Source organism: Rana temporaria, chromosome 4, assembly GCF_905171775.1.
Source record: "Rana temporaria chromosome 4, aRanTem1.1, whole genome shotgun sequence".
In the NCBI taxonomy this organism is placed as follows: domain Eukaryota; kingdom Metazoa; phylum Chordata; class Amphibia; order Anura; family Ranidae; genus Rana; species Rana temporaria.
The window spans coordinates 10,032,605-10,104,693 of NC_053492.1; the positions used below are offsets into that span (position 1 = coordinate 10,032,605).

The window sequence follows — 72,089 nt, forward strand, 5'->3', positions numbered from 1 at the left end:
ACGACGAGTCCTGACCCTTCTTTTACTGGTATTTTCTTCTCCTGCAAAACGACCGACACCCGCCACTGCCACGACATAGGCAACGTCATAATCTAGATAGATAAGGAAACAAAAAAGGGGAAAAAACCAACACAACTCCCAGTCCCGTAATTCTTGGGGAAGGGTGGGCGGGAAATTTCGTTAGGGGAAGTGTTACAGGAGTGGGAGGGACCTTCCATTTTATACTGTCTCCCTCCCCCTCCCCTCTCTTCTTGCCAACCCACTTCCCTCTCTTCATACATTCCCAGATTAACCCCGTCATGCCAGCCCTCCGCCTATGGCATTCTTTTATTTTGCTCCGGGCTTTTCTTGACTGTTGTATAATCTATGTCATTACCTCTAAAACACTACTTAACATACTATACCTTCTAAAGTAATTTAGACCAAACCGAGGGTGTGGAGTAAACATGGCCGTAGCAGCCTCCTTTATTTAAAAATATAAAAATATAAACTTTAACATAACTCAAAACCAAAAACTCGTTCAAACCCAAGGTGTGATCAATTTTGCAGGCAACCTTTATTAAACCTTTTTAACCACTTCTTGCACTGCGGCCTTCTTCATCCGATACTAGGCCTCAAGCCGCCTTCCTGGCTAAAAGACAGATCCTGACCGCAGTGCCCCATTTTCCGTACTTCAAACTAAGCCTCCGCTTGCTGAAAATCCAAACTATCAGGAACCCATACCAACGACGAGTCCTGACCCTTCTTTTACTGGTATTTTCTTCTCCTGCAAAACGACCGACACCCACCACAGCGCACCACTGTAAAAGCCTTTACAGTTGGGCGACCCTCCACACCCTAAGGGCCCTCTGTATCCCGTCTTGCAGACCTAGCACCCACATGTCGATCCCGACATCTGATAAGTGCACCCCATCCCTGCGCAAGTACCTCCACGTCTCCTCCTCAAGCTCCATGTGCCGAATGACCAACCCTCCGTTCCTCACCATGAAACGCCCAACGTCCCTGTTGACCTTTCTCCTGGCCCTATTAATCCCCCCCCATGATCTGGCGAGGCGCCACGACGTACGCGACACCATGTCAGACCACACTACCACCATGTCTGGGAAAGCCATGCGCAGCCTGAGGACATCAAACTTTATGTCCTTGATCAGGTCCAACATAGACTGAAGGCCGAGATCATTACCACCCACGTGCAAAATGAGGACGTCGGGCGGTCGGTCCAGCCGCGCATATTTATGCACTTCGGGCACAAGCCTGCTCCACAGCATCCCTCTCACCCCTATCCAATGAATCCTAGCCTCCTCCCTGGGAAAACCCAACTGTCTACCACCCGGTCTAGCCTCTGCCCTCTTGGCCCCCCAATACACATACGAATGGCCCATGATCCATACCAGGGCCGGCACCGAACCTGTAAGACAAAAGAAATAGCTCCAGCGTAACCCAGCTGCCCTACCAATAAGATACATAACACCAACATTTTTTACCTTACCCGTTCATAACACGACTCTGTCCCCCCTCACATGTGTTTTTTTTTTTTTTTTATAACTGAACCAACAAATGGGGGCGCACATAAATGCGAAACCTATTGGACTCCCATCTCCCAATTTTCTTAACTGATTCCTCGTCTAACCCACACCTGGCTGCCTCGGTAGCTGCCCCAATCCTAAAAGAATGCGATGAAAATTCCTTTTCGGCCAGACCCAGGGACCTCAGACAGGAGCGAAACACCGCAGTGAATTGAAACCTGGACAATGATGACCCATCTGCATGTATCAAAAGGGGCTTCCCTTCCCCCGGGCATACCTCCAAAAATTTTTGAACAGCCACCACCGGGCATAGCGGTGACCCCGGCACTGCAAAAATCAAGACCCTTTTTCCCTTGCCCCTTTGATCTGTCTTGGATTTCCTCAACCAAAGCAACACCCTATCTTTCTCGCAACTCACCTCATTCCTCCAGATCCCCCCTTGCACTTTTTTGGAAGGGCTAACCAATTCCCCTATTCTGAATGCTCCAAAAAAGGCCAACGCGAAAGCCACGCGAAATAGCGTTACCTCATAAGCCGAGGCGCAGACCTCCGGCAAACTGTCGAACAGACCCTGCAGCACTCCAAACGACACTGGCCGTCTGGCATCCTTGCTAGGCGTCGCCTTTCTGTACCCTTTTAGAGCCTGTTTTACCCAAAAATCTTTGGTAAGATCCGGTAGGCCCTGCCATTTAAATAAAAATGCCAAAGCTGCAACCTTCTTATTTATGCCTGACACTGATGCATTGCCCTGGAAACAAAGTACAACACCAGCAAACGTGCTTCCGCACCCCTGGTATCGACCCCTGTTTCACGGCCCACCTCCGCCCATTCATCCCAAACCTTGCTGTAAGAGGCCCACGTCGTCTCACTCACCGACCTGCGAATCCACCTATGCGCTACTCCAACGCAATTTTCCACAGCCAGTCGGGACAAGGGAGCCCACGTTGATCCGCCTCTGGTGCCAACTCCCGAAACCTGGCCCACTGAAAACGAGATAACGCGTCAGCGATAACGTTCTCAATACCCGGGATGTGTACAGCATAAACAAAAATATTAAGCTGCATACAATGCAAAATCAGCCTCTGCAACATCCTAACCACCGGTGGGGAAGAAGCAGACGACTTGTTAAGTACCTGAACGACTCCCATGTTGTCCACGTGAAAACGGACTTTCCGGTCCCGGAAAGACTCCCCCCACAGTTCCACTGCCAGCACCACCGGGAACAGCTCCAGAAGCACCAGGTTTTTTGTAAAACCCGCCTTAACCCAACTCAGTGGCCAGGAGCCTGCACACCATTTTCCTTGGAAAAAGGCTCCAAAGCCCGAGGAGCCGGCTGCATCGGTAAACAACTCAATGTCGAAGTTGCTAACCGGCCCCGACATCCACACTGCCCTCCCGTTAAAGGACTCCAGGAATGTGTGCCAAACCCGCAAATCCTGCCTGTGCCCCTTCAACAGCCGGATAAAGTGGTGCGGTGAACGCACCCCCGCCGTGCTGGCCGACAGCCGTCGGCAAAAGGCCCTTCCCATGGGTATAATGCGGCAGGCAAAATTGAGTTTGCCCAGCAATGATTGGAGATCTCGCAGCGTCACTTTCCGTGAAGACAACATACCTCCTATTTCCTCCCTCAGCGCGTCCACTTTGCCCTCCGGCAACCTGCATTCCATGGCGACCGAGTCTATTGTGATCCCCAAGAAGGTAATCACCGTCCTTGGACCCTCCGTCTTGTCCGGGGCCAATGGAACCCCAAAGCGATCCGCGACGTGTTCCAATGTTCCCAACAGTACCGCGCACGTCCTGGAGTCCGCCGGTCCCACGCACAGGAAGTCGTCCAGATAGTGGATGATGGAACTGACACCCGACACATCCCTGACCACCCATTCCAGGAAAGAACTAAAGTGCTCAAACAGCGAGCACGACACCGAACAGCCCATGGGCAAACATTTATCTACAAAGAATTCACCCCCCCAGGTGCAGCCCAACAGGCGAAAGCTGTCCGGGTGCACGGGCAGCAACCGAAAGGCCGCCTCAACATCGGCCTTGGCTAACAATGCCCCCTGACCGTAATGCCTCACCCAAGCCACTGCCGCGTCAAATGACGTGTAGCTAACTGTGCAAGTGTCCGGGTCTATGGCGTCGTTCACCGAACCCCCTTTCGGAAAGGAGAGATGGTGGATAAGCCGAAACTTGTTTGGCTCCTTCTTTGGAACAACCCCCAAAGGAGAAACTACCAAGTCGGGCAAGGGGGGGTCCGTGAAAGGGCCGGCCATGCGCCCCAAACCCACCTCCTTCAGCAGTTTTTCGGAAACCACCTCCGGATGTCGGAAGGCCGAACGTAAATTTTTTGGAATCGGCGGTATCTCCTGTAGCGAGCACGGAATCCTGAACCCCACCTCAAAACCCTCTTCCAATAAGCGGGCAGCCTGCCTGTCCGGGTACCTATTTAGGAACGGACGCATCCTTCCCACCATCACCGGAGTCCTCCCTCTTGTTGCCAAACTCACCTGTTCGCCCTTTTCCATGCTTGAAACACCTCGCCTGGGTGTGAGATCCCCCGCAGCCAGCGCATTCGTGCTTGAATCTGCATGAGGACCCGAACTTACAATTTCCGGCGTTGTATTGCCAACAAACCCCTTTTGTTTTTGAGGCCGACTGTCCAGAGGAGGACGACCCGCCGGCCCCGTCTCGAAAAAACTGGTTGGGTGCCCTAGCGGACGTCATGAGGCGGACCCACAAGTTGATGTCCTTGTGGTCCCACCTCAGATCCGGCCGCATGGCCATCCGCTGCCTAAACTGCTCGTCATAGCGCAACCAGGCAGTGCCACCGTAAACCCTATAGGCCTCCCCTATGGAGTCCTGGTACCCAAAAAGCGCTGCACCGCACTCCGGCTTCTTAGTGCTAATCACACTAGCTAGAATGCCGAAGGCTTGCAGCCAATTTGAAAAGGTGCGCGGAATGAGACGATACCTACGCTTCTCCTCGTCGTCTTTTTTATAGTCGTCCGGCTTCACCCTGTCCAGGTTGAACTTTTCCAGCGGCAGCAATGAAAAAATCTCCACATACTCACCCTTGCCTATTTTTTCCCGCACCTCCGACTTCAAGTGCGTGCCCAACGGCCCTTCGAAACATATATATACTTCGCACTTGGCTGCGTCCGCCAGCCTGACCACGTCCTGCCTCTCCCCCGAGGACTTGCTAACCTCCTCCCCCTTCTTTTGTGCGCCCTCGCCCGCAGCCGAGGGGGGAGCCGTGGGGGTCACTGTTGGGTTCGGGGGCTGCCCCCCCCCTGTCTCAACCACACTCGCACCAACTGCCGCTGTAACACTACTCTGTGGGGACCCCCATGCCCCTGCAGGGTTAACTTCACCCCCCTTTTCGAAACGTGACACCAATTCCTTAATCCCGGCTAAAAACCCCTTGAAACCAGCCTCCTCCCCCCCGGGGACCTCATCCCTAACCCTCTCCTGACTACCACTGACCGCCCCTTGACCAGCAGCATTCAAAGCAATAACAGTGCGAGAATTATTAGAAGACTTACCGGGTAGCCTGGGGAGTGAAGCCCCAGCCGACCGTCCCGAATCCACCGCTGCAGTCCTCACCGCGCTGACCCCCTCCTCCTCAGATCCGGAAATCTCGCCTTCCGACCTGTCCACCGCCTGCTCGACCTCATCTGATGAAAACCCCCCAGGGGAAGGATCCCTGGAAGGCGAAGGTCCTGCCGCCTCCTGGCTCCGCCCCCTCGCGGCGGACCCGCCGACCGATTTCCGCGACGCTTTCCCCGGGCGGGGGGGGCTCTCTCCAGCCCTGCAGGGTTCACTCCTTTCTGCCGCTCTGTGCCCATCCACCTCCATCCGGCTCCGAGACCCGGCCGCGGAGGTAGTAGGCCCGTGGTCCGCCGCCCTGGTATCAGTCTGCCGAGGCCCTCCCACGTGACTCTCCGCATGGTGGGAGGGGCCCGCGCGCTCCGGTTCCCGCCGTCGGACGGGTGCATCGGCCGCAACGGAGCTACCGGAGCGGCCGCCCGTCGAGCTGAGATGCTGCTGGGGATTCCGTCCGGCGTCCCCCGCGGCGGTAGCATTGCGGCGCTTGGCGGGTGGACCCGACGGGGCCCGCGGAGCGGGATTCCCTGGTCGCGTGGCTCGGGGGGAGAGGTCAGGGGAGAAGCGCTCAGGCGGCTTGGACCGCCTAGCTCGTTCTGACGCTCTCCCTCTTGTCTGCGGACCCACTGCTGGAGGGTCCATGATAGGCCCCAGGTTCTCCTGAACCCAGTCTGCACCCCTGGCTGAGGCTTCGGCCCTGAGCTCCGCAAGTAGCTCCTGAATCCTAGACATTCCACAAATTTTGTTAGGGGAAGTGTTACAGGAGTGGGAGGGACCTTCCATTTTATACTGTCTCCCTCCCCCTCCCCTCTCTTCTTGCCAACCCACTTCCCTCTCTTCATACATTCCCAGATTAACCCCGTCATGCCAGCCCTCCGCCTATGGCATTCTTTTATTTTGCTCCGGGCTTTTCTATACATACACACACAGCACAAGGCTGTGTTCACACTGCAGTTCCTCTAAAATCCACAAGGTGGTGATCTAATGTCTACGCAGAAAGGCAGAAAGGCTCTATGGAAGAAAGGAAATTGTGTCAGGTCCAGACAGGAAGTGATGTCAGGTACAGACAGGAATCCCGAGTGAGAGGTGAATCGGGAAGAAGTAGAGAGAAGACATTGCTGGAAGAGGCAGCAGAGGAGGTAATAAGATCTTATATTCTATTTACACCCAGTAACCCCGTCATGTCCGTCCTCTTCCTCCATAGTCACTGTGATGTCTTTTATCTCCAGCAGATGATGATACACACATATATAGTGTGGAAACTAGGGGTGTCAAATTGAATCGGTGCATCGCGATTCGGGTGTCCCCGATGCATGCGACCGTGATAACCGATGCCTAGCCCCGCCCCTCCCGGGAGAGCGCTCCGTTCTATGGTACCTTTTTTTTACAGCGCCATGTAACTGCCCGGCCCGCCTCTCTCCTATGCAGGGCCGATCCGCCCTATACACGGTCTACGAAAGCTGTGTAGGGCCCCCTGCGTTTTTTTATTATAGCCCAAACAATGGCCACCGGAGCCACCGCTGGCCGGGTGTCCGCCCACTGAATCACGACTCGCTACTGTCAGTCAGGTGACGCGACAACGTGTGAGTCAGTGATGGCCACTGGCGCGGTTGTTTATGGGAGTTGTAGTCTGCGGTGATTCAACTGTACTGTTTTTATACAATTTTAGATTGATCAAAACTATGTAATTATGAGGGCCTATGTAAACGAACCAATCAATCTGTATCCAATCAAACATGCCCTATATAAATCTATATGATGGTTAGAAGGTCCAAAGTTTATTGTGCTCAGATTATAATTTGTGTAGTTGTTCTGGTCCTAGGGTACTGTTTTTTTTTTTGTTTTTTTTTTAATAACCTTTGGCAGGTCCTTTACCTTCTGCATGTCCCAGGAGGTACTATTTTTTTTTTTTTTTTACCTTCCACCTTTTTTTTTTAACCTTCTACCGGTCTTGGGACATTGTGTTTTATTACCTTCCATAAGTTCTGGGGTACGTGACGTGGCTGGCCTGGGCGCACCGCTGCCAGGAGGACCCACATGCCATGGTCAGCTCCCAGCAGGACCCATAGGCTATTGTCCGCTCCCAGCAGGACCCACAGGTCAGTGGCCAGCAGGACCCACAGGTTCACAGCCAGCTGCCAGAAGGACCCACAGGTCAGTGACTAGCAGGACCCACAGGTCAGTGGCCAGAAGGACCCACCATCTAATGTAGCATGTCTGCAGTCCCTGACCATCTCCTGTAGTAGTTCTGCAGTCTCTCACCATCTCCTGTAGCATGTCTGCAGTCCTCGACCATCTCCTGTAGCTTGTCTGCAGTCTCTTAAATCTCCTGTAGTAGTTCTGCAGTCTCTTACCATCTCCTGTAGCATGTCTGCAGTCTCTGACCATCTCCTGTAGTAGTTCTGCAGTCTCTGACCATCTCCTGTAGTAGTTCTGCCGTCTCTGACCATCTCCTGTAGCTTGTCTGCAATCTCTTACCATCTCCTGTAGTAGTTCAGCAGTCTCTGACCATCTCCTGTAGCATGTCTGCAGTCCCTGACCATCTCCTGTAGCATGTCTGCAGTCCCTGACCATCTCCTGTAGCATGTCTGCAGTCCCTGACCATCTCCTGTAGCATGTCTGCAGTCCCTGACCATCTCCTGTAGCATGTCTGCAGTCTCTGACCATCTCCTGTAGCATGTCTGCAGTCTCTGACCATCTCCTGTAGCACGTCTGTATGTTTAGACTTTGCTACATGCAGGAAGTTTTATTGTGTGTTGTTTTGGAGTACTTTTTGATCAAAGCCATGCGCACTTGTGCTGCAATCGTGATGCATCGCAGAATCGAATCGAATAGTGGCCTTGATAATCGCAATCGCATCGAATCGTGAGACCGGTGAAGATGCGCAGCCCTAGTGGAAACCTAGATTAACCTTTTCAGGGTCAGAACATTTCCCCACTTACAGGGGCGGAACATTTTCCTCATTGTGGAGATAAATTCTAGTAAAATGTTCCTCTAAACAAACAGCACTGATGTAGCAAGGTCTCCGGCCTTCTTCAGTCTAATGAGAACCTCCATGGCCAGAGATAGCTGACATCCTTCTGTATGTGTTGGGTTGTGAGGCAGGTGCAAGATAGATAAAGTCATTGGGCGACAGACATTTCTTGGATGCAAAAGAGATATTTATTTCTCTTATAATCTTTTATGGGGGAAAGAGGGTTAGGGCAAAGACACCCTTAAGTAGTTGCAAGTTCAAAAAGCAGACTCCGAGACTTCAATGGGAGGAAAGCCATGCAGGGAAAGGCCTCCAGCAAGAAGCCACATCTGCATGTGTAGGTATGCTGTCTCCTATGGCAACAGTCTTTAACAGTTCCAAACACAAAGCGTAACAGTTCCTTTTACTTTCACTACAATCTCTCCTTGAAGTTCTTCAGCCCACTGAGCTCCCGGTCTCTCACTAGACTATATGATTCACTGCCACTAAATCCCTTGAGCTCCTCCAATCTCCACGGTGGTATCTTCCTCAATCGTCACCCCCGCTTCTCTGCTGGGTCCCTAGCTTGGCACTCAAGATACCTCTCAAGCTTCACCCCACTGGCCTGCTTGGTCCCTTGCTTGACACACAAGGCTGCTCTGCAAGCCTCACCTCTGCTGGCTGGATCCCTGGCTTGATACCCACTGAAGTTTCCAGATTCTCCACCGTGACCATTCGACGAGAATACAGTGCCTGCCGCCGAGAATGTGTTTTTAGCATGACAGCATCGCGCTGATTCTCGGCGACAGGGTGCCGACATCTCGCTGGAATAGTAAAAGCACATTCCAGCGAGCGCGTCATAGAAGCGACGGGGATCCGACTTGTATTCCCGCCAATTCTACACGTGTGCGGCGTTTGTTATGAATCCTGAGGAGGAACTCCCCGCCGGATTTTAAATAAAAATCCGGCATGGGTTCCCCCCTCAGGAGCATACCAGGCCCTTAGGTCTGGTATGGGATGTAAGGAGACCCCCCTACGCCGAAAAAACGGCGTAGGGGTCCACCTACAATCCATACCAGACCCGTATCCAAAGCACGCTACCCGGCCGGCCAGGAAAGGAGTGGGGACGAGCGAGCGCCCCCCCCTCCTGAGCCGTACCAGGCTGCATGCCCTCAACATGGGGGGGTTGGGTGCTCTGGGGCAGGGGGGCGCACTGCGGGGCCCCCCCACCCCAGAGCACCCTGTCCCCATGTTGATAAGGACAGGGCCTCTTCCCGACAACCCTGGCCGTTGGTTGTCGGGGTCTGCGGGCGGGGGGCTTATCGGAATCTGGGAGCCCCCTCAAATAAGGGGGCCCCCAGATAACGGCCCCCCACCCTAAGTGAATGGATATGGGGTACATCTTACCCCTACCCATTCACCTGGAGGCAAAGTGTTAAAGTTAATAAACACACGACACAAGGGTTTTTAAAATAATTTATTTGTCTGCTCCGGAGGCACCCCCTGTCTTCTTTAGCTCTTTTAGCAGGGGGGGCTTCTTCTTCCGCTATCCGGGGGTCTTCTCCGCTATCCGGGGGGGGCTTCTCCACTCTCCGGGTCTTCTCCGCTTTCCGGGGGTCTTCTCCGCTATCCGGGGGGGCTTCTCCACTCTCCGGGTCTTCTCCGCTTTCCGGGGGTCTTCTTCTATGTTCGCCGCTCTCCGCTGTTGACTCGGCGCACCCCGGTTCTTCCTCCCGCTGTCCGGTGCCTTCTCCTTCAGGGCTGGCCGCCGCTATACTAGCGGTGGCCAGTCCGCTCTTCTGTGACGTCATCTTCTTCACTTCTCTTCTTCTGCCTTCTCCCGATGTTGACACAACGCTTCTTCTCGCTGCAATGACGGGTGCGCGGCTTGCATCCGACTTATATAGGCCTCACAGTCCCATCATGCTCTGGTACCTACCCATGTGATACCTACCCACGTGGGTAGGTACCAGAGCATGATGGGACTGTGAGGCAAGCCACGCACCCGTCATTGCAGCGAGAAGAAGCGTCGTGTCAACATCGGGAGAAGGCAGAAGAAGAGAAGTGAAGAAGATGACGTCACAGAAGAGCGGACTGGCCACCGCTAGTATAGCGGCGGCCAGCCCTGAAGGAGAAGGCACCGGACAGCGGGAGGAAGAACCGGGGTGCGCCGAGTCAACAGCAGAGAGCGGTGAACATAGAAGAAGACCCGGAGAGTAAAGAAGCCCCCCCCGGAAAGCGGAGAAGACCCGGAGAGTGGAGAAGCCCCCCCCGGATAGCGGAAGAAGAAGCCCCCCCCCCCTGCAAAAAGAGCTAAAGAAGACAGGGGGTGCCTCCGGAGCAGACAAATAAATTATTTTAAAAACCGTTGTGTCGTGTGTTTATTAACTTTAACACTTTGCCTCCAGGTGAATGGGTAGGGGTACTATACCCCATATCCATTCACTTAGGGTGGGGGTCGTTATCTGGGGGCCCCCTTATTTGAGGGGGCTCCCAGATTCCGATAAGCCCCCCGCCCGCAGACCCCGACAACTAACGGCCAGGGTTGTCGGGAAGAGGCCCTGTCCTTATCAACATGGGGACAGGGTGCTCTGGGGTGGGGGGCTCCGCAGTGCGCCCCCCTGCCCCAGAGCACCCAACCCCCCCATGTTGAGGGCATGCAGCCTGGTACGGCTCAGGAGGGGGGGGCGCTCGCTCGTCCCCACTCCTTTCCTGTCCGGCCGGGTAGCGTGCTTTGGATACGGGTTTGGTATGGATTGTAGGTGGACCCCTATGCCGTTTTTTCGGCGTAGGGGGGTCTCCTTACAACCCATACCAGACCTAAGGGCCTGGTATGCTCCTGAGGGGGGAACCCATGCCGGATTTTTATATAAAATCCGGCGGGGAGTTCCTCCTCAGGATTCATAACAAACGCCGCACACGTGTAGAATTGGCGGGAATCCAAGTCGGATCCCCGTCGCTTCTATGACGGCTTTGTCTCCATCGCAGCAAGCCAGCTCGCCGCTGGCTCCCGCGATGGGGCTCGTAGGTGGTCAATCTCGCCGAGAAAGGGAGCGAGATTGACACAATATCGCGGTCACCCACTGTACTGCTCTAGTACTTGCTTCAGTTTCTCACTGTGGTCCCTGGTAATAAGGTGGATGGTCCCTTAGTGGCGACAGCTTCCCCTCTACCACCGACCACTGACAGGTTCTCCCGCCGGCAGAACCGTCACTTCTGGTTGGACTGCAAGCCGCAATCACAACCCTGCTCTGCCCTATTGCTTCTGGATAGGCCCTCAGACAGCCTAGCACCCAGATGCCCCTGGTAGAAAGCCCAATCTCCAGCCCAGCAGCCTGGGCATTACAGAACCCGTCCGTCCAGGTGGCACAGACCATAGATCACCTGACTCGTCCCAAATATATAGGTGCTCCCAGCAGGCCATGGGATTTAAAGAAACCCTTGCCCATTGGCTGAAATACCCACATACCCATAACCTAAACCTTGCTTTGCCCTTCTCATATCTAGCACCACCAAGTACCCGGCCATCTAGTGTTAGTAGAGACAAGTGCAACCAGGCCAAACTTAGTAAGGAATCAATAGATCTCTAACAATTAACCAAAGTAAACTACAGAGTAAATTTGTGAGGAGCATCCCTGCCTAAACTCCAGGGTGCTACACTGACAATAAATAGACAAGACAATGACCATCCTGACCATACATGGCCTACAAAGGGCAATTATTGCACTACACAGGCAGCCAATGGGAAATCAATACACTATGCAGCCAATACAATGATGGAGTGCAGGGGTCAGGAGTATGGAGCATAGAGCCCCTTACATTGCTAGTCGGGAGGAAGAAAACATTCTGCAGCCTACCACAAAGAATGTGTTCCATTGTTGGTGTTAGAGGGAGGAAAATACTGAAAGACCTGAGGGAAGTAGAGGAGCCGAGGGGACTTTGTGGGGTACTGGGGTTGAAATTCTCTGGGGCTCTTGAGGGGGTAGTGGGGTTAAAGGGCTCTGAGGGGGATGAACAGTTCTAAAAAGGGAGTGTAGCTTAAGGACTTTGGTCCCTTGATAGGGTTGGCGGGCAGAAGGGCTCTGAGGGATGAGGAGGTTGTAGGGCTCAGGGGGATTCTAAGGTAGGAAGGGTGGAGGGGGTCTTGGTCTATGATGGTCCTCCCACCTGAGCTTACTGTTCAGGCATTCTTACAGCACTTCTGCTAGGAAAGAAAGGCAACCTTTACCTTCTTACCATCTCACTGGTCAAATACAATTTCTAAGATACCAAGTGGAATGAAGAGGGGCAGTCCTCAACCCTTGGTCGGCACTCGTTCTGTTTGTGCAGTATTGCTTAATAGGTGGGCAGGGATCTATACTGTGCATCTGGGGAGGCAGCCCAAAACCTTCCCATGACCCAGACTCTGGCAGTGCCCAGTGCTGTAATTTAGAACACAAGTAACCCACTGGCACTCTGTACAATGTCCTGGTTACTACAGTATACTTGCCAACCAAGAGAACAAACCTCTCCCCCTGCTGTCCTCTTATCCACCCTGGGCTGTTATTGGAAGTAAAAGAACAGATTCCTCCCTCACAGCTCCCTACTCCACCAGCACCATCCTCCTGCTATCCAATCCCTCCTCTTACTGCAGAGAGTGACAGTGACATCACTCCTGTCAGTCAGCAGGCTGCCGGAAATTGGAGCCTTGCAGCCGGAGTTCTGACAATTATCCTGATTAGCTGGCAACACCACCCAAAAGTCATCAAGTTTCCCTTCCTGGACATCATGATGATCCTATATTGACCTAAGATCACTGCCTCAGAGCAAACAAGAATACAGAAGAAGGGTTTGTTAGATTTTAAATTCATTAATATTTTTTATGTAATAAATGTATCTGAAGCATTTGGTTTAAACATGGTAGCTTTTAAGGACAAGGTCAATGTAGGACGACAGAACAGCTGTTATAGTGTAGGCCACATCTATTCTTGAAGCATACGTCAAGAAGGTGGGTGGAGATGTTGCTTAAATATACAAAAGTGAGCGTTAAAGCTCATCACAACCTTCTTTGGAAACGAGCCAATTGTGCTTAGTAAGCTGTTAAACTTGTATAAGTATACAGGTGCTGAGCATAGTAAGGTAGGATTTCCAGGGTCACCCGGCCCGACGGGAGCCTCAGGGTCATCGGACTCTGCAGGAGAGATGGGGGGAGGGGGGACCCTCTCCCAAGAAAGAAAGATCAAATCTTCTTAACATCTATTTTCTCCTTCTGTAACTCCTGAAGTATCAACCTGCATTGATGTTCTTACCAGCTGTAATCAATGTAAGCATAAACTGTCTGTTTGCTGTCATATCGTTGGAAGAATAAAACATCGTATAATGAAGTAATCCTATGTCTGAATATTTTGGAACCGAGAACACGCCTGGAGAAGGGAGAGGTTTTGACACATCGCATGACACGTGTTGGAGGCATATGTCCTCTCTGTTCTATCTCTGTCACCTTTTCTTCCCTCTGCCCCCCGGCATTTTACAGGGTCATATCTATCATTCCTTGTCCGGAGATCGAAAACTAAGCAAAACCATTTCAGAAACGAAACAGACCCAGCAGAGTAAAGGGAATTTCTGATCTGAATTTCTGTTTTCCCATGGGGGCAGTGGTTACTAAATGTACAGAAACCCTCTTATTACCCCCTCACATCCACATCCTATTATTGTGTGACCAATTCCATCTAAATAATTCTTACTTTAATTTCCCAAAGGTATCCGTCTACAAGGAGACCTGTTACTGTCTGTTTCTCCATGGAGGAGTGGGAGTATTTAGAAGGACACAAGGATCTCTACAAGGACGTCATGATGGACAATCAGCCGCCCCTCACATCACCGGGTAAGAGAAGACTTTATTGTAAAGGAGAGAGCAGTACGGAGGCTCCACCTAGATCCCCCATCATCTGATAAACACATAGAAACAATGTATTCAGTCAGTGTGTGTGTTTCCTACAGATGGATCCAGTAATGGGAACCCACCAGAGAGATGTCCCCGTCCTCTGTATTCCCGGGATTCCACACAGGAAGGTCACACCATCCCCCACCATCATCAGGTAGATGAGGAACAATCACTGATAGTATCATTAGGATCTGTACATTATCTGCATTGTTACCATTGATGTCATTTTTATTCTATATTCAGAGTGGAGACCTGAGAGATTATAAAGTTGAGGTTAAAAAAGAGATAAAAGAGGAGGATGATGAGGACGGGGTGATGGAGGAGTCAGAGTTTCTAAAAGAACACAAAGATCTGTTCCAAGACAATATGGTGGAGTCATCCAGCTACAGAAACCCACCAGAGAGATGTCCCCGTCCTCTGTATTCCCGGGATTCCACACAGGAAGGTCACACCATCCCCCACCATCATCAGGTAGATGAGTGACAATTATTGGTAGTTCTGATTTATACACAGCATGTTTGTTACAATGAATGTTTTTAATATATTTCAGAGTGTAAATCTCGGAGATTATAATATCATTGTTAAAGAAGAGTATAAAGAGGAGGATGAGGAGTATGGAGGGATGGAGGAGTTTTCAGAAGGACACAAGGATAGGATGGAGCCACCTAATACCAGGAACCCACCAGAGAGATGTCCCCGTCCTCTGTATTCCCGGGATTCCACACAGGAAGGTCACACCATCCATCATCACTACAAGGTTGGTGGGATGAAGTATCTAGAACAACGATATGCAATTAGCGGACCTCCAGATGTTGCAAAACTACAAATCCCATCATGCCTCTGCCTCTGGGTGTCATGCTCATGGCTATCAGAGCCTTGCTATGCCTCGTGGGATTTTTAGTTCTGCAACAGCTGGAGGTCCGCTAATTGCAAATCCCCGATCTAGAATATAGACTTGTGGATTGGAGAAGATGATATGTGGATTTTTTATATGTTGTCAGAATATTAAAGCTTTTTTTATTAACCACTTACCCCCCGGACCATATTGCTGCCTAAAGACCAGAGTACTTTTTGTAAATCGGGACTCTGTCGCTTTAACAAACAATTGCGCGGTCGTGCGACGTGGCTCCCAAACAAAATTGGCGTCCTTTTTTTCCCACAAATAGAGCTTTCTTTTGGTGGTATTTGATCACCTCTGCGGTTTAGTTTTTGCGCTATAAACAAAAATAGAGCGACAATTTTGAAAAAAATGAATATTTTTTACATTTTGCCATAATAAATATCCCCCAAAAATATATAAAAACACATTTTTTTTCCTCAGTTTAGGCCGATACGTTTTCTTCTACATATTTTTCGTTAAAAAAAATCGCAATAAGCGTTTATTGATTGGTTTGCGCAAAAGTTATAGTGTTTACAAAATAGGGGGTAGTTTTATGTAATTTTTATTATATTTTTTTTACTGGTAATGGCGGCGATCAGCGTTTTTTTTTTTTTTCGGTACTGCGACATTATGGCGGACACTTCGGACACTTTTGACACATTTTTGGGACCATTGGCATTTTTATAGCGATCAGTGCTATAAAAAATGCATTGGATTACTATAAAAATGCCACTGGCAGTGAAGGGGTTAACACTAGGGGGCGGGCAAGGGCCTAGTGGCCTCACTAGGGGAAACACTGATCCTCGGTTCATACATTGTATGAACCGAAGATCAGCATTTCCCCTGCTGACAGGACTGGGAGCTGTGTGTTTACACACACAGCTCCCGGTCTCCGCTCTGTACCGAGCGATCGCGTGTGCCCGGCGGCGATCGCGCCCCCGCCAGGCACACGCACGGGAGTCGGGGGCGAGCGGGGGGCGCGCGCCCCTAGTGGCGGCTGGGAGAGAGGACATCATATTACGTGCTCTCGCCCAGCAGAGCCACCTTGTGGACGTATATCGACGGTGCGCGGTCGGCAAGTGGTTAAAGTTAATATTTCTATAATTTTTCTTGATTTAGGGTGAAGATCTGATAGATATAAAAGTTGAGGTTAAATCCGAAGAAGAAGAGAGGTATGTGAGGGATGATGAGCAGTCTATGGAGGAGGATGGAATAACGGGGACATTTATAGAGGAGGACACTCCTACAGAGATCAGCACAGGTGGGTCACTACCACTAAATACATTCCTCCACCTATACTGCTCACTGATTGGTCCAGAGTAAGGCAAGGACTTGGTGATATCAGCCTGTAATCCCCTGGTCACTTTCCTGAGCTGTGTTCTCTTGGATAATCTTTCTTTTCTTTACTGCACAATTTATGGGTCTAGACTTGATTTATGGAGATTCTGGGGTTCAGCTGCCAGCAAATTTTTACCATAGGTGCTGTTCGACCTAGGTACCTGGTGCATGATGCTTGGGTCTAGTAAGATCTCTGAGAGAACAATTCTCCCAGGGTTACTTGCTCTGTTGTCTGCTGGCTGTGTCGGGTGGAGGGATATGTCTGTATAGTCTCAGACCCAAGTCACTGAGTGCAGTCTCAGGAGAGGGCAGGCAGCGGTGTGGGATCTCTGCAACTTGTCTCAAAATACATTTAAACTGATACTAGAGACTAAAAAGAAGTGTTAATTTCGGTAATCCATTCACATACATCTTGTATATCCTGCCACTGTATTTATTTTTTTCGAAATCCTCGAAGTACCTTATTCATGCAGCACTGTTGTGGTCGCTCCCTCTGGCATCTGCAGGGAAAGATCCTCGTGGGAGGGGCTTCTATTACTCTGCTGATGTATGCTCTCTACATTGTGAGTCTGTGTCTGGTCAGCCCTGGTTGGTGCTGTGCCAGTCACATGACTAAAAAAACAAACAATTTAAATTAGAATATAAATATTAAATAACTGTTTTTACAGCTCAATATAAATCTTTATTGAACATTAAATGTGCATTTTTTGAGCATTTAATATGTTGTCGGCGGAGTCAGAGATAACTGACACTAGCCTTCATTTTGTTCAGACGGAATCTGAATTCAAGGCTCTTTTTTTCACTTTACAGGAATTACCAATGACATTACATATATTTAAAACGGATTTATATAAACCTAAGCTTTTGGTGAGTTAATGAATGTAGTCAGTCAGTCTTCCATATCCCACCTGAATAGTATTTAGCAATAGGAGGATGAGTAAGTGTCTCTTACCACTGTGTATATTCCCTACATGTGTGACTCTATAGTCATACGGGCTGAAAAAAGAAGAAATTAAGGCCCAGATTCACAAAGGAGATACGACGGCATATCTCCAGATACGCCGTCGTATCTCTGAGTTGTGCCGTCGTATATATGCGCCTGATTCGTAGATTCAGTTACGCATAGATTTCTATTAGATTCGACCGGCGTAAGTCTCTTACGCCGTCTGATCGTAACTGCATATTTACGCTGGCCGCTAGGGGCGTGTACGCTGATTTACGCCTAGAAATATGTAAATCAGCTAGATACGCAAATTCACGAATGTACGCCCGGCCTACGCAGTACAGATATGCCTTTTACGTTAGGCTTAAAGTTACCCCTGCTATATGGTGGCGTACATGCGGCGTACCAATGTTAAGTATGGCCATCATTCCCGTGTCGAATTTTGAATATTTTACGTCGTTTGCGTAAGTCGTCCGTGAATGGGGCTGGACGTAATTTACGTTCACGTCAAAATCAATACGTCCTTGCGGCGTATTTGGAGCAATGCACACTGGGATATGTCCACGGACGGCGCATGCGCCGTTCGTGAAAAACGTCAATCACGTCGGGTCATGGTTATTTTACATAACACACGCCCCCCTGTTCCAAATTTGAATTAGGCTGGCTTACGCCGGACTATTCACGCTACGCCGCCGCAACTTACGGAGCAAGTGCTTTGAGAATACAGCACTTGCCCGTCTAAGTTGCGGAGGCGTAACGTAAAACGGATACGTTACGCCCGCGCAAAGATACGCGGATCTCCGAGAATCTGGCCCTGAGAGTTTAAAAGGGAAATTGGAGCATGCTCAGCAGAGGACACCAGTTGGTCTACACAATCTTAACCTGAAATGGGCACACAGAATATGGGAGGAGCATCTGAAGGCAGAATCGTCTAGATACATTTCTTTTAACACAAACCAAATTTTTTAGTGGCTTTGTTACAGTTAGTCTGGTTAAAAAAAAAAAACGCACACAAGTCCATCCAGTTTAACCAATAAAAGGGGGTGGGGGATATACACAATCCTATACTTACAGTTTATCCAGAGGAAGACAATAAACCCCAATAAAGCATGATCCAATTTGCTCCACCAGGGGAAAAAAAATCCTTCTTTTCCTTAGGAAAGAATCCAAGACTTTTAAAACAATCTACTTAAATTGAATAACTCAACACCAAGTTCACCATATGGACCACATATGTATTTATACATGGTGATCATATCCCCCCTTAATCTCCTCTTCTCAAGAGAGAATAAATTCAGTTCCTCTAATCTTTCCTCATAGCTGAGCTCCTCCATGCCTCTTATCAGTTTAGTTGCCCTTCTCTGCACTTTCTCCAGTTCCCCAATATCCTTTTTGATAACTGGTGCCCAAAACTGAGCTGCATATTCCAGATGAGGTCTTGCTAATGATTTGTACAGATGTGTCTCTCTCTCTGGAGTCCATACCTCTCTTATACAAGAAAGTACATTGCTCGCTCTCTAAACTGCAGCTTGGCATTGCATGCCATTATTAAGCCTATGATCTACCAGACCACCTAGATCCTTCTCTACCATTGATTCCCCCAATTGTTCTCCACCTAGTATGTAGGATGCATGCATATTCTTTTTTTTTTTTTTTTCAAAATCATTTATTTATTCATAACAGAAAGCGTGTCCACATTGACCACAACAGCAGTACAAACAGGATGACATCCAAAGGTACATATACATAACTAGGCAAGCATACATGTCTTTTGACTTGAACATATTGCGCAACGGATCCTCAGCTAGGCCTAAGTCGGCAAGCAATGTGGGTATCAGGTGGTCAGCACAGTATACCTGCTGCAAACCTATCTGTGACATACCCGCTCTAGTGTTGTCACCTGTCCGCTGCACACCTATAGGATGCAATGTATCATCTTGATCCCACGGACCAGCCCTCCCTTTTCCAATTTACAGAAATACTAGAGAAAGAAAAGAGAAGCAAGAATTTAAACAGCTCCCAAGAGCAGCAGGGGAGAGAGGGGAAAGGATATAGCACAGGGGAGGGGGCTCGGGGGAGGAGATGTGATGGGAAGGGGAGTATGGGGAAACGGTTCGCGAGCAGCGAGCAGGGATTACTGTATCTGTCTAATCGGTTGCCAGGTCTACCGGGTCAGCAAGTCGGGCCTATACCCTTCAGAGGGTGGATCCCAATCTGAAACTCTAAGCGGATCCCCTAAGGGCCTGTCCCTCTTCCGAGTAAGTAAAGATGTTTCAGAGTTGCCAGATCTTGGAGTACGACTCGTGTCTATCTTGATTTGTGAGAATCAGGTCTTCCATCTTGTTAATGTCATCCACCTTCCATAACCACATGGTGACGGTTAGTGGTTTTGGAGACTTCCAGTAGAGCGGGATACACGCCTTGGCTTCATCCAGAAGGTGTCGAACGACTGATTTTTTTGTAGACTCGTGTGGGGGTATCGTTGGCATGTAGTAGAAAGTACGCCGGATCGTCAGGGATCGGGCATGCCGTAAATTTTTGTGATATCCGCCTGACCTCTGACCAAAAGGTCAGCCATCGTGGGCACGACCAGAGGATATGAAGCAGCGTTCCTTTCTCCGCTTGACACCGCCAGCAAAGGTCTGACAATGTCAGGAATCATTTTCTGAGTAGGGACAGAGTCCGGTGCCATCGCGTCAGGATTTTATAGTTTGTCTCCTGGACCTTAGTGCATATGGAGGATTTGTGTACAAACGTAAGTATATGTTGCTTTTTCTTACCAGAAAACGTGAACAGGATTTGGTACCCCTCTGCCGTCGTGATCAGTATGGTATGTACAATGGACAAGGCGTGCGGCAGCACGCCCGAGTCCGAGCGCAGCTCCTCCAACATTGTAAGAGTGTGGTTTGTCGTGGCAGGGGGAGGTATGGTGTTAAGGAAATGACTGAGTTAGCTGGCTCTCATGAAGTCTAATTGATATCGCCCCCCCCCCCCCCGGGTCCATCATCTCCGCCATTGTTTTGCAACGTCCCGCCTCGCTGAAGTGGGAAGCCTTGAAAATTCCAGATTCCCTCAAGGTACGGAATTTCACGCCCCGCATACCCGGTTCGAAGTGTGGGTTACCCAGCACCGGGCGCAACAGCGAGTTCCCCGATGATAAACTAGCTGGTGTCATCAGCCTGGCACATATCTTGATTGTGTTTCCTATTAACGGATGATGCCGTGTATTCTTGTGTATTGGCATTGGGCACCCTCAAATGTGCTGCGTGGTAACACGTACCAATGTCTGGCATAGCCAGTGCGCCGTATTGTTTAGGTAGGGATAGCATAGTCATGTGTATTCTAGGGTGCTTCCCCGGCCACAGAAAGGTCTTGAATGTGGATTGGACTTGTTTAAAGTAATCTGCCAGTATGTGTATGGGAAGGGCTTGTAGAAGGTATAAAAATTTAGGTAGTATGGTCATTTTGAGTATGTTGCATCTTCCGAACCACGAGTGGAGACCAGTGGTCCAGTGTTCTAACAACTTTTGAACAGATTTAAGCAACGGCGGTAAATTAAGTTTAAAAATTTGGGAGAGGGTTGGGGGTATACGGACTTGATATTCCCACTCTCTTCGCTACTGATTTGTTCAGATTAATTTTTAAATTCCCGTAATCGATAAATTCACGCATTGAGTTAGGAAGAGACGCTATTGGGTTCGTCAGCGAGAATAGCATGTCGTCAGCATAGGCTGAAACTTTATATTGTTCGTCTCCCACTATCCCCGAGATATCCGGGTTCATCCTTTCCCGTCTCAGAAATGGTTCGAGGGAAAGTGCAAAGAGGAGGAGCGACAAAGGACAGCCCTGCCTGGTCCCGTTCGTGATCGAAAATGATTCCGACAGCACCCCGTTCACCCTAACCCTAGCTGTTGGGTTTGTGTATACTGCAGTTATCCAATCAGCATTTTGTGTCCAAGTCCTATGTGCCTCAAGGTAGCAAACATGAATTGCCAGTTGACGTGGTTGAACGCTTTTCGGCGTCCGTACCCACAAAAACGCAAGGCGTCTTTGTAGCGTTTACGGTGTGAAGCAGGTTTAAAACTTTGGCGGTGTTGTCCCTAGCTTCCCTGGTTGGGACAAAACCTACTTGGTCAAGGTGGATAAGGTTGGGTAGATGTTGTTGCATTCTAGACCCTATTATTTTGGTGAAGAGTTTGAGGTCGGTGTTCAGCAATGATATTGGGCGATAACTACCGCATTGGCCCGGGTCCTTCCCGTCCTTAGAAATGACTGCTATTTGTGCCTGCAAAGTGGATATGTGTAATTTCGCCCCCGTGCTAAGATTGTTAAACAGGGTCCCCAAGTGAGGGCCCAGGGAGGAAAGTAGTGTCTTATAGTAGTTGACGGTTAGCCCATCCGGGCCCGGGGGCCTTACCCGGTTTGGTGTTGCCAAGTGCAACTTGGAGTTCAGGCATGGTAATGGGTTCGTCCAGGAGGTCTCTAGTTTCTGAAGGCAAGGTCGGCATGTTTGAGGAGTTAAGGTACTCCGACTATAGGTCTGAGTTAGGGTCTAGTGGCGCAGGGGGTAGATTATACAGAGTGTGATAAAAGTCCCTGAATTCCCAGGAAATAAGTTGTGGGATCGACACCTTCTGTCCGCCGTACCTGATAATGTGTGGTATGTAGGACGCCTTATTATGTGTTCGAATGGCCTGGGCCAGCATTCTCCCGCATTTGTTACCCGATTCATATACCTTGTGTCTGCAGACCTGAATCGCCACCTTTGGCTTTATATTGCAGTATTGCAGTATGTCAGTGACTTGTTTGCGAGTGATGTCGAGTTCGGCCCCTAACTGTCCTGTCGGTGTCTGCTTGTGCTGCGTCTCCAGGGTCTGTAGTTTGGACAGTAAAGTTGTCAACTGCTCTGGTCTTAGTCTTTTTTGTCTAGCTCCGTGTTTGCTGAGGATGCCTCGGATGACGACCTTATGGGCCTCCCACACCACCTCTGGTTTACTGTCTTGGTTACTATTAGTGTTGAAATTAGTGTCCTATTTCCTTCACCACGTCTGTCAAGATTTCGGGGTCCTGCAGTAGGGTCTCATTCAGTCTCCAGGGGTGCCTCCGCACCGCCTGAGTCTCCGACAATGCGTAGACAAGTGTTATCGCGGCGTGGTCCGACCATGTGAACCGATCCTGGCGTCTTTGACAGCCATCAAGTGTCTGTGCGGGACCAGGAAGTAGTCGATACGTGAGTAGGACTGGTGTGGTCTGGAAAAAGTCTCTCTCTCTCTCTCTCTCTCTCTCTCTCTCTCTCTCTCTCTCTCTCTCTCTCTCTCTCTCTCTCTCTCTCTCTCTCTCTCTCTCTCATGAAGCGTCCCCTGTATACGTCCGCGCACCCCACCCAATTTCCTACAAAAGTAGCACTGGAGCTGTAGCAAAAGCACCCTTAAGGGAATTGAAGGCTTTAATAGAATCTGGGACCGATTCTGTGGGTTGCTGACTTTTCTGGTCATATGAGTCAGGGGTTTGACCAGAGATGAGAAATTTAACGTGCGTTTTGCAGACAGTTTGGGCACGACTTCAATAAATGACCTGCCTGGCCACAGTAAAGGCACAATCTCTCCCTCCTCCTAAAGGTCCTCTCTTCGGCCGAGAGAGACGTGTGAAGCCCAGCTGCATGGGCTCTATGTCAGTGGAGAACTCGGGTCCAGGAGGTGAGGGAGGCATGGGTGGGAAAGCAAAGCTCAAAGCCAAAAGTACAGGAGGCTTCCGCATGCCCTACTTAAAAGGAAGGTCTCGCTCGGAGTCAGGAGTCAATGAGAATGGCAAACAAGATCAACTCCAAGATTCCTAGGTATATCTCGAACTGCAATCTCATTGTTAATGTTATCAGAGAGGCCATGGGAAAAAAAGCCATGAGCCACAAGAGCCTCATTGTTCAAAACGACCTCTGCTGCCAGAGTACGAAATCCAATGGGGTAATCGACAGTAGTTCTTGTTCTCTGTTTAATGGACAATAAGGCTTTTGGCAGCGGAGGTGGAGTGAGCAGGAATATCAATTACTCATTTAAAGGAGGTCACAAACTCTGGGTAATTCTGGGTGGGTTTTTGTTTCCCATAGAGGGTTTGCCCCAGCCAAGGCTTTGTCAGAAATCAAAGAAAAATTAAGCCTACTTTGCTTCTTTCCGGAACACCTGGGACAGCATCTCAAAAAATATTCCAACCTTGTTGAGAAACCTGCAGTGAGCTGGATCGCCCCCAAAATGCTGGGGAAGTGGAGCAGAACCTCCTACAGTGGTAGTATTAAAGGTGGCTGCCAGAACAGAGACAAGAGCAGCAGCAAGGGATGGCTTGCAACACTGGTTGTACTGGAGCAGCCAGAGTAGGAGGATCCAGATGAGCAGTGCGAATCGGGAGCATTTGAAACGCTATGGTATACTTATCCATACGATGGTCCTGCTCGTCCAATATGGAGAAAATATTACAACTAAGTGGATTGCCTGCATCTTATGGATTCCTGGCCCTTGTGTAATGTCAGTAACCATAAACCAGGAGTCGGAAAATGCAGTTAAAATCACACCTTTAATGAAATGGCAAAAAATAACAGTTAAAGGAAGTAATCAAAAACTGAAGCCAGGGTTTGGATGCCAGAGCAGGTAATCGGACGAGCCAGGATCAGGAAGCCAGAAGTCAGCATAGTAAAGTGCAAAAACAGGAACAGGTATCGAAAGGGAGGTCAGCCAGTCCAAGTCTGATATTGTATAAGATATAAACTATATCTATATACAGGGTGGGCCATTTATATGGATACACTAAAAACAAAAGTTGGATTCAAAATGGCCGCCATGGTCACCACCCATCTTGAAAAGTTTCCCCCCTTACATATACTCACCAACCATTCCCATTTTATTAAGGTGTATCCATATAAATGGCCCACCCTGTAGTATGTTGTATACTACATAGCCCTGACTTCTGCTCTTTACCTTCTACTATATATACACATAATATGTGTTCTCTTTTGTTACACCCATGTTCTACCAGCTGGACATTTTATATCTGTTGATTTAATTGGAGCACAGACTTTTACATGTTTATAATAATGTGATAACATCCTTAATCATTTGGTACCTTAAACTGAAAGTGTTTATGAGGGAGGAGTCAATAACCCAATGATGGTGGTCTTCAGGATCAGTCCAGTCTTCATCTTGGTTGTTCTCCTCCCATCCTCACTCTCTGACCTCTGGTGGGGCTCAGGCCCGCTCTGTTCATGACTAAATCATGGACTAAATAAGGAAGTGCAGGACTTCTTGTGTTGGGAAGATTGCAATGAGTGATAGAGAGGGTGGGGACACTCGTCCTATAATCCCCTCATCACTGTCACTCCTATAAAAGACAGTTGTCGTTGTTTCCTCACTCTCTGACTAAGGTCCATGAGTAAAGAAATGAACTGGTAGGAGATCAGAGGACCCATTTACTAGTTACCTTGAGGGGGGAATTGTAAGATCCTCAGAGACAAAGCTGCCTGATGTGGGCGGAGTCCTGGTTTATGGAAACCAATCAGCTCATGTCTAGTAATAATCTTTGTATTTCTATTTTAGTAGATGGACGGGAGATGAGGAAAACCTCAGAGGATTGTCTCACTTTGTCTCCAGACTGTAAAGTAGAAGATGAGGACATCACACAGTATAGTCCAGGAGAAAACCCGACTACCTCAAATGTCCATCCGGCACCACACAGTGTAGATGGATCATCGTATTCCTCTTATCCTGAGGAACCTCAGACTGTGAGGGACGGTGCCGGACCATCGAATTCCTCTTATCCTGAGGAACCTCAGACTGTGAGGGACGGTGCCGAACCATCGTATTCCTCTTATCCTGAGGAACCTCAGACTGCGAGGGACGGTGCCGGACCATCGTATTCCTCTTATCCTGAGGAACCTCAGACTGTGAGGGACGGTGCCGTCTTTCCGAAAGTTAAGAGGTTTTCCTGTACTGAGTGCGGGAAGTGTTTTTCAAAGACTAATCATCTGTCCATTCATCAGCGATCTCACTCAGGGGAGAAGCCGTATTCCTGTCCTGTTTGCGGGAAATGTTTTGTACAAAAATCGGTACTTGACACACATCAGAGGTCTCACACAGGGGAGAAACCATATTCCTGTCCTGAGTGTGGGAAATTATTTTCACAGAAATCACATCTTTACAGACATCAGAGATCTCACACGGGGGAGAAGACACTTTCCTGTCCTGAATGCGGTAAATTTTTTGCACAGAAGTCTCATCTGTACAGACATCAGAGATCTCACACGGGGGAGAAGCCTTATTCCTGCTTTGAGTGCGGGAAATGTTTTTCACAAAAGGCACATGTTAACAGCCATCAGAGATCTCACACAGGGGAAAAGCCACATTCCTGTCCTGTCTGTGGGAAATGTTTTTCACAGAAGGCACATCTTGACAGCCACCTGAGATCTCACACGGGGGAAAAGCCGTATTCCTGTTCTGAGTGTGGGAAATGTTTTGCAAATAAATCAGATATTCTTGCACATCAGACGTCTCACACGGGGGAGAAGCCGTATTCCTGTCCTGAGTGCGGGAAATGTTTTTCAGGGATGCGCAATCTTTACAGACATCAAAGATTGCACACTGGGGTGAAACCGTATTCCTGTCCTGAGTGTGGGAAATGTTTTTCAAGGAAGTCCCATCTTTACAGACATCAGAGATCTCACACGGAGGGGAAGCCACTTCCCTGTCCTGAGTGAGGGAATTGTTCCTCACTGAAGTCCTGTCTCCCTGTACATTGGGGATCCCACACAACCCTCGAGGTGTATTAGTGCCTTGAGTGCGGGAAATGTCTTGTATATGAATGTTGCTGGACATCACAGCTCTCATGTGGGGAAGAAACACACCCTGATATACACCTCGGATATACACCATGGCTGATCTTCATCATGTAAGAAACAGTTCATAAGGAGATCAAAGATCACCAAAGACATGGATGAAGTGTTGTAACGTGATAGCAGTAGAAAAATAAAAATTGAATCATTACCTTTCATTGGCTAAGTACATTTTGTGGTGTAAGATTTCAAAAACACTTATCGTACACACGATCGAAAATTCAGACAAGAAAATTCTATTTTTTTTCTGATGGAATGTTGGCTCAAACTTGTGTTGCATACACACAGTCGCACAAAATTCCGACCACCAAGAACGCGGTAACGTACAACACGTACGACGAGCCGAGAAAAATTAAGTTCAATAGCCAGTGCAGCTCTTCTGCCTGATTCCGAGCATGCATGTTTTTTTTGTGCGTCGGAATTTCCGACAAGAACTTTTCTTGTCAGAAAAATTGAGAACCAACTCTTAAATTTTTGCTGTCGGAAATTCCGACAGAAAAAGTCAGATGGAGCCTACACACGGTCGGAATTTCTGACCAAAGGCTCACATCAAACTTTTCTAGTCGGAAAAAAATAATATAAGTTGAATGACATATGACATTTTTATCATTTTTTTTCCGCACAAATAGAGCTTTCTTTTGGTGGTATTTAATCGCCACTGGGGTTTTTATTTTTTGCTAAACAAATTTATTTTTTTTTTTTAAATAAATGTTTTTCTTAGTTTCTGTTATAAAATTATACAAACGGGTAATTTTTCTCTTTCATTGATGTGCGCTGATGAGGCTGCACTGATGGCCACTGATGAGGAGGCACTGATGTGGCTGCACTTTTAGGCCGCACTTATGGACAATGATAAGAGGCACTGAAGGGCCCTGGGTGGTGGCACTGGTAGGCCGCACTGATTAATAGCACTGGTTTACACTGATTAGCAGCTCTGGTGAGCAATGTTGGGACTGATGTCCCTGTAACAGAAGCTACTGGCTTCCTTTTCTCCTAAGGCCCCTTTCACATTGGACCTGTAGCCGCGCTGGCGGTATATCGCCGCTAAAAATAGCGGCGCTATACCGCCGGGATTGCCGCGGGAATCAGCCACTAGCGGTGCGGTATTAACCCCCGCTAGCGGCCGATAAAGGGTTAATACCGCCCGCAATGCGCCTCTATAGAGGCGCATTGCGGGCGGTATTGCCGCGGTTTCCCATTGTTTTCAATGGGAAGGAGCGGTATACATGCCGCTCCTCTCACCGCTCCAAAGATGCTGCTGACAGGAGATTTTTTTTTTTGTCTCCCGCCAGCGCATCGCCTCAGTGTGAAAGCCCTCGGGCTTTCACATCGAGTATGCAGTGCAGGAGTATTTCAGGCGGGATAACAGCGCTATTTTTAGCGCTGTACCGCCTGAAAAACTCCTCAATGTGAAAGGGGCTTAACTGTCAGCATAAGAAGGGGAAAAAAGCTGATACCCGGCTTCTGTTTACTTCTGTGATCAGCTGTCATTGGCTGATAGCTGATCACGTGGTAAAGTGCTGATGTGATTGGCTCCTTTCCCTGATCGAAGACATGAAAACAGCAAAAAAAGTCTGGCACCAGGAAACTGGGATGTATATGACAGTGGGCATAAAACTTTGCGTCCTACGTGTGCCCAATAAGCTGATAGGTGGAAGAACACACCAAGAGAGATGTGATAGAAATGTGTACAATCAGAAGCAACCATACAAAAACGCGCTATTTGGGCCAAGTCTTGTGCGAACAAAATGAACAGGCAAAAATCAATAAGCAGAACTATTTATCGATATAATGTTGCCATGGGTTAATATGTTAAACAATTCAATTCTCCTTTGCATAGATGGTCAATAATCAGCTTGCTCAGCACAATAGTGATACCTTATGCCGCGTACACATGGTCGGAAATTCCGACAAGAAAAGTCCGATGTGAGCCTTTGGTCGGAAATTCCAACCGTGTATATGCTCCATCGGACTTTTGCTGTCGAAAATTTTCACCAACAAAAGATTGAGAGCTGGTTTTCACATTTTTAGATGAAAAGATTCCAATCGTCTGTAACAATTCCGACGCGCAAAATGCCGACGCATGCTCGGAAACATTAAACGTAATTTTCTCTGCTCGTGGTAGTGTTGTACATCACCACGTTCTTGACGGTCGAAAGTTCAGAGAACTTGTGTGACTGTGTGTATGCAAGCCAAACTTGAGCAGGATTCCGTCGGAAAAAACACCCACGGTTCATGTGTAACCGGCATTATGGGGGCGGCCAATAGAATAGTTGGAAAATTTCCTGCAGTGATGGAATCCTCATGTGTCCCCTGTGAAGTCCACACGGGCGGGGAGGGGTGAGGAAAACAGCCCAAATTCTGTGTGGCTTTTTTGTATGGTTATTTCTGATTGTACTCTTTTCCCCGATCTGTGACCAGCCAAGTCCTAAGGACCCAACGATTACAGACAGCGCCGCCTGCGCTATCACGGGAGAACGTCTGTGGATGTCCTCCTGCAACTGGAAGCCATCGCTGTAGCTGTCTGTCAGCTGTAGCGTGGGTGGAAACAGTCGCCAGCTCCATCTGATGGCCATAATGGTGTTATTTCGCTATTGCTCTGATTGAGGTACAGTGGAACCATGGATTACGAAGCATAATGTGTTCCAGGAGAATGATTGTAATCCAAAGCACTCGCATATCAAAGCGACTTTCCCCATAAAAGTCAATGGAAATGAAAATAATTTGTTCCACATTGACTTCTATGGCATGCAATTCCGCAGGTGGCCAGAGGTGGGGGGCGCCGGAGAGACTTGGAAATACTTGGAGACCATTTGGTTCCATTCGGAAACCCTCGAAAAGGGATCGTAAACACACCGCAGAGGCTTGAATCCTTCTCGTTTTGCGAACCGAGCCAGAATCCCAAAGCACCTTGTCCCCATGTTGATGGGGACAAGGGCCTCATCACCACAACCCTTGCCCGGTGGTTGTGGGGGTCTGCGGGCGGGGGGCCTATTTGAATACAAGGGGGTCCCCCTTATGTGAATGGGTAGGGGTACATTGTACCCCTACCCATTCACCCAAAAAAGTAGTGAAATGTGACAAAAGACAATAGCCGTTTTTTGACAATACAGTTATTAAAAATTTCTTCTTTTCCCCCACTTCTTGCTCTGGTTTCTTCTCCCCCCCCCTTCTTCCTCTGGTCTTCTCTATCCTCCTCTGGCTTCTTCCTCTGGTCTGTCTTCTTTCTCCACCACCGCTGCTCCTGCTGCAGAGTAAAAAAAACTAACTTCCTCAGATGGGGTAGATGATGTCATTCTGAGACCCCACCCCTTTTGACTTCACCACCAAAAGCATGATAGGTTAGTGATGGCATAAGGGGGCGGGGTCTCGGCTGATGTCATCTAGTGGCCACACCCCATAGTTGTATATGAAATGTGCGCTATGGGAGCGGACAGATCGGCTGGCCGCAGCGTCGGTGTGGGGTTCCCCCTAAAGCCCATACCAGATTTGAAGGGCCTGGTATGTTTGTTTTTTCTTAAAGGAGTTGTAAAGGAAAAAACATTTTTGGCTAAAATGAATGTCTGCAAGGTAGACAGACAGAATAGTGTAATGATCCTGTTAAAAAACGAGTAAATACCTATTAAATTCCTTCATCTATATCACCTCCGGCGTTCTAGTTTCTGTTCTCTCATTCACTTCCTGGTTTGCGGCGCTCGTTCATGTAAGAACTACATTTCCCAGTATGCATTGCGGCACGCCCAGTAATTCACACCTCCATGAAGTCTCTAACACGTAGAGAGCGTCCTGTCACACTGATGTAGTTCCCAGGAGGGGGCGAGCACGTCACTGACCACCGCAGTAAAGCCTCCCTTCACGGTGGTCAGTAAAATCAGACAAGCAGGAAGTGAACAGAACAGAGAAGAAATAGAGCAACTTCTGAGCAAAAACTGACTATGGGGAAGTGAAAAGAGGAATGTCTGCAGGTAAAGGATGCTTATTATGACCCCTTACAACCCCTTTAATTTTTGAATAGCTGGATTTTTGGAATTCCACACCATAATATTATTGAATAATTACATACTATGATGGAATAAGCCAAACTGATGTGCATTCGCTAATTGTGCTTCCGAGTATAATGCACATCTTCAGGAGGTGATACCATTGGTGGGGTTCCAACCCATGACTTGACCCTTTGAAGGTAGCAGGGCATACCACTACACTACGGAGCTGAGCACAATCATACATAGAAAATACAATTACTAATTACTCGCTAATGTCACCCGCTGCCCCACCGAGAGGGTAAGTGCCAGACAGATGGCGAGAGGGGAGGGGGGTCAAAGTAGGGGCATTCAATGGCACAGTGGCAGCATTTTATGGGCACAGTGGTGGCATTTTATGGGCACAGTGGTGGCATTTTATGGGCACAGTGGTGGCATTTGATGGGCACAGTGGCTGCAATTGATATGAACAGTGGTGGCATTTGATGGGCACAGTGGCTGCCTTTGATTGCACAGTGGCTGCAATTGATGTTTTTGTGGGGTTTTTTCAGTTTGTTTGCGGCCCCCCAAAAAACTTTTGATCACCGGCTGCCACTGCAACCAAGTGACAGAAGACAGCATCGCATCCAATTTCCAAAACACAATTTTTTTTTTTACAAACCGTGAACTACTCAAGATTAGTGGAGGACAGTAACCAGTTAATGGGCATGTAAATCCTCCAAAAGCAGCTGCAGCGTCTTACAGAGATCTTTTCGGTGTGATCCGATGTCCTGATAAAATGGGCAACTTGGTAGAAAATCGAACCACGTCACTTTCTTTAAACCATCAGCAAGTGTTGATGTGGATGAATTGGGGTTTGAATATAACAATGGCTACTGAATACAGTCCAGTACAGGAAGATTTAGCTGTTTTCACAGCACAGCGGCTAACGAGGACACAGTTGTGGCTGCCTCGGAGGCGGCCATTTTCTTGGTTAGTTTCAGAGCGGAGTAACAATCTCCTCTCATAATATCATGCACCGGACTCTATTCAGTTGCCTGTGTTGTGTCCAAACAGCAATTTGCGAACATAAACAGCAATTCCTCAAAATATGCAATTCATGATGGTGACGCGAGTTGCTCTGCCGCCCCCACTCAACTTGCCGCCTGGGTCCCATGGTTAGGCCGGTGTCCTGCCGAAAATGGTCCCCTGGCAGATAATGCCCCCCGTACTGCTCAGGCCCAGCGCTTGCGCAGTATGAACCACAATGGGGCTGTTACGGAACCATGAACCAGATGTACAACAAGAGATAAGTGAAAATAAGAAGGCTTTATTGAAAATCAAGCTGTAAAGCAAAAGTCCAAACGAATGGTGAAACCGAAGCAGAGTCTTGCGAAGCCAGAGGTCAGGAACCAGAAGGGTAGTCAGACGAAGCCAGGATCAGGAACCAGCAGGGAAGTCAGACGAAGCCAGGATCAGACACCAGCAGGGAAGTCAGACGAAGCCAGGATCAGGAACCAGCAGGGAAGTCAGACGAAGCCAGGATCGGAACCAGAAGCAGCAGCAGTCTTAGAAGCATGTGAACACAGGAGGACCAAGCAAGGAACTGAAGCCACAGACCTATATACGTATATGAGCCAGGCATCCAGCTCCTCCCAGTGGGAAGGAGGAGCCGCAGGGTGGGAGGCTACAAGAGACCCAGAAACCAAGATGGCCGCCAGCACATGTCAAACGAAGGAGAGAGGTAAGACCATGACAGTACCTCCCCCTCAAGGGCCCCTCCTCCGCGGTGCAAAAAAACGGTTTCTGAGGGAAGCGTGCGTGGAAGGCTCGGAGCAAGGCAGGAGCATGGACATCTGCGGAGGGAACCCAGGAACGCTCCTCTGGACCATAACCACGCCAGTGGACGAAAAACTGCACCCGACCGCGGACCAGGCGTGAGTCCAGGATATTGCTCACCTCATACTCCTCATGATTGCCCACTTGGACCGGACGAGGCCGAGGAACCGAGGAAGTGAAGCGATTGCACACCAGTGGCTTCAACAGGGAGACATGAAACACGTTGGAGATCCGCATGCCAGGAGGAAGCGCAAGGGCATAGGCTACCGGGTTTACCCTGCAAAGCACTCGGAAGGGACCAACAAAGCGAGGAGCCAGCTTGGGAGTGGGCACTCGAAGGTTGAGGTTGCGAGCGGACAACCATACACGGTCTCCGACCTGGTAGGAAGGAGCAGGCGCTCGTCTGCGATCAGCCTGGAGTTTCTGGCGCTGCGCAGAGACCTCAAGGGACTTCTGGATCTGTACCCAAGAGGCGCGTAGGACGGAAAGGTGATCCTCCACAGCCGGAATATCCTGGGGAGAGAATGCCTCCGGTAACACGGCAGGTTGGAACCCATAATTGGCCATGAAGGGAGACGTCCCAGAGGAAGAGTTCACCGCCGTGTTCCTGGCAAACTCAACCCAATTGTCCTGGTGATCGGAGACATAGCAACGAAGGAATTGCTCCAAGGCCTGATTGGATCGTTCTGCAGCCCCATTGGACTGAGGGTGGTAGGCCGAGGAGAAGGAGAGATGAATCCCCAACTGGGAGCAAAAGGCGCGCCAGAACCTGGACACAAACTGACTCCCCCGATCCGACACTATCTCCTTGGGCAAACCGTGCAACCGGAAGACCTCCCAGGCAAAAATCGTGGCCAACTCTTGTGCAGAGGGTAACTTCTTGAGAGGAACACAGTGGCACATTTTGGAAAACCGATCCACAATCATGAGAATGACCGTATGGCCTCGGGATGCAGGGAGGTCCACAATGAAATCCATCCCCAGGTGTGACCATGGGCGCTCCCCGGTGGCTATGGGTTGCAGCAGGCCCAACGGAAGGTGCCGAGGGGACTTACTTTGGGCACAAACGGAGCATGCCGCTACATATGCGGCGATGTCGGAACGTAGGGAAGGCCACCAGAACAGACGTGAAACAGCCCAGGACAGCTGATTCTTACCAGGATGCCCCGCGGTCTTGGAGTTATGGTAGGTTCGCAACAACCTAGTGCGCAACTCCTCAGGCACAAAACATCTGCCGTTGGGTCTCCCAGAGGGAGCACCAGATTGAGCCGCCAAAATCTGTTCACCAAGGGGAGAGGTCAGGCTGGTGCGAATGGCGGCCAGGATCTGATTCGGAGGTATGACCGAAGTCGGTATAGACTCCTCCCTGGACAGCTCGGAGTACTGCCGTGATAAGGCATCCGCCCTGATGTTCTTGGAACCGGGTAGGTAGGAGACCACGTAATTAAAACGTGACAAGAACAGAGCCCACCTGGCCTGACGTGGTGTCAATCTCTTGGCCTCAGAAAGGTAGGTCAGATTCTTGTGGTCCGTCAGGATGAGAACCGGAACCACCGAGCCCTCGAGCAAGTGCCTCCACTCTTTGAGAGCCTGCACTATGGCCAATAACTCCCTGTCACCAATCTGATAGTTGCACTCTGCGGGTGACAGTTTCCGGGAGTAAAACCCACAAGGAAACAGCGGACCCTCTGGTGTTCTACGCTGAGACAGAAGGGCGCCTACTCCCGTCTCAGACGCGTCCACCTCGAGGACAAAGGGCAACCCAGGGTTGGGATGAGACAGAATCGGAGCCGACACAAAGGCGGATTTTAGGGCCTCAAAAGCCCGGATGGCCTCGAGCGGCCAGACCTGGGAATTACTGCCCTTTCTGGTCTGATCCGTGAGAGGCTTGGCCAGCATGGAGAAGTCCCTGATGAACTTCCAATAATAATTGGCGAAGCCCAAAAAGCGCTGCAAGGAACGAAGACCACTGGGCTGAGGCCACTGTAAGACAGCCGAAACCTTCTCAGGGTCCATGGAGAACCCCTCAGCGGAAATGATGTAACCTAAGAAGGTTACCTGGGATCGGTGAAATTCGCATTTCTCAAGCTTACCGAACAGCTTGTTCTCTCGTAACCGTTGCAACACTCGCTTGACATCCAGAATGTGGGCCTCCATGGATTCAGAGTATACCAAGATGTCATCCAAATAGACCACCACACACTGCTGCAACAGGTCACGGAAAACATCGTTGATGAATTCCTGAAAGACTGCGGGCGCATTGCACAACCCAAAGGGCATAACCAAGGATTCATAATGACCGGTCCTGGTGTTAAACGCGGTCTTCCACTCATCGCCCGCCTTGATCCTTACCAGGTTATATGCCGCCCTCAGGTCGAGTTTGGTAAAGACCGTGGCAACCTTAAGGCGATCGAACAGCTCGGAAATCAAGGGTATCGGGTAAGCGTTCTTGATCGTGATGCGATTAAGGCCCCTGTAATCGATGCAAGGCCTCAACTCACCGCCCTTCTTTTTCACAAAGAAAAATCCAGCCCCTGCCGGGGATGAGGATTTGCGAATGTGACCACGGGACAGCGCCTCCATCACATACTCCTCCATGGCCTCATTCTCCGCAACTGACAGTGGATAGACCCTGCCGCGAGGAGGAACGGCATCAGGTTGTAACTCTATGGCACAATCGTATGGGCGGTGCGGAGGTAGGGCAACTGCGCGCACCTTATCGAATACATCCCGGTACTCCTCGTATTCAGGAGGCAACAGAGTCCGAGGAAGTACACAGCAACTTGACAGGCCCATGGATGCAACTAGCCCCACACTGTGGTGACCATGAGAGGATCTCGGCCGATCTCCAGTCGAAAGTCGGATTATGCCTCTGGAGCCAGGGGTACCCCAAGACCACCGAGTAGTGTGGAGACGAAATAACCTGGAGGCAGACCGACTCTCTGTGAACGGCACCAATGGCTATCCCCACTGGAAGGGTCTCATGAGTCACGTGTGACGGCTGGAGGGGTCTGCCGTCTATTGCCTCTAGAGCCAGCGGGGAACCTCGAGCCTGCAGAGGAATGGAATTGGCGGCAGCGAACTCACTATCAATGAAAAAACCACCAGCACCAGAGTCCACCAACGCCTGGGTCGTCACCGAGCCCCCGACCCAGGAGAGGACAACAGTGATCAGTGGTTTATCAACATGGGAAACCGGGGACGAGGAGACTCCACCCAAGATCTGCCCCGACAGGATCTCAGGTGCGAGCGTTTCCCGGACGGTTCGGACATGCCAACCGAAAATGCCCACCGAGACCACAGTACATGCATCGGCCCTCGCGTCTCCGGAGTACCCTCTCCCCCTCGGACAGGCGAGCAAACCCCAGCTGCATGGGTTCACCCCCAGACAAGTCAACCCCAGGAGGCGTGGGAGGAGAGGGAGGCACGGGTGGGACAGCAAACGTAGGCGCCAAACTGTTAGGAGGCCTCCGCAGGCTCTCCTTAAAGGAAGGTCTCTCCCTGAGTCTGGTGTCAATCAAAATCAGGAAAGAAATAAGAGCCTCGAGCTCCACTGGTAGGTCCTTAGCTGCAACCTCATCCTTCAAGGCATCCGAGAGACCATGAGAGAAAGCAGCGACCAGAGCCTCATTATTCCAGCCCACCTCTGCTGCCAGGGTACGAAACTCAATGGCGTATTCGGCTACGGATCGTGAACCCTGTCTGACGGACATAAGGAGCTTCGCAGCAGAGGCGGTGCGAGCCGGCACATCGAATACCTTCCGAAGAGAAGCAACAAAACCGGAAAACTCGGCAACCACCGGATTGTTGTTCTCCCATAAAGGACTGGCCCAGGCCAAGGCCTTGTCCGAGAGCAGCGAGATCAAGAAGCCCACCTTTGATCTCTCAGTGGGAAAGGCATGTGGCAGCAACTCGAAATAAATGCCCACTTGGTTAAGGAAACCTCGGCACTGAGTTGGCTCTCCCCCAAATCGCTGTGGAAGGGGGGCAGAGCCGGTCATACCCCGAAACACCGCAGGCGCAACAACAGGTGTCGGGGTAGACTCTGGCCCAACAACCGGAGCGGCAGTAGGAGCGGGCCCAGGAGCGACAACCGACCCATCGGCAACGGGAGCGAAATGAGCCGTGCGTTCAAGCAGGGTTTGCAACGCCACGGCGAACTGACCCAACAGGTAATCCTGCTGATCAAGTCTGGCAACCAGCGTGGGTAGCGAGGATGGCCCTGTACCGTCAAAATTCATGGCTTGGTCCTAATGTTACGGAACCATGAACCAGACGTACAACAAGAGATAAGTGAAAATAAGAAGGCTTTATTGAAAATCAAGCTGTAAAGCAAAAGTCCAAACGAATGGTGAAACCGAAGCAGAGTCTTGCGAAGCCAGAGGTCAGGAACCAGAAGGGTAGTCAGACGAAGCCAGGATCAGGAACCAGCAGGGAAGTCAGACGAAGCCAGGATCAGACACCAGCAGGGAAGTCAGACGAAGCCAGGATCAGGAACCAGCAGGGAAGTCAGATGAAGCCAGGATCGGAACCAGAAGCAGCAGCAGTCTTAGAAGCATGTGAACACAGGAGGACCAAGCAAGGAACTGAAGCCACAGACCTATATACGTATATGAGCCAGGCATCCAGCTCCTCCCAGTGGGAAGGAGGAGCCGCAGGGTGGGAGGCTACAAGAGACCCAGAAACCAAGATGGCCGCCAGCACATGTCAAACGAAGGAGACAGGAGAGAGGTAAGACCATGACAGGGGCAGACGGAAATAGCTGAAGATAAATAGCTCAGAGTCAGCTGAACACAGCGCCTGCCCAATGACGACCAACCATATTGTGACAGACGCTGCGGCACGCTCCCCATGCTCATGCTACTCTGCAAGGGGGCGGGTGCATTACTGTTATATTGTCTAATGGGCGGATAGCTAGAAAAGAGGCAGAGTTTTCTATTGATGTGCACAGCTGATAACTTGGCCGTGGTTTTAGCAATATACTACAAATCCGCACTGATACTGTGATAAATTGATTGTGTTACTCCGTTTCGTCAAAAACTGACTACCTCTGGCGTATGAAGGTGCGGCGTGCTGACGTCACCGATGAGACAACGCTACAATCCCGGAAGGACAGGCGGATAGTGTGAGCTGGCCGGCTTAAACAATTTTATTAGTCACGCTTTTATATTACTACTAACTGTAAGTGTACATCTTTGTCTTTTTGATTAAATACTTGAAAGTACTACACTATGGCAGCTTTTCTATTTGTATGGGGAATAATTACTCAGGAGATATACTGAGGACCCCCCACGTGGAGGAGATAGGACATCTTTTGCTACTTACCATTGAAAGACCCTGGGCGGGGGTAAACAGCCACATGCTGTTGTGATCTCAATAACAAGAGATCCATTGGAGTCGGTAAGGAGATTTGATATAAGAGGTGGAGGATTCCTTTCTTTAACTTCTTGACACTTCTTCTTGGGTGTTAATCTGCTTGAAGTCACCGATAACCACTTACAGAACGGATCGTCATTTAATTAACCGCTTAACGACCGCCGCATGTACATATACGTCCACAGAATGGCACGTACAGGCAGATGGGCGTACGTGTATGTCCCTGCCTTTCCGCGGGTCGGGGGTCCGATCGGGACCCCCCGGTACATGCGGCGGTCGGTTCTTCCGTGGGAGCGATCCGGGATGAGGGGGCGGCTATTCGTTTCTAGCTGCCCCCTCGCGATTGCTCCCCGGATCTGAAGAACGGGGAGAGCCGTATGTAAACATGGCTTCCCCGTGCTTCACTGTGGCGGTGCATCGATCATATCATCCCTTTTATAGCGAGACACAATCGATGACGTCAGACCTACAGCCACACCCCCCTACAGTTGTAAACACACACTAGGTGAAACAGAACTCCTTCAGCGCCCCCTGTGGTTAACTCCCAAACTGCAACTGTCATTTTCACAATAAACAATGCAATTTAAATGCATTTTTTGCTCTGAAAATGACAATGGTCCCAAAATTGTCCGAAGAGTCCGCCATAATGTCGCAGTCACGAAAAAAATCGCTGATCGCCGCCATTAGTAGTAAAAAAAAAAAATAATTAATAAAAATACAATAAAACTATCCCCTATTTTGTAAACGCTATAATATTTGCGCAAACCAACCGATAAACGCTTATTGCAATTTTTTTTTTAACAAAAATATGTATAAGAATACGTATCGGCCTAAACTGAGGAAAAAATATGTTTTTTATATATTTTTGGGGAATATTTATTATAGAAAAACAGTAAAAAATATTGCATTTTTTTCAAAACTGTCGCTCTATTTTTGTTTATAGCGCAAAAAATAAAAACGCAGAGGTGATCAAATACCACCAAAAGAAAGCTCTATTTGTGGGAAAAAAAGGACGTCAATTTTGTTTGGGAGCCACGTCGCACGACCGCGCAATTGTCTGTTAAAGCGGCACAGTGCCGAATCGCAAAACCTGGCCTGGGCCTTTAGCTGCATTTTGGTCCGGGGCTTAAGTGGTTAATGCTACCTTCGAACAATATTCACTCTTACATTGGTCACTTTATGTTTACAGTGATAACTAATATTGGAGGGGTACAATTTATGATTTAGGCTTCATTTCCATGGACGTTTTTACAGCCACTTTTCTGAGCGTTTTTTGCAGCTTAAAAATGGCTCTCCATGTTAGTCTATGGTTTCATGCCCACCATGACGTTTTTGAGCTGTAGATGGCTGAGCCGTTTTTGAGCTGCAAAAAAAACCCAGGACCAGTGCGTTCTGAAGCTCCAGCGTTAGAGCTGTAAAGACGTTAGACGCCTGCAAAAGTGATTTAACAAGGCTTAATGCCGTGTTAAGCCTCGTCCTGCGTTTCTTTCTCTATTCAAAATCAATGGTTCCCAATGGGAGCCCATTGATTTGAATAGAGGTCGCACCAAAAGTCGGATCAGGATGATCCGACTTGCAGGGCGACTGGTGTGCAGAGAATCTTGAAGGGGAACCCCGCGCAAATTTAAAAAACTTTTGCGTGAGGTTCCCTCCAGGATGATACCAGACCCTTCGGTCTGGTATGGATTTTAAGGGGAACTCCTACGCTGAAAAAAATGGCGTGGGGGTTCCCCCAAAATCCATACCAGACCCTTATCCGAGCATGCCACCCGGCCAGTCAGGAATGGGGGTGGGGACGAGCGAGCGCCCCCCCCCCCCCCTCAGCCGTACCAGGCCGCATGCCCTCAACATGGGGGGGGTGGGTGCCCAGGCAACGAGGAAGAGCGGGCTGGCCGCTGCTAATAAAAGAGCTGCAAGAAGATAACATTGGCCAGCCCCGAAGAAAGCACCAGAGAGCGGGAGAAGAACCGGGGAGAGCGGAGAAGATCCCCGAAGGCAGAAGAAGACCCCCGGAGCTGGCTAATAAATGATTTTAAAAACCTGTGTTGTGTTTTTATTTTATTGACACTTTTCCTCCCGGGGAATGGGTAGGGGTACGATGTACACCAGTCGCCCCCCGCAAGTCGGATCATCTTGATCTGACTTTTGGTGCGACCTCTATTCAAATCAATGGGCTCCCATAGGAAACCATTGATTTTGAATAGAAACAGAAAAACGTGGCTGAAAACTAGCGCGGCAAAACGTGCATTGAATTCAATGCAAAACGTGGGAAAAATCGCGTTAAAAACGCTTTTTTTCCTGGCGTCTGTACTAGCTTTACAGCCCGTTTTTTAAAACGTTCATGGAAATGAAGCCTTATTGTAGATAGTCACCGTGGACTTTTGCAGACACTTATTCACCGATTTTTTTGTATTCAATATTTATTTCAATCATTTTTGGAATTTTCTCACGTTCGTTTGTGAACCTAAAGCAGCCATACACGGTCGAATTTCAGACAGAGATTTTCTTTTCAAAATCAGAAAGTTTTTTTTTTTGTGATCCGATGATGCCACCATTGATTTTTGAAATTCGGTCGACCAAAAGTTACGTTGTTTCCGTACGGCGTGTTTAGCGTAAGGCTGTCCCTTCTAATAGTAGGGGCAGCCAATGCTAAAGTATACCCGCAGTTCCCGCATCGCGAAATTTGAATTTCACGTCGTTTGCGTAAGTGATTCGTGAATGGCGCTGGACGCCATTCACGTTCACTTTGAAGCAAATGACGTCCTTGCAATGCAAAGTTTCCCGACGGCGCATGCGCTTTACGATCGGCGCGGGAACGCGCCTAATTTAAATGATTCCCGCCCCCCTGCGGGATCATTTAAATTGCGCGCGCTTACGCCGGGCAATTTTGCCGGCGCGCCCTCGCAATTTACGGAGCTACTGCTCCGTGAATCGAGGGCAGCGGCGCAAATTTGCGGGGGCGCAGGGCAAAATCGTTGCCCTGGGCCTCCGTAATTTATGCGCAAATCTTACTGAATCTGGGACATTGTTTTTTCACAGTGACTGCGCAGTATTTTCTCTTTACACATTTGTTTAAACACGCCCCGCAAAGACGTGTAGTATATTGCTAATATCACTCCCAAGTTATCAGCTCTTCCTATCAATTAAAAACTCGGTCTCTTCTGTAGTTATCCGCCCCTTAGACGATATAACAGTAATGCACCCGCTCCCTTGCAGAGTAGCACGAGCGTGTGGTAGCGTATGTCACAATATTGTTATCATTGCGCAGGCGCCGTGTTCAGCTGACTGAGCTATTTATCTTCGGCTATTTCCGTTGGCCCCGTTGTGGTTCATACTGTACAAGCGCTGCGCCTGCGCAGTACAGGGGTGGCATTATCGATCGGGGGGACCCTCATCGGCAGAACACCGGCCCTGCTTCTATCCCCTTTGTGTGAGTGGAGATTACCCCATCTTTAAGGATATACAGTAATAGCCGGATTCAGGTAGGGGCGCGTATCTTTAAGGCGGCGCAGCGTATCGTATATACGCTATGCCGCCTTAAGTCAGAGAGGCAAGTACTGTATTCACAAAGTACTTGACTCCTAACTTACGGCGGCGTAGCGTAAATGGGGCCGGCGTAAGCGTGCCTAATTCAAATGAGGATGAGGGGGCGTTTTTTTATGCTAATGGGGGTGACCCGACGTGATTGACGGTTTTTACGAACGGCGCATGCACCATTCGTGTACATATCCCAGTGTGTATTGCTCCAAAGTACGCCGCAAGGACGTATTGGTTTCGACGTGAACGTAAATTACGTCCAGCCCCATTCACGGACGACTTACGCAAACAATGTAAAATTTTCACATTTCGATGTGGGAACGACAGCCATACTTAACATTGACTACGCCTCCTAGGGGGCAGCTTTATCTTTACGCGGCGTATCTCTTACGGAAACGGCGTATCTTTACTGCGACGGGCGCACGTACGTTCGTGAATCGGCGTATCTAGTCATTTGCATATTCTACGCCGAACTCAACGGAAGCGCCACCTAGCGGCCAGCCTAAAAATTACACTTTAAGATACGACGGCGTAGGAGACTTACGCCGCTCGTATCTTAGCCTAATTTAAGCGTATCTGGTTTCCAGAATACGCATAAATTAACGCCGGCGTAGATTCAGAGTTACGACGGCGTATCTATCTATGAATCTGGCTATATATACACACACAGCACAAGGCCGTGTTCACACTGCAGTTCCTCTGAAATCCACAAGGTGGTGATCTCATGTCTATGAAGGAAGGCAGAAAGTCTCTATGGAAGAAAGGAAGTGATGTCAGCTATAAATAAAAAGTTGCGGGTGAGAGGTGAGTCGCAAGGAAGTCGTGAGGAGACATTGCTGGAAGTGGCAGCAGAGGAGGTAATAAGATCTTATTTTCTATTTACACCCAGTAACCCCGTCATGTCCGTCCTCTTCCTCCATAGTCACTGTGACGTCTTTTATCTCCAGCAGATGATGATACACACATATATATAGTGTGGAAACCTAGATTAACCCCTTCAGGGACAGAACATTTCCCTATTTTTGGGGCCGGAACATTCTCCTCCATAGTGGAGATAATTTCTAGTAATATGTCCTCTAAACAAACAGCACTGACAATAAATAGACAAGACAATGACTATCCTGACCATACATGGCCTACAAAGGGCAATTATTACACTACACAGGCAACCAATGGACAATCATTACACTATGCAGCCAACACAATGATGGAGTGCAGGGGTCAGGAGTATGGAGCATAGAGCCCCTTACATTGCTGGTCAGGAGGAAAAAAACATTCCCCAGCCTGCCATGAAGAATATGTTCCATTGTTGGTGTCAGAGGGAGGAAAATACTGAAAGACCTGAGGAAAGTAGAGGAGCTGAAGGGACTTTGTGGGGTGCTGTGGCTGAAATTCTCTTGGGCTCTTGAGGGGGTAGTGGGGTTAAATGGCTCTAAGGGGGATGAACAGATCTGAAAGGGGAGTGTAGCTGAAGGACTCTGGTCCCTTGATAGGGTTGTTGGGCAGCAGGGCTCTGAGGGATGAGGAGGTTGTAGGGCTCAGGGGGATTCTAAGGTAGGAAGGGTGGAGGGGGTCTTGGTCTATGATGGTCCTCCCACCTGAGCTTACTGTTCAGGCATTCTTACAGAACTCCTGCCAGGAAAAAAAGGCAACCTTCACCTTCTTACCATCTCACAGGTCAACTATAATTTCCAAGATACCAAGTGGAATGAAGAGGGGCAGTCCTTCACACCTTGATCGGCACTTGTTCCGTTTGTGCAGTATTGCCTAATAGGTGGCCAGGGATCGGTGCTGTGCATCTGGGGAGGCAGCCCATAACCTTCCCATGACCCAGGCTCTGGCAGTGCCCAGTGCTGAAATTTAGAACACCAGTAACCCACTGCCACTTCGTACAATGTCCTGGTTACTACAGTATACTTGCCAACCTAGAGAACAAACTCTCTCCCCCCTCTGTCCTCTTATCCACCCTGGGCTGTTATTGGAAGTAAAAGAACAGATTCCTCCCTCACAGCTCCCTACTCCACCAGCACCATCCTCCTGCTATCCAATCCAATCCCTCCTCTTATTGCAGAGAGTGACAGTGACATCACTTTTGTCAGTCAGCAGGCTGTCGGAGATTGGAGCCTTGCAGCCGGATTTTTGGCAATTATCCTTATTATCCGGCAACTCCGGCCAAAAGTCAGCAAGTTCCTCTTCCTGGACATCATGATGATCCTATATTGACCTAAAAGCACTGCCTCAGAGCAAACAAGAATAGAGAAGAAGAGTCATATCTATCATTCCTTGTCCGGAGATCGAAAACAATGCAAAACCAGTTCAGAAACAAAACAGACCCAACAGAGTAAAGGGAATTTATGATCTGAATTACTGTTTTCTCATGGGGGTAGTGGTTACTAAATGTAAAGCAAACCTCCTATTAACCTCCCACCCTCACATCTGATTATTGTGTGACCAATACCATCCAAATAATTCTTACTTTCATTCCCAAAGGTATCCGTCTACAAGGAGATCTGTCACTGTCTATTTCCCCATGGAGGAGTGGGAGTATTTAGAAGGACACAAGGATCTCTACAAGGACGTCATGATGGACAATCAGCCGCCCCTCACATCACCGGGTAAGAGGAGACTTTATTGTAAAGGAGAGAGCAGTACGGAGGCTCCACCTAGATCCCCCATCATCTGATAAACACATAGAAACAATGTATTCAGTCAGTGTGTGTGTTTCCTACAGATGGATTCAGTAATGGGAACCCACCAGAGAGATGTCCCTGTCCTCTGTATTCCCGGGATTCCACACCGGAAGGTCACACCATCCCTCACCATCATCAGGTAGATGAGGAACAATCACTGATAGTATCATTAGGATCTGTACATTATCTGCATTGTTACCATTGATGTCATTTTTATTCTATATTCAGAGTGGAGACCTGAGAGATTCTAAAGTTGAGGCTAAAGAAGAGATAAAAGAGGAGGATAATGAGGATGGGGTGATGGAGGAGTCGGTGTGTCTAAAAAGTCACAAGGATCCGTACCAGGACACCATGGTGTCCACACAGGAAGATCACACCATTCCTCACCATCATCAGGTAGATGACTGACAATCATTGGTAGTTCTGATTTATACACAGCATGTTTGTTATAATGAATGTTTTTAATATCTTTCAGAGTGGAAATCTCGGAGATTATAATATCATTGTTAAAGAAGAATATAAAGAGGAGGATGAGGAGTATGGAGTGATGGAGGAGTTATCAGAAGGACACAAGGATATGATGGAGATGCCTAATATCAGGAACCCACCAGAGAGATGTCCCCGTCCTCTGTATTCACGGGATTCCACACAGGAAGGTCACACCATCCCCCACCATTACAAGGTTGGCTGGATGAAGTATACAGAATATGGACTTGTGGAGATATGTGGACTTTTTTATATGATGTCAGAATATTAAAGCTTTTATTTTAAAGGTAATATTTTCTATCCTTCTCTTGATTTAGGGTGAAGATCTGATGGCTATAAAAGTTGAGGTTAAAGAAGAAGATACGTATGTGAGGGATGATCAGCAGTCTATGGAGGAGGATGGAATAACGGGGACATTTATAGAGGAGGACACTCCTACAGAGATCAGCACAGGTGGGTCATTAACACTAAATGCATTCATCCACCCATACTGCTCACTGATTGGTCCAGAGTAGGGCAAGGACTGGGTGATATCAGCCTGTAATACTCTTTTACTTTCCTGAGCTGTGTTCCCCGACCTGTATTCCTCTCGGATAATCTTCCTTCTCTTTGCTGCAAACACAATTTATGTGTCTAGATTGGATTTATGGAGATTCTTGGGTTCGACTGCTAGAAAATGGTTGATTTTTACCATAGGTGCTGTTCGACCTAGGTACCTGGTGCATGTAAAGCAGGAACAAAGATTGTCTCTGGACAGCCGCACACTGAACAAATTGTAGCCTTTATTGAAAAAAGGACAGCACTACAAGTCACAGCAAAGTGAAATAAAATAAAACCCAACTGCTGACGCGTTTCGCACTAACGCCAGTGCTTAGCCATGACTAAGCACTAGTGTTAGTGCGAAACGCGTCAGTAGTTGGGTTTTATTTTATTTCACTTTGCTGTGACTTGTAGTGCTGTCCTTTTTTCAATAAAGGCTACAATTTGTTCAGTGTGCGGCTGTCCAGAGACAATCTTTGTTCCTGCTTTGCTAAGTGCATTGCCTGCACCTGAGTTGTCTGCAACGGTGGATGTTTGTCTGGGTTCCCACCTGGAGCGGCTATTCCCCTTTCTACCTGGTGCATGTACCTTGGGTCTAGCGCCTGAAAAAAAACCTACTCTGCAATCCGCATGTGAAAGCCCATGTGCTTTCACACTTTGGCGCTGCGCTGGCAGGACGTCAAAAAAAGTCCTGCAAGCTGCTTCTTTGAGGCGCTTTAGGAGACGTGTATATACTGCTCCTAAAGCGACCCACCACACAGTGTAGATGGACCATCATATTCCTCTTATCCTGAGGAACCTCAGATGCACGCCGTTGAGGTCAGAAGTGCCCCGCTACGGGAGTGGACCCTATGGCTGACTGCTGCGGATGGAACTCTGGGTGGTTAAGGAAGGCAGGTCACCTGGAGCACCAACACAGATCCAGGGAGCTAGAGCATAAGATTCCCCAGGGTGCAGAGTCTAGAGCCAGCAGGTGTTCACCAGAGCCTTTAGTGGTGAGGATGGACTGGGCTGCAACTGGCTCCAGGTTGCGGCCCCCAGAGTCTCCCAGCTCACGCTCACAGTAGGCTACAGGAAGATAGAGAGGAAGCAGCATCCGAGGATAACAAGATATAGTAAGGGGATAAGCCAAAGATCGGGGTGACTAGCAGACAAGGGCAAACATAGAACTCGCCAAAGATCAGGGTCACAAGCAGGCAGGGAAAGTCGAGAACAAGCCAAGATCGGAAACTGGAATCAGATGTAGAAGGCACAGCAAGATACACACAAAGGTTAACAAACAATGTTGACCAGCACGGCTGGCTTGCAGTGTACAGGTTAATATAGAGTTCCCTGATATGGCCTGGGGTGGAGCCATGCTTAGAGGAGAAATTACTTAAGCAGTGAGGTGAGAGTTGCTGGCCTCTTAATCAGCACATGGAGAGGTAAGCTGACAGACAAACATTACTGCATAACCATGACAACATCGATCAACACTCTCTGCCATTGTCTGAGAGCGCTGATCGGGAGTCGTTTGGCTGCTGATTTTCCAGAAGCTGGCTTCTGTCGGACTAGATGGCATACACACGGGCCGAATGTCCGAGGTTTTTATTTTTAACTGGCTGATGTCTCTCGACATTCAGGATGTGTGTACGCGGCTTAAGAATGAGACTATGTAATTGAAGCTTGACAGAAAAAGGGTCCAATGACCCTTATAGGAGATAAGCGTTCAGCCTCAGACAAAATTGTAAGATTGTTATGGTCGGTCAAAATTAGGATACGCACAGTAGTATCCTCAAGAGCTAAAGTGATAGCCAATAATTCTCTGACCCCAATTTCGTAATTGCATTCTGCTGGAGGCAGTTTCTAACAAAAGTAGCCACGAGGATTCATAGAGCATTCAGAGGTTGGACGTTGAGAGTGAGGGTACATAGGATCTCAAAGAAAATCGTGCCGTGCTAAAGCAATAATTAACTAAACTGAGAAAATTCAAATAGTCCATATATTAGATTCCCCAAAGTGGTGAGCACTTGTGATTTATATTTATAACAGTAACTTAGGATCAGCATGTGCCAGCACTGGAGCTGTAGCAAAAGCAGCCTTGAGGGAATCAAAGGCTTTAATCGAATCCTGGGACTGATTCTGTGGGTTGCCGTCTTTTCTGGTCATATGTCAGGGGTTTGACCAGAGAAGGGAAATTACTATTACTAATACATTTCTGGAAAAAACTGGCAAAGCCAAGAAAACATTGAGAATGTAGACCTGTCGGTCTAGGCCACTGTAAGGCCCCGTACACACGACCGAGGAACTCGACGTGCCAAACACATCGAGTTCCTCGGCGAGTTCAGTGTGGAAGCCGCCGAGGAGCTCGGCAGGGCGACTTTCCTCATTGAACCACGAGGAAATAGAGAACATGTTCTCTTTTCGGCCCGACGAGTTCCTCGACGGGTTCCTCGCTGAAAAGTGTACACACGACCGAGTTTCTCGGCAGAATCCAGCTCCGACCGAGTTTCTGGCTGAATTCTGCCGAGAAACTCGGTCGTGTGTACGGGGCCTAAGACTGCAGATAATTTCTCTGGGTCCATCAAAAACCTGACAGCAGAAATTACCTAACCCCAAAATTTTACCTGATCACTACTCGCACATTTTTCTAACTTGCAATACAGGTTGTTTTCTATCAACCTCTGTGGCACACGGGCGACGTCTGTGTGGTGGTTCTCTAGGGATTTAGAGTATATGAGAATATAATTGAGGTAAACCACCACCTATTGCTGCAGCATATCTTAGAGGACATTGGGGTAGATTCAGGTAGCTACGCTATAATTTACGGCGGCGCAGCGTAGTGTATTTACACTACGCCTCTGCAACTTACAGGAGCAAGTGCAGTATTCACAAAGCACTTGCTCCGTAAGTCGCGGCGGCGTAGCGTAATTCAAATGGGGAAGGGGGGGCGTGTTTTGTGGTAATATGTGATGACCTGACGTGATTTAAGAACGGCGCATTGCGCCATCCGTGTACATATCCCAGTGTGCATTGCTCCCAAGTACGGCGTAACGACGTATTGGTTTCGACGTGAACGTAAATTACGTCCAGTCCTATTCGCGAACGACTTACGCAAACAACGTAAATCAAATTTCGAAGCGGGAACGACGTCCATACTTAACATTGGCTGCGCCTCCTAATAGCAGGAGCAGCCTTACGCAAACGACGTAAAAAACTACCGCCGGGCGCGTGTACTTTTGTGAATCGGCGTATCTAGGAAATTAGCATATTCTACGCCGACAACAACGGAAGCGCCCCTAGCGGCCAAACTTATATTGCACACAATTCTACGCCGCCGCAATCAAGTTACGTCGGTGGAGGAAGACTATTTTTTCAGCGTAACTGCCTTTGAGAATCGGCATAACGCTACGCGGGCGCGAATTTCAAATTACGGCGGCGTATGTGAATCTACCCCATTGTTAATAAATTACTGAAAATCTGCAGGAGTGTTGCAGAGACAAAAGGGCATTACAAGGTATTCGTAGTGTCCGGTCCTTGTATTAAATGTAGTTTTCCATTTGTCCCCCTCTTTAATACTCACAAGATTGTATGCCCCTCCCAAATCAAGCTTAATAAATACCGTTGCTCCCTTGAGGGGGTCAAAAAATTCCAATATCAATAGGATCGGATAAGAATTTTTTAAGTTATGCGATTGAGACCCCTATAATCGATACAGGATATCAGTTCACCACTGTTCTTTTTCACAAAGAAAGCCAGCACCGGCAGAAGAAGAGGATTTTCAGATGAACCCCAGAGATGGTGAATCTGCAAAATACTCCTCCATAGCCTTCTTCTCTCTGAGGCAGACAGAGGGTAAACCCAGCCACGTGGAGGAATGGCACCAGGTTGAAGGTCAATTATGCAATCATAAGGCCGATTTGGTGGCTAAATACCGACCTGACCATTGTCAAAGACATCACTGAATGAGCAGTACTCTTCTGGCAATGAAGAGACTGAAGACGTGCACAAGACCTCAATCACTTTCTCAAAACACGTATTAGTGCATTGTGGCAACCATGACAGAAGCTCAGCACTATGCCAATCAAATGAGGGATTGTGCCTCTATAGCCAAGGCTAACCAATGATAAGTGGGTAATGAGGTGAGGAAATGACTTGGAATTGGATTATCTCATGGTTAAGAGCCCCTACAGCCATGGTTAATGGAGCGGTTTGATGGGTCACATGGGCAGGCTATTGAGGTCTCCTATCAATAGCCTCAATGGCAAATTGAAAGACATGAGGCTGGAGCGGTCTCGAGTGCTTCAACACAAAGGCACTATCTATGAACAAGCAAGCAGCCCCAGAGTCGATTAGTACCCCTTTAGTATCGATGGAAAATTCAGATCAGGCAAGAATAGCCGGAACTAGAGGCTTATCCTTTAGGATAGCTGGGGACGCAAAGACGCCACCTAAGGTCTGTAACCTACAGGACCTCGGATGTGGGCGTTTCCCAGGACAGTTTGGGCAAGACTTCAATAAGTGACCTGCCTGGCCACAGTAAAGGCAAATCTCTCCCTCCTCCTAAAGGCCCTCTCTTCGGCAGAGAAAGACATGTGAAGCCCAGCTGCATGTGTTCTACTTCAGTGGAGAACTCAGGGCCAGGAGGCATGGGTGGGAAAGCAAGGCTCAAAGCCAAAAGTGGTTTGACTTGGTGCAAGTGCTCCTTAAAGGAAGGTCTCTTTCGGAGTCGGGAGTTAATGAGAATGGCAAACAAGATCAACGCCTCAAGATTCCTAGCTATATTCCGAGCTGCAATCTTATCTTTAATGTTAGAGAGGCCATAGGAATAAAGTAGCCACGACAGCCTCATTGTTCTAAACAACCACTGCTGCCAGAGTACAGAATTTAATGGCGTAATCTGCAGCAGTTCCCACTCTATGTTTAATGGACATAAGGCTTTTAGCAGCAGATGTGGAGTGAGTGGGAATATCAAATACCCATTTAAAGGAAGTCAAAAACTCAGGGCAATTCTGGGTGGGTTTTTGTGTTTCCCATAGAGAGTTTGCCCAAGCCAAGGCTTTGTCAGAAAGCAAAGAAAAAAAATGAAACCTACTTTGCTTCTGTCCGTAGGGAATGCCTGGGACATCTCACGCATCTCAAAATATATTCCGACCTGGTTTAGAAAGCCTCTGCAGTGAGCTGGATCGCCCCCAAAATGCTGGGGAAATGAATCAGAACCATTCATACCTCCTACATTAATTGTATTAGAGGCAGCTGCCTGAACAGAGACAGGAGCAGCAGCAAGGGATGGCTTGCAACACTGGTTGTACTGGAGCAGCCAGAGTAGGAGGATCCAGATGAGCAGTGCGAATCAAGAGCATTTGTAACGCTATGGCAAACCTATTCATGCGGTGGTCCTGCTTGTCCAATATGGAGAAAATATTACAACTAAGTGGATTACCTGCATCTTCTGGATTCATGGCCATTGCGTAATGTCAGTAACCATAAAACAGGAGTCGGAAAATGCAGTTAAAATCACACCTCTAACGAAAAGGCAAAAAATAACACGGTTCAAGAATGTAGTCAATAACTGAAGCCAAGGTTTGGATGCCAGAGCGGGTAATCGGACGAGCCGGGGTCAGGAAGCCAGAAGTCAGCGTAATAAGGAGCAAAAACAGGAACAGGTATCGGAAGGTAAGTCAGCCAGTCCAAGTCATACACAGGAACACAGGCAGGAACACACTGGAGATCATAGACCACGCAAGGGCAGGGAGGAAATGAGCAAAGCTGTTTGGCCAAAAGGGGCTGGCTGTAGGCTGGACTAATGAGGCAGGCAAATAATTGTAACTAGGTGAGTCACTGTGGAAACAACGAGTGTCTGGTAATTAACTGACAGCCAAGCAGCTTCTGTGCACTGAAAGAAAAGAGCTGCTCAAAAAATAGCAGGAGCCCAGCCCTGACATTATTTTATGTTGTACATTACATAATTCTGATGCTATATAGTCCTCCCTGTTGTATACTACATAACCCTGACTTTTGCTCTCACCCCTCTACCCACTGATATATATATATATATATATATATATATATAAGGCCAGTATGGTGGCCTGAGTTTATGGGAGGAGCCCGGAGGGTATTTAAGCAGCCCACTCACACATGCTCTTTGTCGGTTCAGTGTGCGGTACTACACGTCACTGGGCCGACTCTTTCCAGCTCACCTCATGTCCGTGAGTCTGCGCATTCAATCGCATTCAACACCCTCCCGCCCTTCCCTTTTTCAGGGCACTTCTCAGCATGTCCTTCTTCAATTAACTACCCATTACTTACCTTGGGTATGCCCCCTTTTCTTGGCATACTGACCAGACCACCAAGGCACACTTCAGGTCTATTTATGTTGTAAGTCTTATGTGATCCACATCTCTCTCTCAGAGGGTAACGACCATAAATATACACACACAAAGGCCCGGATTCACATACATTGACGCATATTTATGCCAACGTAGCGCATCGAATATACGCTACGCCGACGCAGTGCAGAGAGGCAAGCACAGTATTCACAAAGCACTTGCTCCCACTTGCTTCCGAATCTACGCTGGGTTTTGAAAGCGTAAGTCGTCGTAAGTGTAAGTGGGCGTGAGCAATGCAAATGAGGCGTGACCCCATGCAAATGATGGGCCGAGCGCCATAAAGATACGAATAACGAACAGCGCATGCACCGTCCCGTGGACGCATCCCAGTGCGCATGCTCAGAATCACCTCGGAACTACTCCCTAAGATTCGATGGATCACTGCCTACGACGTGAACGTAACCTACGCCCAGCCCTATTCACGTACTACGTAAACAACGTACAATACGACGGCTGTGTTCCCTGGTCCATACCTTAGCATAAGTTGCGCAAACCGCGTATATTATGCGCCGGGCGCAAGTACGTTCGTGAATCGACGTATCTCCCTCATTTCCATATTTGAATAGGAAATCAATGGGAGCGCCACTTGCGGCCAGCGTAAATATGCGCCCCCGATACGCCGGTGTAGGAAAGTTACGTCGGTCGGATGAAGCCTATTTTCAGGCGTATCTCAGTTTATGGGCACGGCGCATAGATACGACGGCGCATATATACACTTATGTCGGCGTAAGTGCTTTGTGAATCCGGGCCATAATATGTATTCTCTTTTGTTGCACCCATTTCCTATCAGCTGGACATTTTGGGCTAGATTCAGGTAGGGGCGCGCATAGTTACGGCGGCGCAGCGTATCGTATTTACGCTACGCCGCCGCAACATACAGGAGCAAGTGCAGTATTCACAAAGCACTTGCTCCGTAAGTTGCGGCGGCGTAGCGTAAATGGGGCCGGCGTAAGCGCGCGTAATTCAAATGTGGAAGGGGGGGCGTGTTTTATGTTAATCTATGATGACCTGACGCAAGCGCTGTCCGTGTACATAGCTCCCAAGTACGCCGCAATGACGTATTGGTTTCGACGTGAACGTAAATTACGTCCAGCCCTATTCGCGAACGACTTTCGCAAACGACATAAAAAATTAAAATTTTGAAGCGGGAACGACGTCCATACTTAACATTGGTTGCGCCTCCTAATAGCAGGAGTAACCTTACGCCGGAAAAGCCTAACGTAAACGACGTAAAAAAAATTGCGCCGGGCGTACGTACATTTGTGAATCGGCGTATCTAGGTCATTTGCATATTCTACGCTGAAAACAACGGAAGCGCCCCTAGCGGCCAGCGTTAAAATGCACACAATTATACGCCGCCGCATTCAAGTTACGTCGGCGGAGGAAGCCTATTTTTTTGACATATCTGCCCTGGAGAATCGGCGTAAAGATACACCGGCGCAGATTTGAAATTACGGCGGCGTATCTGGAGATACGCCACCGTAACTGCTACCTGAATCTAGCCCTTTATATCTAATGATTTGATTGGAGCACAGACTTTTACATGGTGATAATAATGTGATAACATCCTCATACTTTGGAACCTTAACCAGAAAGTGATAATGAGGGAGGAGTCAATAACCCAATGATGGTGGTCTTAAGGATCAGTCCAGTCTTTATCTTGGTTGTTTCATTACTAAATCATGGACTAAATAATGAAGTGTAGTACTTCTTGTGTTTGGGAAGATGGCAATGAGTGATAGAGGGGGTGGGGACACTCATCCTAGACTCATTTACTAGTTACCTTGAGGGGGGATTGTAAGATCCTCAGAGACAAAGCTGCCTGATGTGGGCGGAGTCCTGGTTTAGGGGAACCAATCTGCTCATGTCTAGTATTAATCTTTTTATATCTATTTTAGTAGATGGACGGGAGATGAGGAAAACCTCAGAGGATTGTCTCACTTTGTCTCCAGACTGTAAAGTAGAAGATGAGGACATCACACAGTATAGTTCAGGAGAAAACCCGACTACCTCAAATGTCCATCCGGCACCACACAGTGTAGATGGACCATCGTATTCCTCTTATCCTGAGGAACCTCAGACTGTGAGGGTCGGTGTCGTCCTTCCGAAAGATAAGAGGTTTTCCTGTACTGAGTGCGGGAAGTGTTTTTCGAAGAATGACCAGCTTTCCATTCATCAGAGATCTCACTCAGGAGAGAAGCCATTTTCTTGTCCTGAGTGCGGGAAATGTTTTTCACAGAAGTCCAATCTTTATAATCATCGGAAACTGCACACAGGGGAGAAGCCATATTCCTGTCCTGTGTGCGGTAAATGTTTTGTACAAAAATCAGTACTTGACGCACATCAGAGATCTCACACAGGGGAGAAACCGTATTCCTGTCCTGAGTGCGGTAAATTTTTTTCACAGAAATCCCATCTTTACAGACATCAGAGATCTCACACAGGGGAGAAGCCACTTTCCTGTTCTGAGTGTGGGAAATTGTTTTCACAGAAGTCCCATCTGTACAGACATCAGAGACTGCACACAGGGGAGAAGCCTTATTCCTGCCTTGAGTGTGGGAAATGTTTTGTAAGAAAATCAGAAGTTGTCGTACATCAGAGATCTCACACGGGGGAAAAGCCATATTCCTGTCCTGCATGCGGGAAATGTTTTTCACAAAAGGCACATCTCGACAGCCATCAGAGATCTCACACAGGGGAAAAGCCACATTCCTGTCCTGTGTGCGGGAAAGGTTTTTCACAGAAGGTACATCTTGACATCCATCTTAGATCTCACACGGGGGAAAAGCCTTATTCCTGTTCTGAGTGTGGGAAATGTTTTGCAAGTAAATCAGATATTGTTGCACATCAGAGGTCTCACACGGGGGAGAAGCCGTATGCTTGTCCTGAGTGCGGTAAATGTTTTTCGGGGATGCCCAATCTTTACAGACATCAAAAATTGCACACGGGGGAGAAGCCTTTTTCCTGCCCTGAATGCGGGAAATGTTTTTCAAGGAAGTCCCATCTTTACAGACATCAGAAATCTCACATGGGGGAGACGCCACTTTCCTGTTCTGAGTGAGGGAACTGTTACTCGAAGTTCTGTCTTCCTGTACATCAGGGATCCCACACAACCCTTGAGGTGTATTAGTGCCTTGAGTGCGGGAAATGTCTTGTATATGAATGTTGCTGGACATCACAGCTCTCATGTGGGGAAGAAGCACACCCTGATATACACCTCAGATATACTCCATGGCTGATCTTCATCATGTAAGAAACACTTTATAAGGAGATCAGAGATCACCAAAGACATGGATGAAGTGTTGTACCGTGTTGGCCATTGATAGCAGTATAAAAATAAAAATTGAGTCATTACCTTTCATTAGCCGAGTATGAGTGGTGTGGTGGTGTAAAATTTCACAAACACTGAGGCCCCGTACACACGGTCGGTTTGGTCCGATGAGAATGGACCGAAGTTCATTTTCATCGGACCAAACCGACCGTGTGTATAGGCTATCGGTCTGTTTTCCTTCGGTCCAAAATTTCTAAACATGCTTCAAAACCGAACCGATAGACCGCTGCCCCATCGGACCAAACCGATGGTTAGTACAGAAAAGCATCGGTTCTAAACCTGCGCATGCTCAGAATCAAGTCGACGCATGCTTGGAAGCATTGAACTTCGTTTTATTCAGCACATCGTGTGTTTTACATCACCGCGTTCTGACCCGATCGGATTTTGAACTGATGGTGTGTACACACGTCAGGCCACTTCAGAGGTGAACCAATGAAAACGGTCCGTCGGACCATTCTCATCGGTTTCGTCCGACCGTGTGTACGGGGCCTTAGAGGTCTGTTAAAAAATAAAATAATAATTAGGGGTGCACCGATATATCGGTGCCGATACATATCGTTTTTTTAGGGGCATGACGAAACAACAAAATACTGGCCGATAATGTCCCACCTCAGCGCGGGACTTAATTACCGTGCGTACGGCTCGTTTCCTGTTTCCCCTGACCTTTGGCTCTGCTACGGCCAGCATTGACGTCATGACATCGCAGCCAGTCACTGGCGGGTGCGAGTCTGACCATCGGCGGCTGTCCATGCAGCTCCCCCTCAGACTCAGTCAAGTCCGCGCTCTGTGGGGGCTGGGCGCCATCCAACCCCTCGAGCAAGCTGCTGATTTCATCACCCGACGGCGGGACTCGCTTATGCCAGCAGTTAAGGTAAGGTCTGTGACTGACTGTCACAGACCACCAGTCCCCTAGTGCAATTGAATTTTATTATTAATGTGCCCCGCGCCTCGGCCTTTTTAAATGCTATATCATGTACCATTTTTTTAAATATAATGAATGAATGAATGCCTCGTTATTAATCCACCAGTCCTCATACCTCACCTAGTGCAGTACACACAGACATCTAAGATCTGTTATATATTTTATATGATGATATCATTAATTAATTATTTAAAGATGTCTGGCAATACACAGACATCTATATTATATGATAAAAGATGTGACATCTGTGTATTGCACTAGGTGAGGTATGAGGCAGTCGAATTAAAAGGGACAAATAAATAATGTCACACATATTATATACAACATATTGCATAATGAGGCACTGAATCTGTATATGAAGATGTGCTGAGTGAGGTCTGATATCAATTATATGTATCAGTTCAGTGCAGAATGCCTCAGTCAGTGCAATGGCCAACTTTATATTATCAGCCTTCCTAGGTCAGTGACCGTGCCTTGCGTCTCACTCAGTGCAATCTGCATCTTTAAGATCAGTACCTCATACCTCAATCAGCACATTTTCATATACTGATTCAGTGCCTCATGCAATGTGTGACATTATGTGTGTCCCTTTTTAATTTGACTGCACCAATGTCAGGTCAGTCCATTATACTGTACTTGGGTAAATAAATGTGAAACGCTTTTTGTAATGCATTCTTGCTAAATCTATGCCTCGCTCCCCACTGAGTGCAACATTACATTTTTACTTACTGCAGCCTTGCTAGGTGCCAGTGCCTCATACCTCACTCAGGTCAATGTACTTAATTATATCCTGCATCAGTGCCAGGTCAGTGCCTAGCGCCTCATTCAGTGCAACATGCAACTTTATATTTTGCACCAACAACAGGTCAGCACCTCGTGCCTCAATAGATGCAATGTAGAAGTGTATATAAAGCTTTCCTAAGTCAGTGCCTTGAGCCTTACTGCATATAATGGACAACTCAACTTTATATGCAGCGAAAGCAAGTCAGTGCCTCGTACCTCACTGAGTGCAGCTTCAACTAAACTGCACCAGCCAAGGTGCTGCCTACCCTGACTGTAAGCGCCTAATGCCCAGGCATGTCCAGATTCCAGGGATTTTTTTTGGGGGGTTTACTACACTTGATATTTAGTTCTACAGTTTTGCTTTTAATTTTTTTTTCCAGATTTCACTCTGTCTTGCTGTTATCCCTGTGCTACACAGGAAAGGTCAATGGCCCAGATTCAAGAAGCACTTGCGCCCGCGCAACTATAGGTTACGCAGCGCAAGTGCTTACTTGCTCCGGTGTAACGAGTGCTCCTGATTCAGGAACCTCGTTACACCGACTGCAGGCTAAAATCTGCACGGCATAAGGCTCTTATGCCTCGCAGATTTTAGGCTGCATTCTTGCGGGGGCCGCTAGGGGGCGCTCCCATTGTGTATCAGCGTGTAGTATGCAAATTGCATACTACCACTGATTCACAAGCTTGCGCGGGCCCCGCGCAAGCCAGGTACGGAGTTTCCGTACGGCTACTTTAGTGCAAGGCTTCCCTTTCTAATAGCAGGGGCAGCCTGTGCTAAAGTATACCGCCGCTCCCGCGTCGCGACGTTCAAATGTTACGTTGTTTGCTTAAGTGCTTCATGAATGGCGCTGGACACCATTCACGTTCACTTTGAAGCAAATGACGTCCTTGCGACGTCATTTGCCGCAATGCACATCGGGAAAGTTTCCCGACGGAGCATGCGCTGTACGCTCGGCGCGCCTAATTTAAATGATTCCCGCCCCCGGCGGGATCATTTAACTTGCGCGCGCTTACGCCGGGCAAATTTGCTGGCGCGCCCTCGCAAGTCACGGAGCTACTGCTCCGTGAATCGAGGGCAGCGCAAAATATTTGCGTGGGCGCAGGGCAAAATCGTTGCCCTGCTCCCACGCAAATATCGCGCAAATCTTATTGAATCTGGGCCATTGAGTGCAACGCTCTGTACTGCATCGCAACAGTACTAGATCCCAGATTTAAAGATCACTATTTTGATGTGGAGAAAAAGCAGCGTGCAATGGAAATGATAAAGGCACAGTTGGAGGTGATGGAAACATCTGGTGAAGCAGAGCCGACATGCAGCACAGAGGTGCCAGGGAAACGGTCTCGTACAAGTGACAAGGAGCACACTCCCTCAATTTCCGACATGGTTGATGAAATCCTACAGGAAAGAACCCCAATCCACAGCAGTCCCACATCAAGTGCAGCTACGCAACAGCTGGAGATTTATCTATCCGAACAACCTATTTCCAGAAGTAGCAATCCCCTTGACTACTGGCGCATGAACAAGAACCGATTTCCATTGCTTACACTGATGGCACGCAGATATTTACCTGCCCCAAGCACCAGCACAGAGAGTGAGAGAGTGTTCGGTGCAGCATCCCACATTCTTGATGAGAAGAGAAACCGACTCTCTTCACAGAAAGTTGAACAACTTTTGTTCTTGAAGAGAAATATGTCACTTTTACTGAAGTAAAAAAAAAAAACGCATTCCAATTTGCTTAAAATCATGTAGCCATGTTACTTAAGGCTACATGTGGTGGTAATGTTTACACTTTTATGTTGATTTCAGTTCTTGTATTAGTACTTTTGCACTATAATGTTTTCTTAAACTAGTTAACTTAATGAGACAGCTGTCTAATTTTTCAAACACAATTAAACCACTTTTTTTTGGGCTTGTACTTACCAGCCACTGGTCTTTTCCCCCACATCTTAGTCACATTCCAAGGAAATAGGAATGCAAAAAGGCAGCATCCCCCTGATACGAGAAGATTACCCTCTGATGGTTCTTCTTAGGCCCCGTACAGACGACCGAACATGTCCGCGGACCAGTTTCAGCAGACATGTTCGGTCGTCTGTACAGCCGAGCGGACAGGATTCCACCGTACATTTGCCCGCCGGGCCTTTTTAGAGCGGGCAAATATTTCTAAACATGTTTAGAAACATGCCCGCTGGAATCCTGTCTGTCGGACATGTTCGGTCGTCTGTACAGACCTACCGTACATGTTCGAGCGGCCGCCATCCCTCGCATGCGTCGAATGACTTCGACGCATGCGTGGAAGCATTGAACTGCCAGGGCCGCGCACGTCGCCGCGTCATCGTCGTGGCGATGGCACGGCCTCGTCGCCGCGTATCGAGTACGCGCGGATTTCTGTATGATGGTGTGTACAGCCATCATACAGAAATCTCCGGGCAGACATGTACGCTGAAAACGGTCCGGCGGACCGTTTTCATCGTACATGTTTGCTGGTCTGTACGGGGCCTTATGCACACTTTTGGGATTCCAATTTCCCTAAAATGCGACCAAGATGAAAGTGGACCCAGTGGCTGGTAAATATAAGCAAAAAAATAAAGGATTTATTAAACTACTGAATGAGACAATTGTTTCAGCTGGTGTTTTGAAGGGATGCATGTCCCTTTAAAGTGGAATAAACACAATGGTATTTTTGCCCATTTACACTGAAACAAATTTAAGTCCAGAGCTGCTGTTTGAGTTTATTACTGCATTTGTTGTTCCTGTTTTGCAACAATAAGTTTTATATACCGTATTTTCCGGCGTATAAGACGACCCGGCGTATAAGACGACCCCCTAATTTTCCAGGAAAATTTTTGATTTTGGGATATACTCACTGTATAAGACTACCCCCTTCCTTCTAGTCTTTCTGGAAGCTGAGGGGGAGCCAGAACCGCTGACAGAAACAGGCTTTTTCAAATCTCACTGTGCCATTACATTCCTCACTGTGCCATTACATTCCTCACTGTGCCATTACATTACATGCCCAGACTGTGCCATTACATTACATGCCCAGACTGTGCCATTACATGCCCCCACATTGCCACTGTGCCATTTCATGCCCCCCACATTGCCACTGTGCCATTTCATGCCCCCACATTGCCACTGTGCCATTACATGCCCCCACATTGCCACTGTGCCATTACATGCCCCCACATTGCCACTGTGCCATTACATGCCTGAACTTGTTGCCCCCCCAGTGCAATAACTCACTTTTTTTTCCCCAGCGGTGACAGTCTCCATACGGCGAGTGCGAGCGTGAATGATTTCAAAGCCGCGCCTTCACTTCAGAGTGTTCTGTGATAGGTGGCACACAAATCTTCCCAGCAGCGCCTCTGTTCTGTTTCCGCCTATCACGGACGTCTTCTCATCTCGTCCGAGGATGAGAAGGCATCTGTGATAGGAGGAACACAGAACAGAGGCGCTGCTGGGAAGATTTTTGTTCCTCCTATCACAGAACACTCTGAAGAGAAGGCGCGGCTTTGAAATCATTCACGCTCGCGCTCGCCGTATGGAGACTGTCACCGCTGGGAAAAAAAAAGTGAGTACTGAGACCGTACCCGGCGTATAAGACGACCCCTGACTTTGGATGCATTTTTTTGCATCCAGAAAGTCGTCTTATACGCCGGAAAATACGGTATTAATATATACTATTTGTGTCCAATTTTTAATTAAAAGTTTGGATTTTATTATATTGACTTGGAGCTTTTCAATTCTGGTTATTTTAAATCAATGAAGCTAATTAAAATGTCTCATGTAATACATACAATTATTTAAAAAAAAAATGAAATGGGTGAAAAAAAAAGAAAAGTCATTTTCGGTTTCGGACTGAATTTTTTTTTTAATTCGGTTTCGTTTCGGTTCTGAAATTTCTATTTCGGTGCACCCCTAATAATAATAGTTGAATGGTTGTGACCAGCATTTGTCCAGCCATGACAAATATTGGTTGTATTTTTTTATCCACATGCCCCCTGGGCACTTTCACCCCCTTCCTGCTCAGGCCAATTTTCAGCGCTGTCGCACTTTGACAATTGCCCGGTCATGCTACACTGTATCCATATGACTTTTTTATCATTTTTTTCACACAAATAGAGCTTTCTTTGGGTGGTATTTACTCACCACTGGGTTTTTTATATTTTTTGCTAAACAAACAAAAAAGATTGAAAATTTTGAAAATAAATGTTTTTCTTCGTTTCTGTTACACGATTTTTGCAAACGGGTCCTTTTTCTCTTTCACTGATGTGTGCTGATGAGGCGGCACTGATAGGCAGTACTGGATTTGCAGCACTGGTGGACACTGATTTGCAGTACTGGTGAGCAATGTTGGGACCAATGTCCCTGTAACAGAAGTCGGTAACTGTTTTTCTCCTTACGCTGTCAGCATAAGGAGGAAGAAAAGCCGATAACTGGCTTCTGTTTATTTTCGTGATCAGCTGTCATTGGCTAACAGCTGATCACGTGGTAAAGGGCCGCTGTGATGGGCCCTTTTCCCCCCATCTGTGATCAGCCAAGTCTGAACGACCCAGCGATCACAGGAGGATGCCCTCCAGCAACTGGAAGCCTACGCTGTAGCCGTCTTTCAGCTATAGCATGGGTGGAAATTGGTTAATATATTAATTTCCAATAATCGTCAGCTCCATCTGATGGCCATAATGTGTTATTTCGCTATTGTTCCGATTGAGGTAGTTAAAAAATACAGCATTATGGTCACTAGATGGAGCTGACCATCATAGAAAATCATGGTCTTAACTAAAAAACAGCCAGCATTTGTCATGGTTGGACAAATACTTGTCACGTTCATTCAACAATTGTTTTATGAATAGACCCTACTGACACCTTCCTCTGCCCTACTGACACCATGCTCTGCCCTACTGACACCATGCTCTGCCCTACTGACACCATCCACTGCCCTACTGACACCATGCTCTGCCCTACTGACACGGTCATCTGCCCTACTGACACCGTCCTCTGCCCTACTGACACCGTCCTCTGCCCTACTGACACCGTCCTCTGCCCTACTGACACCGTCCACTGCCCTACCGACACCGTCCTCTGCCCTACTGACACCGTCCTCTGCCCTACTGACACCGTCATCTGCCCTACTGACACCGTCCACTGCCCTACCGACACCGTCCACTGCCCTACCGACACCGTCCTCTGCCCTACTGACACCGTCCTCTGCCCTACTGACACCGTCATCTGCCCTACTGATACCATCCTTTGCCCTACTGACACCGTCCTCTGCCCAAAGTGTAAAAAAGAAGAAAAGTGCAGCACAAAATTACAAGTAAATAACAATAATGTCCAAGTGTATAATATAATGTCCTTAAGTAAAAACAAACAAACAAATCCGGCAGGGGTGAGATTGAAGAGGAGGCACCAGAGGAAAATCCACCACCAAGGTAAAGATGGACTCTCACCTCATTGCTTCGACCCATAAAGAGTCACAAAGCATATCAGCATCCAAATCTCAGTCAGGACCAGCCTCCAGCTTTTTCACCATATCACATAGATATCCGCAGATCACCATCAAAGAAAACACAAAGATCTAAGTGCTCTCTGTATGTACCGGTAAATTTAATAAGGAAAAAATGGTACACTTACATTTAAAATCACTCAAGGCCGAGTGCAAGCAAAACAGCATGTACAGCAGGTGCCAAACACAGCAGCGATGATCGAGGGTGACGTCCGTGCGTAACTCCTCCCCCTTCGTACGCGTTACGTCCCGTGGGCGGGACTTCCTCAGCGACGCTTGCACTCGGCCTTGAGTGATTTTAAATGTAAGTGTACCATTTTTTCCTTATTAAATTTACCGGTACATACAGAGAGCACTTAGATCTTTGTGTTTTCTTTTATGGTGATCTGCGGATATCTATGTGATATGGTGAAAAAGCTGGAGGCTGGTCCTGACTGAGATTTGGATGCTGATATGCTTTGTGACTCTTTATGGGTCGAAGCAATGAGGTGAGAGTCCATCTTTACCTTGGTGGTGGATTTTCCTCTGGTGCCTCCTCTTCACTCTCACCCCTGCCGGATTTGTTTGTTTTTACTTAAGGACATTATATTATACACTTGGACATTATTGTTATTTACTTTATTTACTTGTAATTTTGCGCTGCACTTTTCTTCTTTTTTACACTTTGGGAATTGTTTTATGAATACATTCACAGTGTTGGCTCGCATATATTTTTTATTATTGATTGTTATGTTTATTTCCCAGCGCTGAATTTTTCTAATTTCACCGTCCACTGCCCTACTGACACCGTCCTCTGCCCTACTGACACCGTCCACTGCCCTACTGACACCTTCCACTGCCCTACTGACACCTTCCTCTGCCCTACTGACACCGTCCACTGCCCTACTGACACCTTCCTCTGCCCTACTGACACCGTCCACTGTTCTACTGACTAGTGTTGAGCAGAATACGCCATATTCGATTTTGCGATATATCTCGAATATATATTCGAATATTCGAGATATATTCGCTAAATTCGAATATTCGTGATATTTTATCGAAATTAAATGATTGCGATTTTTCGCTATTGCGAATGCGAAAATAATTGCGATTTTTTGATAACTGCGGTAGGAGCACTCTTATTGGCTCAGAATATTCGTGATATTTTATCGAAATATCGCAACATGCGAATGCGATATTTATTGCGCAATTTCGAGAAATGCTGGAGGAGCGCTCTGATTGGCTCAGAATATTCGTGATATTTTATCGAAATATCGCAACATGCGAATGCGATATTTATTGCGCAATTTCGACAAATGCTGTAGGAGCACTCTGATTGGCTCAGAATATTCGTGATATTTTACAATACAAAATAATTGCGAATATTCGGCAAATGCGGAAGGAGCACTCTGATTGGCTCAGAATATTCTTGATATTTTACAATACAAAATAAAAAGTGTTTTGCATTGGTGGTGATTCTTTACTCTATCCATCTGTCACAGCCGTTTGTCAATCAAACACCTTGAAGATTAAACACGTTCATGCTGCATGCTTTGGACTTTTTTTCACTTCACATATCAAAGACATTTTTATGAAAGATTATTTTTCTATTATTGGGACTATATTTCTTTATATATTTGTTTCACTGTGTATTTCACAAGTTATTTGCGCTTGCTTATTTTATAATTTGCCCACATGTCTTGTCACTAGACATATTTTTTATTCTTGTAGAGCGACTCCATTTTCTGTCTTGTATTAATTTATGTTGTATAACATTTTTGAGTTGCTGCTGTATTCTCCCCTTTTTTAAGGTATGCGCAATTTTTTCCTTCTTACAAAAAATAATAATATCAAACATACAAATATTCACAACAGAAACATACACAAAGCCCCCCCCTTTTGCATCAGAGACCATCAGAGTTCTACCACAGTTATCGAAAATTCGCAATCATTTTCGCATTCGCAATAGCGAAAAATCGCAATTTTTTTTTTTTCAATTTGGCAACATAAAAGGATCACCTCAGCTTAGCTACTCGGCCCAGGGTCTCTAATCATACCAGCAATGCTTTTAGACGTCGATAGGATGTGATCTGTTTTAAAAATCAAATTGAAAAAATGCGAATATTCGGAATTGCGAATATTCACCGCGAAATTCGAAATATAGTGCAATTTCTCGAATATGCTATATTCGAGTCGAATATTCGCAATGCGAATATTCGTGAGCAACACTACTACTGACACCATCCTGAAGGATGAAGCGTACTGCAGGGTGGAGCTATAGCGCTGATGCTGCTGGGTGCTTTGCAGCCGCTTGTTCTGTGATTTTGTTTGCTTTTCTTTCAATATAATGCTACAATATGAGCATATTTTACTGGCTCGTGTGGTGACCTTTTTCTTTTTACAGAGTGCGATGTGAATTCACATAGTGCAGAGTAACTATTGCAGGTCTTATTTCATGGTCACATGATAGTTTACGTTTTTGGGGTTGTATTTGATTTGTGCAAATACAGCAAAGAGAGATCACACAAATACTTTACATTTACGTTTGATATATACACTATATTGCCAAAGTATCGGGACACCTACCTTTACACGCACGTGATATACACCTCAGATATACTCCATAGCTGATCTTTATCATGTAAGAAACAGTTCATAAGGAGATCAGAGATCACCAAAGACATGGATGAAGTGTTGTACTGTGTTGGCCATTGATAGCAGTAGAAAATAAAAATGGAGTCATTACCTCTCATTGGCTGAGTACATTTTGTGGTGTAAGATTTCACAAACACTTATGCCACGTACATCATGTAAGAAACAGATCAGTTTCACCCCCATTCACACAGAAAGAATGTACATGCACTTTCACTGGGCAAATTGCTATTCAAAGTTTTTCATGAATAGACCCCTAAATGTCAGAAGACTTTTATATAAAAATGTATGTACAGTATCTCACAAAAGTGAGTACACCCCTCACATTTTAGTAAATATTTTCTTCTATCTTTTCATGTGACAACACTGAAGAAATGACACTTTGCTATAATGTAAAGTAGTCAGTGTGCAGCTTATATAACAGTGTAAATTTGCTGTCCCCTCAAAATAACTCAACACACAGCCATTAATGTCTAAACCCCTGGCAACAAAAGTGAGTACACCCCTAAGTGAAAATGTCCATATTGGGCCCAAAGTATCAATATTTTGTGTGGTGGCCATTATTTTCCAGCACTGCCAGTAGAGAGAGATATCATGTTGCCCCTGTTCAAATCATTAGTAAGACCTCATCTGGAATATGCAGTTCAGTTTTGGGCCCCAGTTCTCAAAAAGGATATGGGAGAACTGGAGAAAGTGCAGAGAAGGGCAACCAAACTGATAAGAGGCATGGAGGGGCTCAGCTATGAGGAAAGATTAGAGGAACTGAATTTATTCACTCTTGAGAAGGAGAATTAGGGGGGATATGATCAACGTGTACAAATATATAAGGGGTCCATATAGTGAACTTGGTGTTGAGTTACTCACTTTACGGTCAACACAAAAGACAAGAGGGGACTCTACATCTAGAGGAAAAAAAATTTCATCTCCAAATACGGAAACGTTAACTCTTTCCTTTCTGGCACAGTTTAACACCACGACAATTCTTTGCATTAATGGCAGAATAAAACTTCTGTATTCGGGTATTCGAGGTAACAGCCTATCCCGGACGAGCCCCCACGTGTAGCACTGCCCCTGGAGAAGCTGCTGGTTTGTTTTGGGTGGCACATTTACCTCATGGCTCTTCCAAATTCCTAGAGGTGAATGGTGCATATAGCAGAAGTAAAGGAACGTGCGCAACAGGTGCTCTTTATTACCTAGCCGGGTAAAAACAATAAAACTGGTGATGAGGAAAGTAGAGTTGAAGGAAGAAAGGAGAATAGCTAATTCAGGCGTAGCAATAGGGAAACAGTCCTGCTCCCAAGTGTAACACTTCTCTGGGAATAGCGTACCTAGACAGGCCTCTCTCACTGACCTGGCAGCCAGAGTATCACTTGAACCTTTGAGGAAAAGTCTCTGCCACAGACCCTCCTTGGAATGAACTTCAAGGAGACACCTCTGCCACAGGCCCTCTCTGATTGCAAATACGGAGGCAATCCTCCTTGGTAGAATTATGCCTGGATCTCCTTCTTAACGTCACCCTGGTACCGACTGACAGGTGATCAATCCTTCAGTGTCCGGCTACCTTGATCCCCGGTGGTTTGTCAAAATCCTTTTGGATCGCCAGCCTCTCATTGGTGCTCCTCAGACAGACTCCCCACCGAACAGCTCTACCACTTGGGATCCTCAAAAGTGGGAACCCAGTCGATCACTGGGTCCCCTTCGCTGCTCAAATGTTCCGGACCAAACATGGTCCCGGAACCAGGAACACTGCATGGCACGCACGCCCTGGCCAGGTAAGCCATAACGCCGGGGCGCTGTGATGTGGTCACCCTAAAGGTGGGTGCCACACTGGAAGAAGAAGACCCAGAACTAATGGCGTCTGCCCCATAAATACCCTCCCCCAGCATGCACAGCGAGGCTCAACCCTCATGATTGGCTGCTGGGGAAGAGCACCCAAACCTTGACTCCACTGCTGCCATCTACTGCACTGGGCTGGACGAACACCCCAGTACAACAGAATGAGCCCACAGCACAGCCAAGCTGAGACAGAGACCCAATTTAACCATTTCAACCAGATCAGAGTTTAACTACACTCTGATGTCCCTATAAATTTAAATAGCACCGGTACTTTGAAGTAACCAGGAGCTACATATATGTAGCGCCCCCTTACTTTCAGTATGGGCACTACGCTAAAGTTAGTGGGGAATGGGAGAGTTACTTTGCTCCCATTCACAATTTGTTAAAATTTTGGGACTTCTGTCATTCCAGAAATGTCCACTGGGTCAGTCTGTGGTCCAGGGATGCAGTGCCATCCCTGGCCAGCAGTTGGCGCCAGAGGGGTTCTGGCAGAGTAAGTTTCTCCAGCAGCCAATCAGAGGCACTTTTTCCATTGCGGGGCGTGCTGGAGAGGAGTATATCTGTGACAGGTGTCATGTGTTCTAAAATCTTTGCGGGGTCCCGGTTCCAGGTGGGGCATCCACCTTCAGGGTGCGCGCATCCATGGACCCCGCCGGCGCGGCCCACCTGGCCAAAATTGCAGACTACTTGGAACCTCGTCCGGAGGTACAAGGGGATCCCAGTGACTCACTGGGTTCCTGGTTCTATTGAGAGGATCCCAGGCTGGGTGCCGTTCGATTGGGGAGTCGGTTTGAGGAGGACCCGGAGGCAGGTTGTCCAACAGAGCCTGAACAAACCAATTGGGGATCCGGTGACCAGAGTACTGACAGGTATGCTTGCTGTCATCTGGTGACCAATGCAGAAATCTACTGGGAGGATTAGCTCCATCTATCTATCTAGCTCAGTTATTGTAATTGGCCTGTGGCAGAGGCCCTAGAGCCAGGTCTGTGAGAGAGGCCTGTTCCTCCCAGAAATCCTAAGTGACATCTCGGTTGCCAGGCTTGTGAGAAATGTCTGTCCGGGGGCACTTCACCCATTCAGTTGGAGTGGCGACGAGTTACAAATTGGTACTATGCAGAGCAGTACTGACTGCTCCATTTAATATCCAGGCCTGATACTACAAGGTTCTCTCTCTCTCTCTCTTCATCAACCTTGTCCTTCCCAAATGATGTTGATGTTGGCCGTGTTGGCCTGGAAAATAAAGCATTGGAAAAAACCTTTATTCACTGTCTGGACCTTCGCTCACTGTTTGTTTCTACAACTGCACCCCTGGGCCATATCAAGGTAACTCAATATGCCGATCCCAAAAACAAACCAGCGGCTCCTGCGGGGGTAGCGCTACATATAGAACCTGGTAAAAAAATATCTTCTATGTATGATGCTTGGCTCCCGCCGAACAGCCAAAGTTCACTTTGAACCAGCTGCTCATCCCTACTCTCTAACAACTATCCTGATTGAGAAGCATTTAACAGCAGTAGCAAAAGACTGACCTTGGCTGAATTTTTATTTAGTCTGACCATTTGCTAAATATTTGAACACGCAAAGGTCAGTCGGAACCCAGAATCATTCCTAGTGGTCAGTGTAGTGGTCTTTTAAATTGGTGACCAATAAATGGATCTCCTTATTCCTGTGGTCACTGGTTGGTGTAGTGGCCCCTTACATTGGTGACCAATTTGAGAAGGACCCCCTTATATCAGTGGTCAGTGGGAGACCGACATTCTTATATTGTCATAAGTGGGAAGACCCCCCCCCCCCTACAGATTATTGATACTAGTTTAGGGTGACCAGACATCCCCAGTTTCAGGGGACAGTCCTCTGATTGAGGACACTGTCCCTGGTTTTGTCCCCAGATTGGATTTAATAGGGGGCAGCAGCAATTTCAAAGACAGTCAGTGCCGAATTAAAATAAAAAAAATTGAATTACACTCCCCCGCTTTGCCGTGCCTACTAACATAGGGGGGTTGTATTTTTCCCATTATCTGTGCCCCTTTCTGATGATCATGTGCTGGTCGGAGCGGAGGGAATATTTCTTCATTTTCGGGCGCATGCCCATTCAGCTTCGCTCGCATGTTCTTCTGCCTTGGTTCAAATCCTGGCCAGCCACCTGCCTATCTCCTTGCCTTCCCTGGCGGAGTGATCTTCCTCCGCTCCCCACCCAGTAGTAACCGGGGCCCGAAGAGTAAGACTTGAGAGGCTGTGAGGCGGGGGGCGACGGGGAGAGAGTGCTGATTGTTGCCATTACTAGTAAAGAAAAAATATGTCCCCGGATTTCATTTTAAAAATCTGGTCATCTTATACTAGTTTTTACTGAGAAACAGAAATTGTTAATTGAACAAGAAACCCCTAGAAACCTTTGGAGGAATCCTGGCTGAGAAAGGCTGGACTAGTCAGTAATATATTTCTATCCCCCTTGGTGGGAGTGGAGATGACCCATCTATAAGGATATACAGCACACACACAGCACAAGGACGTGTTCACACTACGATGTTTCTCTGGGCTGCAGTTCCTCTGAGCTCCACAAGGTAGTGACTTCTATTCAGACAGGAAGTCTCTATGGAATGCCGACAGGAAGTGATGTCAGGTATAAATACGAGGTTCCAGGTGAGAGGTGAGTCGGGAAGAAGTAGAGAGAAGACATTGCTGGAAGTGGCAGCAGAGGAGGTAATAAGATCTTATTTTCTATTTACACCCAGTAACCCCGTCATGTCCGTCCTCTTCCTCCATAGTCACTGTGACGTCTTTTATCTCCAGCAGATGATGATACACACATATATAGTGTGGAAACCTAGATTCATTTCAGAACATTTCCACTCTTATGTAGGGTTGCCACTTTTTCTTCAAGCCAAACCTGAACACTTTTGTGGCACAGGGCACAGTTTTCTTTCTGTAGTATACACTAAAGCAGGGGTATGGAATTAAAAATTCACGGAGGTCCGCTTAGTAAAATATTCTCCCAGCAGAGGTCCGAATCGCATGTTTGCGATATGACTCGGATCCTTTACATCACAGCACCCTAGGTGTTCCCATCTCTGCAGCTGGGGAACGAACCCAGGCAAAATTGCACATGTTCCCGACCCGCAGAGGAACACGCCACACTTTAGCACATGGTCATGCAGCTTGGTGCTGCGCATTTAAAAAAAAGGGGCAGGGACTTGTTTCCCCACATTTCTCATGGGTAGTACAGCCCGTTAAAATTTAATGGGCTGACCTACCTGTAGCACGCGCAAGCAAATGTGCATGCACAGATATGAGCCCCATATAGGGTTGCCACCTTTTCTTCAAGCAAACCCGAACACTTTAGCAGCTGCTTTTTTTTTTTTTTTTTTTAGGGGGGGGTTTATTTAGGAGGGATTTGAATATGTGTTTTTTTTTTTTTTTTTTATATGATTCGTATAGAAAGAGAGAGGAAAAATGTAATTTGTAGTAACTGTCCTGAATGACCTTGCAGCTCCTCCTCCCTATGTCCCTCCGTCTAGAGCCATAGAATCCTATGACATCACACTGACCTCATAACTTCTCCTCCCAATGTCCTTCAATACAACTCTTTATTCAATGCTATTAGGATGTGGGGAAACCCTGCGCCTCTTCACTTGCAAAGAAGGACTGATTCCTGCATTGTACGTAATGATGCCAGAATGCCTGCGACCAGCTTTAACTGCTTCCCGACCACCCGCCGCAGTTATACTGCGGCAGGGTGGCAGGATAGTGCGAATTGCCATCACGTCGGTCTGTGCATGTGATCTAGCGGGTGTCCTGCGGGTCTGGCAGACTCGATGTCTGCCTGCAACCCGGGTTTGCGGTATACAGAGGCAGAACGATGATCTACCTTTTGCAAACAAGGCGGATCCCCGTTCTGACAGGGGACATGTCGGAGATCTTCTGTCCACAGTGATCGGGAACAGGGATCTCTGTCATGTCTCTGGCAGCCCACCCCCCCTACAGTTAGAGCATGCGGGGGGAACACGGTTAACCCCTTGATTGCCGCTTAGTGTTAACCCCTTCCCTGCCAGTGTCGTTGTTTTAGCACCGATCAATTTTATAATGTCACTGATCCCCAAGAAGTGTCATTTGGGGTCAGATTTGTCCGCTACAATGTCGCAGTCCCGCAAAAAATCGCAGATTACCTCCCATTGCCAGTAAAAACAATAAAAAAAATAAGTCTATTCCACAGTTTTTAGACGCGATAACTTTTGCGCAAGCCAATCAACATATATCTATTGCGATAATATATATATATTTTTTACCAAAAATGTAGAAGAATATATATCAGCCTAAACTGATGAATACTTTTTTTTATATATATATATATATATATATATATATATATATATATATACCCGGATTCACGTAGAATCGCGTATCTTTGTGCGGGCGTAACGTATCCTATTTACGTTACGCCTCCGCAACTTTGACAGGCAAGTGCCGTATTCTCAAACCAAAGTTGCGGCGGCGTAGCGTAAATAGGCCGGCGTAAGGCCGCCTAATTCAAATGTGGTAGATGTGGGTGTGTGTTATGTTAATTAATGTGACCCCACATAAATGACGCTTTTTACGAACGGCGCATGCGCAGTCCATGAAAGTATCCCAGTGCACATGCTCCAAATTAACCCGCAAGAAGCCTATGCTTTCGACGTGAACGTAAATGACGCCCAGCCCTATTGGCGAACGACTTACGCAAACAAAGTAAAATTTTCGAAATTCGGCGCGGTAACGACGTTCATACTTAACATTGGTACGCCGCATGTACGCCTCATATAGCAGGGGTAACTTTACGCCGGGAAAAGCCTAACGTAAACGGCGTACGTTCGTGAATTTGCGTATCTAGCTGATTTACATATTTCTAGGCGGAAATCGGCGTACACGCCCCTAGCGGCCAGCGTAAATATGCAGTTAAGTTACGACGGCGTAAGAGACTTACGCCGGTCGGATCTAATACAAATCTATGCGTAACTGATTCTAAGAATCGGGCGCATAGATACGACGGCTCGGACTCACAGTTACGATGGCGTATCTGGAGATACGCTGGCGTAACTCGTACGTGAATCCGGGCCATAGTGTTTTTTTTTCCCCCCAATTGTCGCTGTTTTTTTTTTGTTTAGACTGCAGAGTTGATCAGATGCCACCAAAAGAAATCTCTCTTTGTGGGGGAAAAAAGGATGTCAATTTTGTTTGGTTACCTCGTCTCACGACTGCGCAGTTGTCAGTTAAAGCCATGCAGTACCGTATCGCAAAATAATGGCCTGGTCATTAAGGGGGAAAATCTTCTGGTCCTTAAGTGGTTAAACCTATGGGGTTGGGTTATGACTAAGGCCTTATAGGCTTAAACGCATCAACTGTTCATATTTGCATTTGTTCACTGTGGCTTGTCAATAAAAAAGATTTTTCAAAGAGCAACGACTGGAGTGCGGATCATCTTTTCCTCATTGGGTAAATTATACCTCAGCCTTAAGTGGGGCTTTATTATAATGAAGTCCTTTCCAGATAATAAGTTGCACTAATCATCTAAATGTATGAATCAAATCAGTAAGAAATTACAACAAATAAAGTCCATCCAATGGACATAGTGACATCAGCGTGGCAATAACGAATATTACACCCAAGAAAACATGATGTGAAAAAAGAGACGACTTCCACCACTATATTCACTGCCGCTTACCGACTCCCTATGATCTCCTATTATGGGAGATCGTAAGCGCTTTTGGCTCAATACCCAGCCAGGGCTAGTATGTGCCCCTGGACGATGTCGCTTGTGACGAAATGTGTATTAAGGAACGACGTGCTGACGTCACCGCATTAGCGCAGGTCCTGGAGTGACGGGCTGCAATTTTGGGCCGGCTTGTTTTCTATGCTGTATTTTATCTATATAATTGTAAGTGCATTACAGCTTACAGCTTTTTACGCCGTGCAGACAAGGGATGTGTCTGGATGGTGACTGTATCATTGTGTGTGTCAGGTTCCTATATGGTGTCAGGATGTCACTGTCTATTTCTCCATGGAGGAGTGGGAGTATTTAGAAGGACACAAGGATCTCTACAAGGACGTCATGATGGACAATCAGCCGCCCCTCACATCACCGGGTAAGAGGAGACTTTATTGTAAAGGAGAGAGCAGTACGGAGGCTCCACCTAGATCCCCCATCATCTGATAAACACATAGAAACAATGTATTCAGTCAGTGTGTGTGTTTCCTACAGATGGATCCAGTAATGGGAACCCA

At 47.7% G+C, this 72,089-nt stretch overlaps 1 protein-coding gene across 1 annotated transcript; it reads left to right on the forward strand.

Moving 5' to 3' along the window:
• Positions 1 to 22,967: 22,967 nt before the first annotated feature.
• LOC120935498 (zinc finger protein OZF-like) lies at positions 22,968 to 53,986 on the forward strand. The gene is made up of 3 exons (XM_040347548.1): positions 22,968 to 23,106; positions 25,080 to 25,692; positions 53,012 to 53,986. The coding sequence occupies exons 1-3, from the start codon at positions 22,968 to 22,970 to the stop codon at positions 53,889 to 53,891; spliced, it is 1,632 nt and encodes a 543-aa protein (XP_040203482.1). The 3' UTR covers positions 53,892 to 53,986.
• The last annotated feature ends 18,103 nt before the right edge of the window (positions 53,987 to 72,089 follow it).

Coding starts and splice junctions, on each gene's coding strand:
- LOC120935498 (XM_040347548.1), top strand. CDS start 22,968: ATGGCAAACAAGATCAACTCCAAGATTCCTAGGTATATCTCGAACTGC. Junction 23,107..25,079: donor AAACGACCTCTGCTGCCAGA/GTACGAAATCCA, acceptor CTTATCCTGAGG/AACCTCAGACTGTGAGGGAC. Junction 25,693..53,011: donor GATATTCTTGCACATCAGAC/GTCTCACACGGG, acceptor CATTCATCAGAG/ATCTCACTCAGGAGAGAAGC.